Raw genomic sequence first — 72089 nt, 5'->3', positions numbered from 1 at the left:
TGAGGGGGAGTGTTAGTTTACAGCATGTATATAGTGTAGTATTGTCCCACATTGGTAGAAGAGATGTGGTAGAAGAGTAGTATATCCTTGTATAGTATAGCTATAAATAAGGACCTCTTGTATTGTATTGTTCATTTAATATCAATAACATATTTTCTCCTGTGCCTTCTCACACAAGGGTTAGACATATGGGAAGATATCACCTAATGTTTTGGCCTCTGCTGGGATCTGAATCGAAAATTTGATGGTTCTCAACCCACCTCATAGACCACTAGGCCACACCCTTGGTGCGCAATTCCAGAACACTTCAAGTTCATTTTCCTACAAAACGACATATATTGGATATATTGTTCTCCTAACTTACAACATTGTAATGTGATAAGCCTCTTTCATGATGTTACCCTGACTAATCTGCAGTAACACTTGAAAGCTCTATTTACCTGACACCATATTTGATTTAGTTTACATGCACATATTCCACTTCTTTGTAATAATCTACCTAAAAAATTAAACTTATTTTCTTTGTTATTTACTGGGTAAGTAAACAAAACCTCTTTCTTATTAAAAAGGTGTTCATTAGGCTGGAAAAGCGGAAATGTCAACAATTTGCTGTCAAATAGCTTAAATCAATTAATACCATTCACAAAAAAAGATTCTAATACAACACCAACAAACCCAGTGTATTCCCATAAATGGGGTCTGGGGAGGGTAGAGTGTACGAGAGACCTTACCCTTACCTTATAGAGATAGAGAAGTTGTTTCCGATAGACCCCTCGGCTCAAGAAACATTGGAGATAAAGCAACAAGTGGCAAACAATAGTAACAACAATGTATTATGATAACGGCGTGAATGACACATCATATAATAGTAAAGAACCATGAATAAGGTAATACAAAGATAGTCCTAGTTCTACTGGTAAGCCTAGGAGGAACACACTACTATCTGTCAACCTACAACCCTAATCCTCGACCTACACATCTTTCTATCATGGGTCATATCCTCGGTAATCCTCGACCTCCAAATCTTTCTATCATGGGTCATATCCTCGGTAATCCTCGACCTCCACACAAAAAAAGATTCTAATAAAAAAAAAATCTAAACGCAATAAGATTACCTGATCATGACTGACAGACATCATATATTCCCCACATCTAGCCCACGCAATGTCTGAGACTGCAGCAAAATGTCCAGACGGAACTTTTTGTGGCTTCCAATCATCAAAATCAACACCGACATTTTTCCAAAGGTGAAAAGACCCACCATAACCATGAGCTAAAATAGAATCTGCATTTGGACTCCAGTGCCCACCATAAAATCCCAAAGCACAGTGACTTAATTCCCCGACGGTAACTACATTCATCCAAATACCAGTTGTCTTTTCAGGTTGCCAGATCATCATTGTCTTATCCATGGATGCAGATAAAATGCTTTGCGGTTGAAAACACTCAATTTCCTCGACAGAAGAAGTCGACGGGGGTTGCCATTCCACTGAGTATACCCAATCCTCATGTCCAATGAGGAGAGATTCCATAGAAATCTGATAAGAGTACGAGCCGGCTACAAGTACAGGACCTTTAATGTAAGAAGCCAAGCTTGTTTGTTGCTTCTTGCTATTAGCTGAAGAATCCTGTAAAGTCATCTTCCATATGCGTATGCCTTTGTCTTGAGATGAACTTACAAGAAGAAGACTAGTTTCACCATTCACGTAAACAGGTAATGAGAGATCTAAACTCCTAATCCAGTCCGTATGAGCCTTTAACTCACAAGCGCGAAGAAACTAGGGATCAAAAAAAAAAAAGAAACGGCGGTTTATTATCAGCAACGCAGATGGTAATGTAAGCAAATGAACAAGAAATATGAATTGCTGTTTCATACTTTTCCATTTCTCTCACCACAATATAGATGGATTTTGCTGTCTAATCCTCCCATGGCCAGAACCAGCTGCTTGCTATTTCCTGGAAGCTCTGCTAGTGAAAGAGCAACCATAGGTTTTGGACCAACAAACAGAGAATCTGAGCATGACAATTTGCAATCACCTACACAAGCCAGATCAAACGTAGAGGTAATATTAGTACCAAGAACTATATAGCAGTAAGGTAAAACACGTGGAGGGGAGAATATACAGATGGGCAAAAGCAATTTGTCAATAGATTTTAATATCACATGCACCTTGACAGTTATACCAAAAATCCCCATAGGATATCATCTCTCAATTCTAAAATTTACAAAATAATGAGGAATATGAAAGTAAAAAAGAAAGAATATTTCACATACTTGCTTCCATATAAATCTAATTAAATGTGCACAGATAACAGAGAAAAGGCTGCTCACTCAATTACCTTCCACTTTAAAAAACAATGAAAAAACACTTCCCGGCACTAAAATCTAGTTTAGCTTAAACTCTGCAACAGAAATACCTGTGTGGGTTGAGACTTCTTTGTTATTTTTCATAAAAGACAATATAATGGATAATTAAGACAGCTAGCTATAATGTTGCAGGAAAATGCAGATAATATTTCAAACTGTTGACATGACCAGCGCACATATTGGCTATTTTACTTATTCAAGGATGAACAAGAAAGCACTGAAATCGGAGTAATTTCAGCTGTTAAAGTGATTACAGCATCTGCAGAAAGGGATCGAAATTTTAAAACAAAAAGGAGCAGAAGCCTCCTGTGAAATAGAATGGAAACTGATCATCATGAAACAACTTTTTTCTTAATTCATAGGCTGATCATCACGTAACGACTAAAGACTAGACTTTGAAGGAATTCAGATATATCCTTCTCACCTCCACGAGTAGATGGAAAGACTACTTCCCACACATTCACAGTGCCATCGGAAGATGCAGATGCAAAAACAGCTTCTTGTTGAGACACCATTATCGCTGTGATGCAGGTAACACCTTTTTTGTGGGCTTGTGGCACTTGTAAGACATATCTCCACTATCAGGAAAATAAAAAGAATTGAGTTAAGCGGAAGTAGTGTCGGGTAACTAGGGGATGTGTAACAAGCAAAGGACTACCTTCTCATCCACAAGAGAATATTCCCACAATATTATAACACCTTCAGCATCTCCAGAAAGCAAAAAATGTTGCTGCATATGCTTAGCTGCAAATATACAAAGCCTTACTCAATAACTGGCTAGAAGCCGCAGGATCAGACATATGACCTACTGTAAAAGTCCTAATGTTTAAAACATAGTCTCAACTCTACATATATATATATATATTAAGCTTTTTCTTCTATTGTGCCCAATCTTTTGATAACTTTTAGTAACAAAAGCTGTAACTTTTATCACCTAACACTCAAATTTTTCAACCTACATAACTATGTTGGAACAACTATATCAAGATCAAACATAAACACAAATATATAACTAAATAAGTTCAAAAAGGCAGTACCTTTAAATGCAAACTTGCTATTGGGAAGCCAAAGAGTACAATTCACATAAGCTTTATGACCAGGTAGTGTAATCAAGATTTGAGCTGTCTGATAAATAAAACAAACAAACAATAAGAACATAAACTTCAACAGAAAAAAAAAAAAGACACTAAACACTAAATTAAAGCTAATCCAAGCTTTAAAAAACCTTTGGACAAAAAATGGCAACAGCATTTTGGGCACCAAAAGAAACTAAATTAGAAGCACCCCATGAAACATTATTCACTATTCTATTACATCCGGCTCCTATAAACACTCTTTTTACTTCTTCCGTAATTTGCAGACTGTTACTCTCACAAGCCATTTATTGGGTTTCTTTTTTATTTCTACTGTACTGTTATATAAGTATAGAGTTGGCCAAGGGGAGAAAAAGGGGGTGGGTGGGTATAAGCGATGCTTTGAGTGGAGCTGCCGTCAACGGCGGTGGAGTGGGCGGCGGAGGAGTTGCGGTGAGTGACGGAGTTTTAGTTTTACTCTTTGCATGAAGAAAGTTTACAGATCTTATTTCAAAGCCCATAGGCCCAAAATTGAGGGGTGTATGTAAGCCCAGATATGATTTTATGGACCCAATAGCTATTTTGACTTGACATTCCTGTCCGGGCAAAGATCATTTTTAGTCCGTAGCCAAAACTATTTATATTTTATAGCTGTAAAAATATATAAAATTTATATATTTTTTGGGATTATTACACCAATAGCAGGCCAGATTTCATGTTTACCTTTTCTAGTCAGTATACAAAAATATACATATTATACACAATCATACATATATAATATATAAATTGTACATATATTATACATATGTCGGCTATTTTTAGTTTAAGAGATTAGGTAAACAGCTATTGGGTTAATTTTTCATATTTTTTATATTTTTTCGGTTATTATTTTGAAAACGGCTATACAATATCATTTTTCCTTCCTTTTCTCTTAAATCCAAGTTATCCAAACAAATTGGGGCATTTGCACAAATGGCCTTTTTCACTACTTAAATTCTGTCCCTGTTAATTTAAATTGGTCTCCAAAAAGAAAACTCATCCAAATATTTTTAAAGATGAGATTTAATCCACTTAGTTAAGGGACATAAAATTTAAACAGTGCTGCAAATAATCCGAAAAAAGTGCTAAGAAGAAAAACATTTCCATTGGGCTGGGAATCACACTTCAAATAAGGTAAATGAGGTGCATAGTTTGCATTACTAATTAATTTTGCGCTTTAACAGCAATATTTCTGATCAATTAAGTGTAGTAAAGCTTTCATAACTAGTAGTAGCAAATTAATTGGAATAAAAAGTGCAGTGAAAAACGCATCTCAATTAGAGTTATATGAAAATTATCATTAGAGGTGTAAAATGAAATATAAAATATATTCAATAAAATGTTTTATTTTATATTTTATATATATATATATATATATATATATATATATATATATATATATATATATATATATATATAGTCTAAATAAATCTCATGGGCCAGTATAATTAGATTAACTACATTAGTCCAATATATATGGGTTAAATAAATGAGTACAAATCTATTGGGCTAATCCATTTAATTGGGCTACAAGTGATGAACCCACTTCATTACGCCCAAGATGTTATCTTCCTAGATGCCCAGTTTGGTGCCACGTGTCAAATGATATGGCACGCCAAGTCAAACAAAAAGAGCCAATAGGATAGTGTCACGTGTTAAATGACGCGGCACGCCAAGTCAAACGGAAGAGCCAATAGGATCATGGCACGTGTCAAAATGACAAGACATGCCCAGTCAAATTAAAATGCCAATGAAACCGCGCCACGTGTGCAAGTGACATATTCTGACCAATCAAATGCGGCATTGTCACACTTCAATTTGATTGGTCGGAAAGAGTTTGTTTTTATCATAACTCTTCCCTCCCCCAATTATAAATAGGGGTCTTCATAACCCAGAAAAGACACTAGAAGTTATAACAAGAAGCAAGAGAGAGCTCGTGGATCAAACATCGCAGATTTCTCTACAAGTTTCAATCTTCAAGCAATCAAGTTCAAGTTCAAGAAATCAAGTTCAAGCTCAAGAACGAAGAACAAATCAAGATTCAAGGAGTACGAGTTCAAATCAAAGTTCATGCTAGTTGAATTCAAAATCATCGTTCGTGGCAACAAATATAGATTCAAGATCAAGCTCAAAGGCCCTTGAATTTATTTACTATTGAAAAGAAAAATCAGAGGATTCATAGAGATTGTACACTTATATTACTTGAAATCAAATACTACGATTGTTGCGATATTTTTGGATCTCGAATATTTTCTTGATGCATATTTATTGTCTACAAACTTTGGCATGCCCAGTGGGACAATCTCTACCTCTCATCTCAACTTTTCAATTACCAAAGTTTAAGAACGTCAAAATGGCTTCAAAGAAAATCAACCCCAGGTTAACTTCCACCAAGGCTGCTAATTCCAAGTTCTACGCTGATGTAGAAAGCATCCTCGATGTTACCTTTGAAAGCTTTGGACCAGTTACGAGGAGCAAAGGAAGATCTTTAGGACAACAAGCACTACAAGTGTGATATATCAAGTGATGGATCCTCCCCATTTACACCACATAGCGTGAGCCAATCGAGGAGCAATTATGTGATAATCCATGCTCCATAATCTATGTTACTCCCCATCATCTACGACAATCATGCAAGCAATGGTGACGAACACTCCATCTGTGGAAGAGCAGTTGGATAACTTGACGGAAGCAATCGCTGGCTTGACCAAGTACATACAAAATCAAGATGCTAGAATTGACAAGCTAACAGACATGGTGGAAATCTTTATAGAAGAAGAATCCACCCATGCACCTGGAAGGCTCCTAGAGGTTCCAGAGAGTGAATCTCCCCCAAGACAAGTAACATCCGTTAAGGTTATCCCTATCTTATCTGAATGGATGATTCCAATCGATCAACTGAAGGAGTTCAGTAAGGGAACTATTAAAAACAAGTATGAAGTTACTACCAAGTCCTTTCTTATATACGCAAAGTTGTATACTACGAGGATCGATATGTTGAAGATGCATGTTGGCTATCAACGTTTCAACAATTTAATGGAAAAAGCAATCAAAAGCAACACGTGGCACACTTCGTTGAGACATGCAACAATGTTGGGACTTATAGAGAATACCTCATCAAGATGTTTGCCCGCTCGCTAAAAGGAAATACTTTTGATTGGTATACAGACCTTGAGGAGGGATCTATTGATAGCTGGGATCAACTAGAGCAAGAGTTCCTCAATCGCTTTTATAGCACAAGGCGCATTGTGAGCATAGTGGAACTTACAAATGCTAGTCAATGGAAAGTTGAGCTAGTTATCGACTTTATCAATCGTTGGAGGAGTGCAAGCCTCAACTGCAAAGACAAGCTTAGTAAAGCTTCTGACATAGAGATGTGCTTCCAAGGCATGCATTGGGGACTGCACTACATCTTGCAATATATCAAGCCTAGTACATTTGAAGAACTTGCAACTCGTGCCCATGACATGAAATTGAGCATGACCTCCGCTGGAAATGAAAGGCTGCCCATCTATGCACCTCACAAAGGGAACAGCAAGAAAGAAGTTAGAAAATGGGGCAAGTTCGTACCCAAGTCTGAAAACAAAGAAGCTATGAATGTCAACACATCACCTGTGTAGTTCACGACGAATATGAACAAGAAGCAGAGTATGAAATCCACTTCTTTTCAAGATAAGCCAAGTGGAAAGTTAACTCTAAAAGAAATGCAAGAGAAAGAGTATCTATTTTTGGATTCTGATGTGCCTGCAATTTTTGAAGAGCTTCTTGAGTTAAAGCTCATTGAGCTTTCAGAGATGAAGCGACCGAATAAAGCTGGGAAAACGAATGACCCAAATTACTGCAAGTACCATCGATTTGTGAGCCACCCTCTGGAGAAGTGCTTTGTCTTCAAGGACAAAGTTATGGAATTGGCTCGTGAAAAGATGATCGTGCTTGAAGATGAGAAAGCGAGCACAAACCAAGTCTCTATTACCTTTGTCTTATTCAGTCTAGATGAATTATGTAGTTTCAAAGAAAGTAAAGATGAAGAATTACTGGAGAACAACAAAGTTGAAGTTGATCAACCTGATGCTGATGAAGGTTGGGCGTTGGTGACTCGTCGAAGGTGCCACAAAAGAAGCCAGAATCAAAAGAACAACCAACAAGGAAAATGATGGTAAAAAGACCAAGGAAAAAGAATCCAGTTAGGCATTTGAAGAAAGCAAAAGTGGAGGTGCACCACCCGCAAAAGTCACGACATCTAGTGACCTTGGAGGATTTCTTGCCATGTTGGTTCAACATGAAGATTTCTCGTGATGGTATTGAGGCCTCTTGTTGTAATGCTGATAAAGGGGAAGAAAAGAGTGATGGCCACCTTTGGCACCATATTCAAAAAAGCTCATCGAATCCATTCCTCAAGAAGTTAATGCTTGTGAAGAAAAAGTTATGTTCAGAGATGATGATCTTTTACTAGGTGACGCTGCGCATAACCGCCCATTATACCGGGTTGGCTATATGCGCGATAAAAGAGTAAATCGAGTTTTGGTTGATTGAGGAACCTTAGTGAATATCTTGCCAATTCGCACTGTGAAAGAACTTGGTATTCCCATGAACGAACTCTCAGAAAGTCGTGTGATGATTCAAGGATTCAACCAAGAGGGGCAAAGAGCCATAGGTGCGATCAGGTTGGGAATCACCATATAAGATATTCAATCAAGTGCATGGCTGCATGTGATCGATGCGAAAACTTCATACAATATTTTTCTTGGAAGACCTTGGATACATGAGAATAAAATGGTTCCATCTACCTACCATCAATGTTTGAAATACTATGAGGGTAAAGTCGAGAAGAATATAATTGCTGATGACGAGCCATTCACCGAGGCTGAGTCACACTTCGTCGATGTAAAGTTCTACTTGAAGAACCATATTGTGAAGGAGCTAAAAGCCGATGATTTCATGAATGACAAGAATGACAAATCCATAACTAAGAGAGCTGAGGTGGTTGCCGACAAAACCAAGGATGTTGCTAAGGAACTCAAATAAATCTCACGGAGGGAACACTGTGTCTGGTGGAAAGAAAGTAACTCATGCGCTCTGCTATGTCCCTAAAAAAAAGAAAGAGTGGGGAGAATCATCCAAACTCCAAACCAATATTTTAAGGGAGTTAACTCTTCCGATCAAACGAATTGAGGTAGTAAAGTCGCCCTCAACGCTACTTGCAGGGTTTGTGGCCCAAAATCATTCGCAGAATGTGGAATTCCCTACAAAGCATACAAATAAAGACTTTGATCTTAATGCTTACATGTTATTTGCAAAAGCTGGATATAATCCCAATGAGCCATCAAAATTAGGGAAGCTCCCGTCAGAAGCTGCTACAAGGCAACCACGTGAAGGTCTAGGGTACAAGCAACTATCACCAGTTCGCATCTATTTAATAAGGGCAAGCAATAATTATATCACTGTAGAAGATGAATCTGCTGCTTTTAACAGACCATCAGTCTTTGATCGACTTGGAAAATCAACTGTGAGAACTTCCATATTTGAGAGATTAGGTCCACTAAATAAGGGGAACAAGTTCCATAGAAATTATCAAAGCATAAAAACAACCGCTTCGCCCAGAATCCAGAAGATCTCTAAGGATTTCCAAAGTTTGATTCCTTCTAGAATGAGGCGACAAACAAAACTTATGGTTTCATGTAAAGAAGTACTGAAGGCAAAACCATATATTGTGGTATACACGAGGGGATGTGATGAAGATAAAGAAAGTGTGGGTTCTTCGTATTATGTTACTGCACAATGTGAGCATGATGTTTCATCTCTAATAGAGGATGACGGGAAATTAGAGGATGTTTCACCATATTATCACATATCCTTCAATAACGGGGACCCTAAAAAAGATGAAGATGCAAAGGATGCTCCGCCTGAACTTAAAGAAGGGGTAAAAACAACAGTGGACGCTTTTAAAGAAGTAAACATTGGCACTGATGAAGAACTGAGGCCCACTTATCTAAGTGCTTTACTAGCAGCCGATGAATAAAGCACTTATATGGAGTTACTCAAGGAGTTTAAGGATGTATTTTCTTGGAGTTATAAAGAGATGCCTGGCTTGGACCTTAAAGTAGCAGTCCATCACCTTGTAGTCAAGAATGACGCTCGTCCTGTTAAGCAAGCTCAAAAGGCGCTTTAGGCTTGATTGAAAGTGAAGTTAATAAACTCATTGAAGCTGGATTTATTCGTGAAGTTAAATACTCAACATTGGTCTCAAGTATTGTCCCTGTAATAAAGAAGAATGACCAGATTCGAGTGTGCGTTGGCTTCAGGGACCTCAACAATGCGTGTCCCAAAGATGAATTCCCGCTTCCTATTCCAGAGCTGATGATCGATGCTACTACTGGTTATGAGGCAATGTCTTTCATGGACGATTAATCGGACTATAACCAAATTCACATGGCACCAAAAGATGAAGAGCTTATTACATTCTACACCCCCAAGGGTGTTTATTGCTACAAGGAAATGCCTTTTGCCTTGATGAACACTGGTACTACTTACCAAAGGGCTATGCAAAATATTTTTGATGACATTCTCCACAAGAATGTCAAATGTTATGTTGACGACTTGGTGGTAAAATCAAGAAAGAAGAGCGACCACTTGAAAGACTTGAGAGAATGGTGTTTGAGTTGCTCCGAAGGTACCAACTTAGGATGAATCCATTAAAATGTGCCTTTGGAATTACTTATGAAAAGTTCCTTGGTTTCATTGTCCGGCATCGAGGGATCGAAATTTATCAAGCCAAAGTGGATGCCATTTTGAAAATGCTTGAGCCTCGGGATATTCATGAATTGAAAAGTCTGCATGGAAAGCTAACATACCTTAGGAGATTCATCTCAAACCTAGCTAGGGGGTGCCAACCATTCAGTCGCCTCATGAAGAAAGGTGTTCCTATCAAGTGGGACCAAGCTTGTAGCAATGCCTTTGAAAGTATCAAAACTTACTTGATGAAGCCTCCAGTTTTGGCAGCCCCTATACCTGGAAAGCCATTGATTCTATATATTTCTGCACAAGAAAAGTCTATTGGAGTGTTGTTGGCCATAGAAAATAGTGAAGGGAAAGAAAACTCCATTTACTACTTGAGCAGGATGATGACACCAAATGAGCTAAATTATTCGTAAATCGAAAAGTTATGTTTGGCACTAGTTTTCTCAATCCAAAAGTTGAAGCACTACTTTCAAGCTCATGTTGTCAATCTGGTTTCTAGAGCAAATCCCATCAAGTTCGTGATGTTAAAAATTGTCCTTAGTGATCGACTAGCAAGGTGGTACCTCCAGTTTCAACAATTTGAAATTGTGTACATCCATCAAAAGGTTATAAAAGGATAAATGTTAGTGAACTTCTTGGCAGATCATCCTATACCTAATAATTGGGAGCTAACTGACGAACTACCTGATGAGGACGCAATGGTCATTGAAGTTCAACCTCTATGGAAGATGTACTTTGATGGTGCTGCACATCGCATATGAGCTGGTGCTCGCATAGTATTTGTCACTTCTCAAGGGGAAGTTCTGCCCTACTCCTTCACTTTGACACAACTCTATTCCAACAATGTTGTTGAGTATCAAACATTAATACTTGGGCTTGAAATGGCTGTCGATATGAAGCAGTTGCAATTGCAAGTCTTTGGTGACTCCCAATTAGCGGTCAATCAACTTTTAGGTACTTACAAGGTCAAGAAACCTGAACTACACCCGTATCATAATTATGCTAAGAAATTGATGGGATGGATTGGTGATATGATTATTCAACATGTGCCTAGGGAAAGAAAATAAGAAGGTTGATACTTTAGCTGCCCTAACTTCATCGTTAACCCTGCCTGATCAAGCACAAGTTACTATCTGCCAAAAATGGGTAGTACCACCACCAAATGAGGGGGAAAGTGAATAAAATGAACTCGAGCATCTGGTCGCGGTTTTCTAAGATGAGAAGGAAGAATGGAGACAACCCATTATCGGCTACTTAAGCTATGGGATACTTCCAGAAAATCCGAGGAGAAGGATTGAAATCCGCCGTCGTGAACCTCGCTTCCTTTACTACAAAGATACTCTATACAGAAGATCATTTGAGGGGGTACTCTTGCGATGCTTAGGGAAAGATGAAGCACTCCAAGCTTTGCAAGAAGCACATTCTGGGGTATGTAGATCATATCAGTCTGGACGAAAGCTCCACTTTAATATAAAAATGATGGGATATTATTGGCCAATGATGGTGAAAGATTGCTTGGACTACGCTCGAAGATGCAAGGCTTGCCAATTCCATGCAAATTTTATTAACCAGCCTCCCAAAGTGTTGCACCCGACTGTTGCATCCTGGTCGTTTGACGCTTGGGGATTGAATATTGTTGGATCACTACCAAAGTCCTATGGTGGGCACCTATACATCTTGGCTTCAACTGATTATTCTCAAAATGGGTTGAAGTTGTTGCTCTTGAGGTAAATAAGGAAAATATTGCAAGTTTCATCCGAGTAAACATAATTTATTGCTTTGGCATTCCTCATTACATAATAACGGATAATGGAAAGCCATTCAACAATAGGTCGATGAACAATATTTGTGATCTTTTTGGCTTCAAGCAACGTAACTCTTCTATGTACAATGCTGCCGCCAATGGTCTAGCTGAGGCATTCATAAAACCCTATGCAACTTGTTAACGAAAGTTGTCTCCAAATCCAAATGACATTGGCATGGCCGCATAGTAGAAGCTCTGTGGGCATATAGAAAACTCGCCCCATGCCAACACAAGTGACCCCTTATTCACTCGTCTATGGAGTCGAAGCCGTCTTGCCACTCGAGCATCAAATACCTTCATTACGATTAGCTATTCAAGAAGGGATCACTAATGAAGAAAATGCTCGACTTCGATTAGCAGAGTTGGAGGCTCTTAATGAGAAAAGGTTGGAAGCTTAACAAAGTCTTGAATGTTATCAAGTTCGATTGTCTTGCGCCTTCAATAAAAAAGTTCGCCCGAGATCCTTTCAAGTTGGAGATCAAGTCCTTGCCATACGAAGACCCATAATTACTTCTCATAAATATGTAAGGAAGTTCACTTCAAAATGGGATGGGCCATATGTCGTACAAGAAGCTTACTCAACTGGGGCTTACAAGCTGGATACACTTAAACCCGTCAAGTCTTTAAGTAGGGGGCATTTGTAGGCAAATAAAATTTATTCAATAAAATATTTTAGATTATATTTTAAATATATATATAGTCCAAATAAATCTCATGGGCCAATATAATTAGATTAATTATATTAGTCCAATATATATGGGTTAAATAAATAAGTACAAATCTATTGGGGCTAACCCATTTAATTGGGCTACAAGTGATGAACCCACTTCATTAAGCCCGGGATGTCATCTTCCAAGATGCCTAGTTTGGTGCCATGTGTCAAATGTCGTAGCACGCCAAGTCAAACAAAAGAGTCAATATGATAGTGCCACGTGTCAAATAAAGTGGCACGCCAAGTCAAATGGAAGAGCCAATAGGATAGTGTCACGTGTCAAAATGACAAGACATGCCCAGAAAAATTAAAAGGCCAATAAAACCGCGTCACGTGTGCAAGTGACATGTTCTGGCCAATCAAATGTAGCCTTGTGATCTCGCCAAGTCACACCTCAGATTGGGGTTGTGAAGCGGTCGATTGCAATAATAATACCCAACTAAGAGTCGGAAATGAATCCACAGGGAGTGTATATGGGATTAGTGGTATGTATTTGATCTAAGCCCGTGAACTGTCTAAGTTGCACTTCCATAAACTTTGTTTTGATTTTACTTCTAAAATTATACTAAGGATTGCAATTGAAAAATATAAAACTAGAGAAGAATGTTTATGTTGTTGTTTTTCAAATGTGTAAAAGGTCTAGATCTGTGGCTTCCACCTAGGTATTTGCCTAACGGGTTGTGGGCTTTAGAGCGAGTTTCATTGGTCGGGGTGTATTATAGCAATCAACACTCAAATACTCACTTAATACCTCTCGGTAAGAGAGTGGTTTTGCCCAATTTGGCTTTCTCAAGTCCAAATGGGTATTGAACTAAACAGTTGATAAATTGCTCAAGTCTAGTTTTACTATCTCTAGGTTCAACCCTTTAATTGGGATATCAATCTCTTGATTTCATCCCAAACTCTTGTTAGCCAAGTTTTCCTAGACTAAGTCTCTCTTTCTCAAGTAGAGACTAAATTAAATAGGCTTGAACCAATGTTTGCAACTATTGATTCTTCAATTATAGCAAGAACTAGGCTAAATAATACACAGTCAACCATAAACAAGCCCTAAATAAAATACCCATTAGGTTCCCACACTAGGGTTGGGTCATAACCCTAGCTAGAAATTTAGCTACTCATAGTGGGTAATGAAAAAAAATAAAGAAGAAAAGATGATAAAACTCATATTGAAAGATAAATAGATGAAAATCCAATGTAAAATCAATAAGATGAGCTAAGGTTGCCTCAAAGAGTAAAGAAAAATGGCTACAGACTTTCTGGTATTCAAAACTTGCCCTAATTTCGTGAAAGTAGTCTATTTATACAAAGCTAGAATTTTCGGATAAAATTTTCCTTTCGAAGGTTTTGCGGCCGCACAATTATATTTGCGGTCTGCACTTTGCTTCAGCTCTTGACAAGAGTTGGATCTACGGCCGCACAATTCTGAACTACGGCCGCACTTCTTGAGTTCTGCGGACCGCACAATTCTGGGTGCGGCCGCACATTTGATTTCTGCGGCCGCACAATTATAATGTGGTCCGCAAATCTTGATTGTCTTGAATTCCCAACTCTCTAAACCTTGATTTTTGCGGCCGCATAATTATTGTGCGGTCCGCACTTTGCATTGCAGCACTGTCAAATTTTCTTCTTGTTCTGCGGCCGCAGACAGAATTATGCGGTCCGCACTTTAGCCTTTTTGCTTGATTTTTGTCCTTGTTCAAAATCACTCCTTCTTGAGCTGAATTTCATCACTTTGGCTCATTTTCCAATACTCCTGCAAGTAAGCATATTTCATCAATTTTCGGGAATACTTTAAAGCATTTTTGAACTAAAATGAAAGGCAAAAGGCGCAAATAAGTAGTCAAAATCCCCACTTATCAACTCCCCCAAACTTCAGCTTTTGCTTGTCCTCAAGCAAATAAGGTAATTCCCACCTCCACAAGAAAAGTGCTATTCCAGCTAAGCTAAGGTGAACCAAACACACATCAATTGGGACCAACAATTACCCACACACTCATGAATTATCAACATGGCAATGTTTTGAAGGTTAAAGCACAAATAGCTCTAATGTGACACTTGAGAATCAAGATTTGACTTTACTCATCAAGGAAGTTTGCACTTTCATGTAGGTCACTGTGGATCCCAAACTCCTCCTCCTATACTCTCCGTTAGCTCTTCTCACTTAAGAATGTAGCACTCAATTCAATGATTTGTGAAAAGTTCGTTCATCACTCTCAAAAGAATGTCACAAGTACGGCTCTAAGTACCATATGCTTTCCCCTCAAGTAAATCACCACTAATGTAAGCTCACTCGGCTTGAAATCACGCAGGATTTTTTCGGCATGTAATGAAGGCTTTTGGACTAAGTAGGAAATGTTGGAATAGAACGGGTTCATCTTTCCTTAAGCACTCCATTTTCTCTTTTTGACTCATGCTTTGCCGACTCTTTGAGTCATTTTCTTTTCCCTTAGGGGAACTAGAAAGACTTGGCATCACTCTTTCTTGGTCATGATATTCATTTTCTCTTTATTTGTTTTCTCCATGCTTTGCACTTTGCTTTTTGTTTTTTGATTCCTTTCAACTCTTCAATTTATTCACTTTCTTTTTTGTGTTTTTCTTTTGTTCTTTCTTTTTATTCATTTATTTTCTCTCTTTTTTTGTACCTTGATACCACTTTCAAACTCCTCGTCTCTCCCCTAAACTTATGCTTTCGCCAATTTGCTTGTCATGAGTGTTAAGGAAAGCTCGGGTGCCAACAGAGGGTCACTACAAAACGGGTAAAGGCTTATAACATGGTTATCAAATGAGAAAGACTTTAGGATCAAAAGGGTTGACTAGGGATAACATCATTTGTGGGTCATGGAAAATTTCAAAATGGGTCAAGGAGAGCCTACAATCACTTCTCAAGCCAAGCAAAACTTGGAATTTCGCCTAGAAACACATTCAGGGCAAGTTCTAGACCATTCACACGGGTACTTGGACTTGTAACAAAATATCTCACATCTCACACAACTGGATTGTTAAAGAGGATAGAGGCGAGGGCCCACAACAATCGTATTCAAGTTTGAAAATCGCTAATGGTTCAACTAAACCACTCGATGATTGCCTAAGTCAACACAAGAGTCACAAGGTCACTAACTAGAGCCATTTCTTTCCAAGAACTTATTTTCAACCATAAGCGTGTAGTTAAGTGTGTTGGTACCAAGTGAAGAATGCTTGACCCTTTTATTCATTATTACTACTATTTTTACATAATCATCAAAAATGGATTCAATCCCTTAAGAAGGTTGTCACGCCATCCATCGTTGGGAAGAGCCACCTAGTTCACATAAAAACCACCTTTGGAAAGAACCGTGGCATTAAGAAAACCAAAGGCTTATTGATCATTTAAACATAAAAAGAAGCTACCAAATCAAAAAGAAGCTATTAAAGTAAATAAGAAGCTAAACTACTAAGAAACAAAATAAATGAGCTATGAAGTAACTACTGAAAGCAAAAATGAATATACAAGCCGAGAATGGGAAAGAGAATATATACATCAATAGAGAGGGAGGAATATATACATAATGAAAAAGAAAATAAAGATAAAAAAGAGATTATTATAGTTATTACAAGCCAATGTCATATCAAATCAAAATGGACCACCCCTTGAATAAGAATAAGCATTGTCCTCAATGCTTAATAAAAATCAAAATAAGGGAGGGAAGAGAGTAAAGAGAACTCCCTATGTGGTCTCAGTGTGCATGGCAACATCACCACCCTCAGGCTCCTCCAACTGGATCTCATCATCCTCTGCTCGGGGAGTAACGGGGTTGGTGAACATCTGAAGCACCTCTTCAGCAGTATGGGCAGCAATGTCTGGCTCATCAGACTAGCCAGCTGGTGCCACTGGTGCTGATGGTGCTGATGGGTCTGCTGGTACTGATGGATCTGTCTCCATCAGTAAGTCAAATAGAAGATCACCAGTTGTTGCTATCTTGGTTACCTATTTTCTCAACTTGTCCACTGGTTTTCTTGAGGCATGTGATTTACTCATCTTCTTCACCTATTTACCCAACTCCACAGTAGATCTCCCATGTGCCACCAATGTATCCATTATGGTCTTCTGATTGTCCAAGATCTTCTTCAATATTTCCTCCACTGACGGAGGAACCTGTAGTGCTGCTGGGGTAGAAGACTGAGCTGCAACAGTACTAGATATGTCAGACAGCTTTGCAGTTGATGTCTGCATAAAGTTGTTGAGACTCGCCAATGTCTGGGAGACTCACAACACAGTGAGTGGATATATGGAGGAGGAAGGCACTGATACTGATGCTGATGGTCTAGAAGATGGAGGTGGTGGCATGTCAGTTGTCTCGGTGGAAGGATCGACTGTTGTGGAAGGCATGGAAGCTGTAGAAGGCATAGCAGCTGAATCTGCAACCACCACCGATGGCTCATCAGACTGGCCTACGGTAGTAGTTGACTTACCCTTGGGCTTCGGGTTCCTTGGGTCCTTCAAAGAATACCAGGAGAAGGGCTTCTTAGCCCGAACCTTCGTATCAAAGCTCCTCGGCTCCACCCCCGCATCTGTGAGATACTCTGTGAGGGTGTTAGGATACAGGTAGGAGCTCTCACCCTGTTTGACAACTACTGACATGTTGGCCGATATGATGGCATCCACATTGATTGGGTACCCGGCCATGATAGATGCCACTAAGACTGCCCGGGGGATTGGAATATTGTTCTCATTTTGGCTCGGGTATATGCGGTTGCACACAAATATTTGCCACTTTTTTGCTTCAAAGTTGAGGGTAGCTCGTGCAATGGGAACCCCCGCTGTGATCCATGGTGGCGGTGGTCCTGGAGCCGCCAAGATCTCTTCTAACCAAGGGCGAGTTGCATCACCCATTGAAAACTTTTCCAAGTACTAAACTGACTCCATATCCTCAAGCCCTAAATATGTGTTCAGGGTGCTTTGATCAAATCGAACCTTCAAGTTTCTCACCTTGGTCACTTTAGTACTTTTCTTGATATGTTCCACATTGGCATAAAACTCCCGTACTAAATGCTCTTTGGCATCCATAACACTCTGAGTGAACCATGTCCACCCTTTTTGCTCCCTGAACTGATTAGCCACATTTGGATTGAATATATCCAAATCCTTCAATAGAAATTATCGCTCAAGTGTGAGCGATCTCTGGGGCCACCACTCTATATATTTATTAAATGATGTCAAGCTCACAAATCTGTCTTCCCATACTTCTTTCTTTTTCGAACTCTCTAGGCCGTCCACTCTCGTATCACCCCCTCTACCATCGTCTGGAATGTCATCATCATCATCCACTACGACTGGTGCAGCGGGAGTGTGTGTAGAGGAGGGTTCTGAACCCTGGCTGCCTCCATCCGAACCCTCAGAAGAGCTTGCTGAGGTGGAGGGTTCATTTCGGAGATGGTATCTCCCAGGGAACTATGGTGGTTGAGATTGGGCCTCAGGTTGTTCCACCGCTGAGTGACCCTCGGAAGATTCCCTAGTTGGGATATAAGAACTTGATTCTGAGGGCTCTTGTCATGACCCAAACCGATGGGCCGCGACGGGCACCCCGTACCTTACTCAACAGAGTACCAACGTAACGTATCTTTTGTATCATACTATCATAGGTAAATAAAATGGAAAGGTTGTTGTGGGATAACTAGAATGAAACATGAGGGAACACTCGACATAGGAAGACCCAACATATAATATAAACTTATACATATGACATACGGGGCCTATAAGGCCAAAATAATCACTCGTACACTGAACATAGGCCGACATGGCCATACAATCTTTCATATACAGGACATATGTTTACAAGCCTCTAAGGGTAGATCAATACCATAAAGGTCGGGATAGGGGTCCGCCATACTAATCAATACACGTCTAAATCATACTGACCAAATAAGAAACTCTGGAGCAAATTGAGTGCACCAACACCTTCAGCTGAGCTGATAGACTACGTGGAGGACTCTCGACCTGTCTATCGGGACATGCGGGCATGAAACCCAGTGTCCCCAGGCAAAAGGGAAGTCAGTACAAATAATGTACCGAGCATGTAAGGAATAAAAATCAGTAGATAATAGACATGAGAGAAACATGGAGTAAAAGACTCAACAGGTAAGTCTGAATAACTCTGTGAATCATTAATATTTGTAATGCCATGCATATACATATAAATGTCATACCATGCATAGGTGTATGCGTACATAACATCATCAAGCCTCTGAGGGCATCCCATCATATTATCTCAGCCACTGTGGGTAAAATAATTAACGTATACCAGCTGATCAGGTGGTGGTGCGTATATAACGCCGTAACGTTTCCCATATCCCATATACATATATATACATATATATACGCGTATATAACGCCATAACCTTTCCCATATCCTATATACATATATATACATATATATACGCGTATATAACGCCATCTAGTCATGGGTCAATGTGCATGTATAAATGCATGAAATGCATATGAAATATGTTAATAAGATTTATTAGAATGCCATAAGATCAATATGCCTTTGATTAATATCATGAAATAAACTTTATCAACTTACGTATTTTCTGAGACCCATGAACATATGATAGAACAATAGGACACATGGGGAATCAAGAACATAGGCATCTCTAGTATTTCTATGAATAGAGTTATTTATGAAAGTTGTGCATTTGCTCGTTTCGTTTGTATCGTATGGATCATGCCAAAAGTAAAGAAGGGATAGCCTTAACATACCTGGGCCGATTCTCTTGACAATACCTCTAACACACATCAATTGCGACAACATGTAACGGCGGATCGAAGTAGGGGGAAATTCGTATGATATTCTTGAGAAAGATTGCACCATACTCCCTTAGAATCGCAAAATACCGTTGCTATTATTCTAAGAAGTCTCGTATGAATTCTTGTTGAAGTAGATCACGTTACTATCATATATGTTCTTGGATAAAATTTTCTTGCTGAAGATCATTACTTGGAGATGGGGTGTAAGCATCTCTATTTTGTGTATTAAAGAAGCCATTTTGTATTAGCGGGTGTGGGCCCCACTAATTTGATGACTTAGCCACTTAGTCTTCTAAATGTGCCATGTTGCTATATGATTCAAGAGTCATATTTTTTTACTTTCATTGGCTGCCACGTAATGTTTCCACCCAACTCATCCAATTACATTGTTAATCTCTCAAAAATCCATAGTTAACCAATTATCCATATAATTAAGAATTATCTCAAATTACTTAAAACACTACTCACTTTTAACACACTTTATATATTTTACTATCATGGTCATGTGGTACCTTGTATGGCACTAGTCCATAAATACATGGTATTATAGCTTGGACCGTATTTTATCTCAAAATGACAACCTTCAACAGAACTCATTTTCTTTGATTCGCTTACCCTCTCAACTTCACGAATTTACTTATCACTTGTTTGAAATAGCATAATACTTATAACCTCAAAATAATCTCATTCCCGAGCTTACGTCGATTAACTTACGATGAAATTTAAAGGTACGACAATGCGAGATGTAACAGCTCTGTGGCCCTACCTCTCCAAGTGGTTGTCTTCTTTGATATTGCTTTCTTCTACACTACAAGAGGTTGAGTACCCCTGCCTCGGCCTCGGGAGGGTTCACCCCTCCCTTTAGAAGTATCACCACGGCCTCTTGATCGAACTATTATCTGCAATACAAAGCAACATGAGTCAGTTAAAGTTCATAAGCTGACTAAAAAATAAAGTTGCAGACAAAACAGTATGCAATTGTGAAAGTACAGTCCACACAATTCAGCGTTCGGCCGCAGACTACCTTGTGCGGAACGCACAATTGTTGAATTGCAGCCGCACAATTGAAGTGCGGACTGCATAATTGTGAGTGCGTCCGCACAATTCTAGGCCTAGTAATACCAGTTCTCTGAAGTTTGGATCTACGGTCGCACAAATTTTTCTGCGCCCGCAGATCATTTTCTACGGACCGCACAATTTTGAGTGCGGTCCGCACATTGAATGCACAGACTTTCCCTAAAACTAAGGATCTGCGGACCGCACACTTCAAAATTAGACGGCACTGAACTTAGGTTTTTCAATTTATTTTTGCACACTTTAGACATGGTATTGGCAAATTAGATATGATACATGATTTGCCCAACCCCCAATGAATAGATATGAAATTACCCACACAATTTTAAGCACATATGATGAATTATCTGACATTTAGGCCTAAAAATAACTATACTAATTAAGAACAAAAACTATAAAAAATTGGAAAAATTTAAACACGAATTGGACATACTAGTGATGAAGGATGCATGGAAGAATCTAGGACGATGAAATGAGTGTGATGTTTAAAACAATTTTTGTGCACTGTGCTTGCTTAGGTGCCAAGAGTTCAAAGTGTGTAAAGTTTGGAACAGTGAGATGAGGGCCTATTTATAGGTTGAAAATATGCAGTTGAGTGCGGCCGCACAATTTTGTGTGCAGTCCGCACTCTGTACCTATTCCCTCTGAATATCTGCGGTCCGCACAAAATTGGGTGCGGCCGTAGATATTTGTGCGGGCTGCACAATTCCAAGTGCGGCCGCAGATTGGCCATTTCTCTGCAATTACAAACTTCAGAGAGTTTGCATTTTTGGGTCTCCAGTTGTGCGGCCGCCCAAAGAATTGTGCGGCCACAGACTCCTTTTTGCTGTGGCATGCAAGATTGTGTGGTCTGCACTTTTTCAACACTTAGCCATTTTTTCAAGCACAGTTCCTGCAAAGCACACTCATTCCTGCAATTCACTTCAAAACCAGTTAGCACAAAACAAAACCTATCTAAAAAAAAGAAAAAGAAGAATAAAAAGAAACATGGGTTGCCTCTTAAGAAGCGCCTGATTTAACGTCGCGGCACGACACCGATTACCATCAATCACTTGAAATGAATTAATGCCACGACGTGGCCATCATAAACTATTCCAAGATAATGCTTCCCCTGGTGACCATTGACTCTAAATACTTCATTATTTTTATTCTTCAAGTCTAATGCACCAAATGGTGTCACCTTCACAACCTCAAACGGACCACTCCACTTAGACTTCAACTTTCCAGGAAACATCCGTAACCGAGAATTGAATAATAACACAAGATCACCTTCTTTGAACTCCTTGTTCCGAATGTACTTGTCATGGAGGTACTTTATCTTCTCCTTGTATAAGCAAGAACTTGTATATGCATGGTACCAGAATTCATCAAGCTCATTCAATTGTGCCACCCTCAGGTTAGCGGCGACAACCCATTCAAGATTAAGCTTCTTCAATACCCACATAGCCTTGTGCTCATGTTCCACCGGAAGGTTACAAGCTTTCCCTAACACCAACCGGTATGGAGACATCACAATCGGTGTTTTGTAAGACGTCCTATAAGCCTATATAGCATCATCAAGTTTCTTCAACCAATCCGTCCGGTTGGCATTCACGGTCTTTGACAAAATACTCTTGATCTCCCGGTTGGAGACTTCCACTTGTCCGCTTGCTTGAGGATGATAGGGGGTCGAGACTTTGTGAGTGACACCATACTTGGTGAGTAAGGTATCAAAAGCTTTGTTGCAAAAGTTCGATCTCCATCACTTATAATGGACCTTGGAGTGTCAAATCTTGTAAAGATATTCCTTTTCAAAAATGCCACCACACTTCGAGATTCATTGTTGGGTAGAGCAACGGCCTCAACTCACTTTGACACATAGTCCACAACTACCAAAATGTATGTGTTCCCATAAGATCTTACGAACGGTCCTATGAAATCAATGCTCCACACATTAAAAATGTCAATTTCCAAGATGGTGGTGAGTGGAATCTCATTTTTCTTAGAAATCCCACTGGCCCTTTGACATTCATCATAACACTTGACTAGATCATTAGGATCCTTGTAGATGGTAGGCCAATAAAATCCACAACTTAACACTTTTGCCTCCGTTCTCGCTCTACCATAGTGACCACCATATGGTGAAGAGTGGCAAGTCAAAAGAATCTCCACATGTTCTTCCTCCGGGACATATTGTCAAATCACACCATCGGTATAAATCCGGAAGAGATACGGTTCATCCCAATAATAGTCAAGGCAATCCCGTTTGAGCTTCTTCCTTTGGTTTGAATAGAACTCATTCCATACAATACCACTCACAAGATAATTTGCTAAGTCGGAGAACCATGGCATCTCGGTCATTGAAATGGCTAGAAATTGCTCGTCGGGGAAGGAGTCATTAATCTCAAGGCCGTCATGTGGCCTCCCCTCCTCCTTAAGCGAGACAAGTGGTCTGCCACTTGGTTTTCACTGCCTTTGTGGTCTTGGATTTCAAGATCGAACTCTTGCAATAAAAGCACCCACCGCATTAACCTCGCCTTTGAATCCTTTTTGCTCATTAAGTACCGAAGCACCGCATGATCAGTGTGGACAATTACCTTTGTACCCATCAAGTACGGGCGAAACTTCTCCATAGCAAAGACAATAGCAATGAGCTTTTTTCGGTCACCGTGTAATTGACTTGGGCATCATTCATGGTCTTACTAGCATAGTAGACCGGATGGAAGATTTTGTTGATACGTTGCCCCAAAACTGCTTTGACCGCCGCATCACTTACGTCACACATGAGATCAAAAGGCAAGCTCCAATCCGGTGCGATGATAATATGAGTAGTAGTCAATTTGAATTTGAGAAATTTGAATGCCTTCATGCAATCCTCGTTGAAATGGTATTTGATATCATTCTCCAAAAACTTACACAAGGGGTTCACCACTTTGAAAAAATCCTTGATGAAATGCCGATAGAACCCCGCATGACCCAAGAAGCTCCTCACTCCCTTCACGGATGTAGGGGATGGGAGTTTAGAAATCACCTCTATTTTTGCCTTGTCGACCCCAATACCATTCTTTGAAATTTTGTGGCCAAGGACAATGCCTTCCTCGACCATGAAGTGACACTTCTCCCAATTGAGCACCAAGTTTGTCTCCTCACATCTTGCCAAGACCTTATCTAAGTTTTTCAAGCAATCATCAAAGGAATTCCCAACCACAGAAAAGTCATCCATGAAGAACTCAAGAAAATCCTCCACCATGTCAGTGAAGATAACCATCATACATCGTTGAAAAGTCACCGGTGCATTGCATAACCCAAATGGTATCCACGAGAATGCAAAAGTACCACAGGGACACGTGAAAGTAGTCTTCTCTTGGTCCTCCAGAGCAATAAGAATTTAATTGTAGCCGGAATATCCATCAAGGAAACAATAGAAAGCACGACCGGCCAACCTATCAAGCATTTAATCAAGGAATAAAAGTGGGAAATGATCTTTCCTTGTGACTTTGTTGAGCTTGCGATAGTCCATACACACTCTCCACCCAGTCACCATTCTTGTAGGAATCAACTCATTCTTGTCATTGGTGACCACAGTCATGCCCCTTTTCTTGGGACACATTGCACCGGAGAGGTCCACGAGCTATCGGAAATGGGGTAAACAACCCCGGCATCCAATCACTTTATGATCTCCTTCTTCACCACCTCTTGCATTGCTTCATTTAGTCTTCTTTGATGTTCAATGGAGGGTTTGGCATCATCCTCCAAAATAATCTTGTGCATGCAAAAGGCGGGGCTTATATCCCGAATATCCGCCAATATCCATCCGATAGCTTTCTTCCTCTTTTGTAGCACCGCCAAAGTAGAGTCTACCTATACGTTAGTCAAACAAGAGGAAAGAATAACCATTAAAGTAGAACACGGGCCAAGGAATTCATACCTAAGATGTGAAGTCAATGGCTTTAACTCCAAAGTGGGAGGCTCCTCGATTTAGGGATTTGTTGGAGGAGTCTTTCGGTTTTTAAGAGCTAAGGACAATTTGCGGGGTTCATAAGTGTACGATTCCATTCCTTGCAATGCATTCACACATTCCACATAGCCATCCTTCTCGTTATCATTATGATTAAGCATACGGCCTCCAAAGTATCATCAACATTCATCATGGCACTAGCATCATCAACAATCACCTCGGTTACTAAGTCCACAAACGAACAAACTTCATTGCTATTCGGTTGCCTCATAAATTTGCACACATGGAAAACCACCTTTTCATCACCCACCCGGAAGGTGAGCTCGCCAGCTTTCACATCAACAAGTGCCTTCCCCGTAGCAAGGAAACTTCTACCCAAAATAATAGGCACCTCATAGTCCACTTCACAATCAAGAATCACAAAGTCCGCCGGGAGGATAAACTTATCAACTCGAACCAACACATCATCAATAATACCTAATAGTTTCTTCATAGTACGATCCGCCATTTATAGCCTCATAGAAGTGGGTCTTGGTTGCCCAATCCCCAATGTTTTGAAAACCGAGTAGGGCATCAAGTTGATACTCGCCCCTAGATCACAAAGAGCTTTGAAAAAGTCGGCGCTTCCAATGGTACAAAGGATTGTGAAATCGTCGGGATCTTCCAATTTAGGAGACATTGAGTGCACAATTGTGTTCACTTGATGTGTCATCTTTATAGTCTCACAATTCATCGACCCCTTCTTTGTCACCAAATCCTTCATGAACTTTGCATATACGGGCATTTGCTCCAAAGCCTCAACCAATGGCACATTAATATATAAGCTCTTCATCATGTCACTGAACTTTTTGAATTGCTTCTCGCCATTTTGATTGGCAAGCCTTTGAGGGTATGGAGGAGGAGGAGGCCTTGGCATTTGTGCCTTAGCCTTTGGCACTACCGATTCCGGTATGCCAAGAATGTGTTCCCTAGACGGGTTCACTTCTTCTTGAGTCTCCTCCACATTTTCATTAATATCAATTCTCACTTCGTCATTTGCTTGCACCACATTGTTTGGAATCTCATCTTCTTGAATCACTTGTTCATCATACCCAATTCTTCTTTGACTTGAGGTGGTTGTATCCCCACCTTTTCCACTCATTGTAGTCATGACCATGGCATGTCCCATGTTGTTTCCACCCTTCGGGTCCACCACCATGTCATTTGGTAGTGCCCCTTTAGGATGAGTGTTCAAAGCTTGCGAGATTTGCCCCAATTGAATTTCCAAATTGCGAATTGAAGTGATGTGAGAGGCTAGTTGAGAATCGGAGTCAACATTCTTCTCCATCATTTTTTTAAACATATTCTCAATTCTCCCCATCTCATTATTGGAAAAGCTTGGACTCTGGGAAGGATAAGGAGTCGGGTTGCTCGGTTGTTGATACATCGGGGGACTTTGAAAGCTCGACCCCCAATTTCCTTTGTTATTGTTCCATCCCCCTTGGTTGTTTCCTCCCCAATATCCTTGACTGTTTCCACTCCAATTGCCTTGGTTATTTTGACCATTCCAATTTCCTTGATTGTTTTGATTGTTCTAATTCCCTTGGTTACCATGAGGTCGCCATTGTTGTTAATTCAGGCCTTGAGAGTTGTTTCTTTGCCCTTGGAAGTTGTTCACATATTGTACTTCCTCCTCTTGGTCATTGTAAGATTCATCGTGATCGAACCCACTATCTTCTTGCACATAATGTTCCGCACGGTTTTGCACTTGAGGACCCTTTTGCCTTCTCTTGTTTACCATCATATCGACACCCTCCATTGCATTTACTTATTTAGGACCTTGAACTTGTTGAAGTTGAGCTTTGGCTAATTGATTCATTGTAGTGGTCAACTCGACAATTGCTTGCCCATGATCATACAATTCTTTATGTAGGTGAGTTATCTTTGGATCACCTTGAGGAACATTTGCTCTACTTTGCCATGCCGATGAAGTATCCGCCATTTCATCTAAGATCTCACAAGCTTCGATATATGGTGTTGTCATGAAATTTCCACCGGCAAGTTGGTTGACCACGCATTGATTAGTAGTATTGACCCCCTATAGAAAGTTTGTTGAATCATGGCCTCCGTCATGTCATTGTTCGGGCACTCTTTCACCATAGTTCGGTACCTCTCCCATATCTCATGCAAAGGCTCATTGGGTTCTTGTTTGAATACTAGAATCTCGTCTCTAAGAGTAGCCATATGCCCAGGGGAAAAGAACTTGGCAATGAATTTATCCGCCAATTCATCCCATGTATGGATGGAATGGTTTGGCAACCTTTCTAACCAATCCAAGGCTTCCCCCCGTAGTGAAAAAGGAAATATCCTCAACCTTAAAGCATACTCGAAGACGTTTGTCTGTTTACTCCCCCAGCAAGTGTCCACAAATCCTTTCAAGTGTTTGTATGTACTTTGATTCGGATCCCCGGTGAAGAATCCCCATTGCTCTAGCAATATGAGCATAACATTTGTGATTTGAAAGTTGCCCGCCCTAATGCAGGGCGGGTCTATGGCACTTGCATACCCTTCATTCGAAAACACCCGGTGTGGAGCTGCTCTTGGTGGAGGTGGGTGGGGGGGGAACAGGAACGTTGTCTTGAGGCGGCCGGCCTCGTCTATTTGCTTGAGGTTCAGGTGGAACCTCTTCAACTTGGTCATCTTCCACGTCCACATCCCCTAAAGTCATATTTCCGAGAGGATCATTGTTGTTGAGGGCCATTGTTTCACCCAAAAGATTAGTAACACAGAAGGAAAAGAAGATAATTCACACACAAAACCAGATATATAGCTAAATACATTTTTTACACTCCCCGGCTTGGCGGCAACGACGCCAAAAATTAATCTTGCCCAAGTCACACATCAAATTGGGGTTGTGAAGCGGTCGATTGCAATAATAATACCCAACTAAGATTCGGAAACGAATCCACATGGAGTGTAGATGGGATTAGTGGTATGTATATGATCTAAGCCCGTGAACTGTCTAAGTTGCACTTCCATAAACTTTGTTTTGATTTTACTTCTAAAATTATACTAAGGATTGCAATTGAAAAATATAAAACTAGAGAAGAATGTTTATGTTGTTGTTTTTCAAATGAGTAAAAGGTCTAGAACTGTGGCTTCCACCTAGGTATTTGCCTAACGGGTTGTGGGCTTTAGAGCGAGTTTCATTGGTCGGGGTGTATTATAGCAATCAACACTCAAATACTCACTCAATACCTCTCGGTAAGAGAGTGGTTTTGCCCAATTTGGCTTTCTCAAGTCCAAATGGGTATTGAACTAAACAGTTGATAAATTGCTCAAGTATAGTTTTACTATCTCTAGGTTCAACCCTTTAATTGGGATATCAATCTCTTGATTTCATCCCAAACTCTTGTTAGCCAAGTTTTCCTAGACTAAGTCTCTCTTTCTCAAGTAGAGACCAAATTAAATAGGCTTGAACCAATGTTTGCAACTATTGATTCTACAATTATAGCAAGAACTAGGCTAAATAATACACACTCAACCATAAACAAGCCCTAAATAAAACACCCATTAGGCTCCCACACTATGGTTGGGTCATAACCCTAGCTAGAAATTTAGCTACTCATAGTGGGTAATGAAGAAAATAAAGAAGAAAAGATGATAAAACTCATATTGAAAGATAAATAGATAAAAATCCAATGTAAAATCAATAAGATGAGCTAAGGTTGCCTCAAAGAGTAAAGAAAAACGGTTACAGAATTTCTGGTATTCAAAACTTGCCCTAATTTCGTGAAAGCAGTCTATTTATACAAAGCTAGAATTTTCGGACAAAATTTCCCTTTCGAAGGTTTTGCGGCCGCACAATTATATGTGCGGTCTGCACTTTGCTTCAGCTCTTGACAAGAGTTGGATCTACGACCGCACAATTCTGAACTACGGCCGCACTTCTTGAGTTTTGCGGATCGCACAATTCTAGGTGCGACCGCACATTTGATTTCTGCGGCCGCACAATTATAATGTGGTCCGCAAATCTTGATTGTCTTGAATTCCCAACTCTCTAAACCTTTTATGCGGCCGCACTTTGCATTGCAGCACTGTCAAATTTTCTTCTTGTTCTGCGGCCGCAGACAGAATTATGCGGTCCGCACTTTAGCCTTTTTGCTTGATTTTTGTCCTTGTTCAAAATCACTCCTTCTTGAGTTAAATTTTATCACTTTGGCTCATTTTCCAATACTCCTGTAAGTAAGCATATTTCATCAGTTTTCGGGAATACCTTTAAGCATTTTTGAACTAAAACGAAAGTCAAAAGGCGCAAATAAGTAGTCAAAATCCTCACTTATCACCTTGTCACACTTCAATTTGATTGATCGGAAAGAGTTTGTTCTTATCATAACTCTTCCCTCCCACAACTATATATATGGGTCTTCATAACCCAAAAAAGACACCAGAAGTTATAACAAGAAGCAAGAAAGAGCTCATGGATCAAACGCCGCAAATTTTTCTACAAGTTTCAAGCTTCAAGCAATCATGTTCAAGTTTAAGAAATCAAGTTCAAGCTCAAGAACGAAGAACATATCAAGATTCAAGGAGTACGAGTTCAAATCAAAGTTCATGCTAATTGAATTCAAAATCATCGTTCGTGGCAACAAATATAGATTCAAGATCAAGCTCAAAGGCCCTTGAATTTATTTACTATTGAAAAGAATATTCAGAGGATTCATAGAGATTGTACACTCATATTACTCGAAATCAAATACTATGATTGTTGCGATATTTTTCGATCTCGGATATTTTCTTAACGTAAATTAATTGTCTATAAATTCTAGCATGCCAGTGGGACAATCTCTACCTCTCATCTCAACTTTCCAATCACCAAAGTTTAAGAACATCAAAATGGCTTCAAATAAAATCAACCCCAGATGAACTTCCACCAAGGCTGCTAACTCCAAGTTCTACGCTGATGTAGAAAGCATCATCGATGTTACCTTTGGAAGATTTGGACCAGTTACGAGGAGCAAAGGAAGCTCTTTAGGACAACAAGCACTACAAGTGTTGTCCATATCAACCCCTGTTTTAGGATCTTCATTCTCAAAAGGAGCAAGATCCTCCACGAATGCACCTGAAGGAGGAAGCATGTTGCTGATAAGATTAAGAAAACTCTTGCTCTGCTTGACCTCTCCGGATCCAAGAACTCTGCTGTGAAGGAAAATGGTGATACTTCAAGTGATGGATCCTCCCCATTTACACCACATAGCGTGATCCAGTAGATGATAAATCTATGTTATAATCCATGCTACTCCCCGTCATCCACAACAAACATGCAAGCAATGGTAACGAACGTTTCATCGGTGGAAGAGCAATTGGCAAAATTAACGAAAGCAATCACTGGTTTGACCAAGTACATACAAAATCAAGATGCTAGAATTAACAAGCTAACAGACAGGGTGGGAATATTTATGGAAGAAGAATCCGCCCATGCACCTGGCAAGCTCCCAGAGGTTCCAGAGAGTGAATCTCCCCCAAGACAAGTAGCATCCGCTAAGGCTATCCCTGTTTCGTCTGAAGGGATGATTCCAATCGATCAATTGAAGGAGTTCATTGAATAAACTATTAAAAACAAGTATGAAGTTGCTACCAAGTCCTCACTTACATACGCAAAGCCGTATACTACAAGGATCGATATGTTGAAGATGCCTGCTGGCTATAAACCTCCAAAGTTTCAAAAGTTTGATGGAAAAGTCAATCAAAAGCAACACGTGGCACACTTACTTGAGACATGAAATAATGCTGGGACTTATGGAGATTACCTCGTCAAGCAGTTTGTCTGCTCGCTAAAAGAAAATGCTTTTGATTGGTATACAGACCTCGAGGCAGGATCTATTGATAGTTGGGATTAAGTAGAGCAAGAGTTCCTCAATCGCTTTTATAGCACAAGGTGCATTGTGAGCATGGTGGAACTTACAAATACTCACCAATGGAAAGTTGAACCAGTTATCGACTTTACCAATCGTTGGAGAAATGCAAGCCTCAACTGTAAAGACAGGCTTAGTGAAGCTTCTGGCATAGAGATGTGCTTCCAAGGCATGCATTGGGGACTGTGCTATATCTTGCAAGGTATCAAGCCTAGTATATTTGAAGAACTTGTAACTCGTGCCCATGACATGGAATTGAGCATGACCTTCGCTATAAATAAAAGGATGTCCATCTATGAACCTCGTAAAGGGAACGACAAGCAAGAAGTCAGGAAATGGAGCAAGTTCGTACCCAAGTCTGAAAACAAAGAAGTAATGAATGTCAACACATTACCTATGAAGTTCACGATGAAGGTGAGCAAGAAGTAGAGTATGAAATCCCTTTCTTTTCAAGATAAGCCAAGTGGAAAGTTGACTCTAAAAGAAATGCAAGAGAATGAGTACCCATTTATGGATTCTGATGTGCCTGCAATTTTTTAAGAGCTTCACGAGTTAAAGCTCATTGAACTTTCGGAGATGAAGCGACTGAATGAAGCTGGGAAAATGAATGAACCAAATTACTGTAAGTACCATCGATTTGTGACCCACCCTTCGGAGAAGTGCTTTGTCTGCAAGGACAAAGTTAAGGACTTGGCTTGTGAAAAAAAGATCGTGCTTGAAAATAAGAAAGCAAGCGCAAACCAAGTCTCTATTACCTTTGGCTCATTCAGTCCAGATGAATTATGTAGTTTTAAAGAAAGTAAAGATGACGAATTACAGGAGAACAACAAGGTTGAAGGTTCCACAAAAGAAGCCCACAAAAAGAATCAAAAGAACAACCAATAAGGAAAATGATGGTAAAAAGACCAAGGAAACAGAATCCAGTTAGGCGTTTGAAGAAAGCAAAAGTGGAGGTGCACCACCCTCAAAAGTCACGACATTTAGTTTTGCTTGGAAGACTTTGGATACATGAGAATAAAGTGGTTCTATATACCTACCATCAATGTTTGAAATACTACGAGGGTAAAGTCGAGATGAATATAGTTTCTAATGATGAGCCATTCATCAAGGTTGATTCACACTTCGCCGATGCAAAGTTCTACTTGAAGAACCACATTGTGAAGGAGCTAAAAGCCGATGATGCCATGAATGGCAAGAATGACAAATCCACAACTAAGAGAGCTGAGGTGGTTGCCGACAAAACCAAGGCTGTTGATAAGGAGGTATACCCTAACTCAAATAAATCTCATGGAGGGAACACTGTGTCTGATGCAAAGAAAGTAACTCATGTGCTCCGCTATGTACCTAAAAATAAGAAAGAGGAGAGAGAATCAGCCAAACTCCAAACCAATGTGCTAAGGGAGTTAACTCTTCCGATCAAACGAATTGAGGCAATAAAGTCGCCCTCAACACTACTTGCACTGTTTATGGACTAAAGTATTCGCAGAATGTGGCACTCCCTACGAAGCGTACAAATGAAGGCTTTGATCCTAATAATTATAGGCTATTTGCAAAAGCTGGATATAATCCCAATGAGACATCAAAATTAGGGAAGCTCCTATTAGAAGCAGCTACATGGAAACCACGTAAAGGTCTGGGGTACAAGAAACCATCACCAGTTCGCATCTCTATAAGAAGGGCAAGCAATAATTATATAAGTGTAGAAGATGAATCTGCTGCTTTTAATAGACCGTCAGTCTTTGATCGACTTGGAAAACCAAATGTGAGGGTTCTTCGTATACACTAGGGAACGTGATGAAGACGAAGAAAGTGTGGGTTCTTCGTATCATGTTACTGCAAAAGGCGAGCATGGTATTTCATCTCCAATAGAGGATGACAAGAAATTGGAGGACGTTTCACCGTGTTATCACATATCCTCCAATGATAGGGACCCTCAAGAAGATTAAAATGCAAAGGATGCTCCGCCTGAACTTGATGAAGGGGTAAAAACAACAGTGGACGTTTTGAAAGAAGTAAGCATTGGCACTAATGAAGAACCGATGCCCACTTATCTAAGTGCATTTCTAGCAGCCAATGAAAAAAGCACTCATATGGAGTTACTCAAGGAGTTTAAGGATTTATTTTCTTGGAGTTATAAAGAGATGCCTGACTTGGACCCTAAAGTAGCAATCTATCACCTTGCAGTCAAGAATAACGCTCGTCCTGTTAAGAAAGCTCAAAGGCGCTTTAGGCCAGACTTTGTTCCCTTGATTGAAAGTGAAGTTAATAAACTCATTGAAGCTGGCTATATTTGTGAAGTTAAATGTCCAACATGGGTCTTTGGTATTGTCCCTGTAAGGAAGAAGAATGATTCGAGTGTGTGTTGACTTCAGAGACCTTAACAATATGTGTCCCAAAGATGAATTTATGCTTCCTATTCCAGAGATGATGATCGATACTACTACTGGTTTTGAGGCAATGTCTTTCATGGACGGTTCGTCGGGTTATAACCAAATTCACATGGCACCAAAAGATGAAGAGCACACATGCATTTCGCACCCCAAGGGTGTTTATTGCTACAAGGTAGTGCTTATGTGGTCATGCCAATATCATTTGGATTTGGGGACAACTTTCTTTAACAAGTTGCATAGTGTTTTGTTGAATGCCTCAGCTGGACCATTGGCAGTAGCATTGTACATGGAAGAGTTATGATGCTTGAAGCCAAAGAGATGACTAATCTTGTTCATCAACCTATTGTCGAATGGCTTTCCATTATCCGTTATTATATAACGAGTAATGCCAAAGCGATAAATTATGTTTACTCGGATGAAACTTGCAATATTTACCTTCTTTACCTCCTTAAGAGCAACAACTTTAGCCCATTTTGAGAAGTAATTAGTTGAAGCCAAGATGTATAGGTGCCCACCAGAGGACTTTGGTAGTGGTCCTACAACATCCAACCCCCAAGCGTCAAACGGTCAGTCGGGAGGCTAGTGAATAAAATTTGCATGGAATTGGCAAGCCTTGCATCTTCGAGCGTAGTCCAAGAAATATTTTACCATCGTTGGCCAATAATATACCATCCTTTTTATATGGAAGTGGAGCTTTAGTCCAGACTGATGTGATCCACATACACTAGAATGTGCTTCTTGCAAAGCTTGGAGTGCTTTATCTTCCCCTAAGCATCGCAAGAGTACCCCTAAAATGATCTTCTGTATAGAGTATCTTTGTAGTAAAGGAAGCGAGGTTCACAATGACGGATTTCAGTCCTTCTCCTTGGATTTTCTGAAAGTATCCCATAGCTTAAGTAGTCGATAATGGGTTGTCTCCATTCTTCCTTCTCAGCTTTAGAAACCGCGACCAGATGCTCGAGTTCATTTTCTTCACTTTCCCCCTCATTTGGTGGCACTACTACCAATATTTGGCAGATAGTAACTTGCGCTTGATCAGGCAGGGTTAACGATGAAGTTAGGGCAGCTAAAGCATCAAACTTCTTGTTTTCTTTCCTAGGAACATGTTGAATAATCACATCACCAATCCATCCCATCAATTTCTTAGCATAATTATGATACGGGCGTAGTTCAGGTTTCTTGGCCTCGTAACTACCTAAAAGTTTATTGACCACTAAACGGGAGTCACCAAAGACTTGCAATTGCAACTGCTTCATATCGACAGCTATTTCAAGCCCAAGTATTAATGCTTGATACTAAGCAACATTGTTGGAATAGAGTTGTGTCAAAGTGAAGGAGTAGGGCAGAACTTCCCCTTGAGAAGTGATAAATACTACGCCAGCACCAGCTCCTCTGCGATGTGCAGCACCATCAAAGTAGATCTTTTATGGAGGTTGAACTTCAATGTCCATTGCGTCCTCATCAGGTAGTTCGTCAGCAAGCTCCCAATTATTAGGTATAGGTTGATCTGCTAAGAAGTCTACTAACGCTTGTCCTTTTATAGCCTTTTGAGGGATGTACACAATTATAAATTATTGAAACTGGAGGTACCACCTTGCTAGTTGATTACTAAAAATATTTTTTAACATCACAAACTTGATGGGATTTGCTCTAGAAACCAAACGAATGACATGATCTTGAAACTAGTGCTTCAACTTTTGGATTGAGAATACTAGTGCCAAACATAACTTTTCGATTGGCGAATAATTAAGCTCATTTGGTATCATCATCTTGATCAAGTATTAAAGGGAGGTTTCTTTCCCTTCACTATTTTCTTGGTCCAACAGTGCTCCAACATACCTTTCTTGTGCTAAAATATATAGAATCAACAGCTTTCCAGGTATAAGAGCTGCCAAAACTAGAGGCTTCATCAAGTAAGTTTTTATACTTTCAAAGGCATTGCTACAAGTTTGTTCCCACTTGATAGGAATACCTTTCTTCATGAAGCGACTGAATGGTTGGCACCTCCCAGCTAGGTTTGATATGAATCTCCTAAGTTATGCTAGATTTCCTTGCAGACTTTTCAATTCATGAATATCCCGAGGCTCGTGCATTTTCAAAATGGCATCCACTTTGGCTTGATCAATTTCGATCCCTCGATGCCAGACATTGAAACCAAGGAACTTTCCAAAAGTAACTCCAAAGGCACATTTTAATGAATTTATCCTAAGTTGGTACCTCCAGAGCAACTCAAACACCATTCTCAAGTCTTTCTAGTGGTCGCTCTTCTTTCTTGATTTTACCACCAAGTCGTCAATATAGCATTCGACTTTCTTGTGGAGAAGGCCATCAAAAATATTTTGCATAGCCCTTTGGTAAGTAGCACCAGCATTCTTCAAGCCAACTTTGTGGGCATATAAAACTACTCATTGCACGCCAACACAAGCAACCCCTTATTCACTCGTCTGTGGAGTCGAAGCCGTCTTGCCACTCGAGCGTCAAATACCTTCATTACGATTAGCTATTCAATAAAGGATCATTGTTGAAGAAAATGCTCGACTTCAATTAGCAGAGTTGGAGGCTCTTGATGAGAAAAGGTTGGAAACTCAACAGAGTCTTAAATGTTATCAAGCTCGATTGTCTCGCGCCTTCAATAAAAGAGTTCGTTTGAGATACTTTCAAGTAGGAGATCAAGTCCTTGCCATACGAAGGCCCATAATTACTTCACATAAACTTGTAAGGAAGTTCACTTCAAAATGGGATGGGCCATATGTTGTACATGAAGCTTACTCAAGTGGGGCTTACAAACCGGTTGATGCAGATGGCATGAGAATCGGCCCTATATATGGCAAGTTTTTGAAGAATTATTATCCTTGAAGTTGTAACGCTCCTTGACGTACGAGTCTAAACTGCATGTTCCTATACTCGTGGCCCGCAAGAGTATAAACTATGTATGGCCCCGAAAACAAAAAGTTCGCTAGGTTAAAAACCTCGAAAGAGGCAGCCTAGGTAAAAGTTAGGACATACAAATAAAAAATAAAAAATAAAAAACTCACCCATTCCGAACTACGGTATGACTTGATCATCTTCACCGAGGTACGTAGGCAGCTTAGAGTTTTATTCTAAGTTCAGTCGCATAAGTTCAAAAGATACATAGTGCCCCAATCATTGTTCGAATGAAGTATGATGGAATGTAATCCATTCAACCAACACTTGAAAATCGAGTTGAGATACTATTATTCTATTGAACTTTGGATCCTATTTGATTTAAAAGGGTAAAGTCTCTGTGGTAAATTGGTATGTTCAATGGAATGATTTTAGTATTTTAGGAGGCTACTAAATATTTGAATTGAATCCTAGAGATTCACTATGTCTTCATGTTCACCAAATCTTCAAGTTCGTCGGTTTTCAAGTTGAAGTCTTCAAGTTCGCTGCTCTTCTTGTTGAAATATTTAAGCCTTTCAAGTCTCCAAGTTGAAGTCTTCAAGTCCGTCGGTCTTCAAGTTGAAATCTTCAAGTTCGTCGTTCTTCAAGTTGAAATATTTAAGCCCTCCAAGTCTCCAAATCCGTCGGTCTTCAAGTTGAAGTCTTCAAATTCGCCGGTCTTTAAGCTGAATTATTTAAGCCCTCCAAATCTTCAAGTTGAAGTCTTCAAGTCTGCAAATTTTTCAAGTTAAAGTTTAAAATTCCACCACCCTTCAGGTTGAAGCGACAAAGTCCGCCAAATCTTCAAAGTTCGCCAAGTGTTTAAGTCGATGCCGTCAAGTCCACCAAGTCTTTGAGTTGAAACTTTCTAATTTTCCAATCTTAACGTGGACGTTTAAGTCTCTTTGCACCTTAATTTGGCCTCTTCGTAAGTTTGTCCTTAAAAGGAACGATAACTTTCCAATCTTAAGGTGGACATTTAAGTCCCTTTACACCTTAAGTTGGCCTATTCATGGGTTTGTCCTTAAAAGAAACTATAAGTTTCCAATCTTAAGGTGGACGTTTAAGTCCCTTTGCACCTTAAGTTGGCCTCTTTATGGATTTGTCCTTCATGTCAACGCTTTCGAGTCCACAAAACTAGACTCAAAGATTTACCCAAGTTCAAGTGGGAATCAGAAACTAATATACGACAAAGTTCAAGTTAACTAAAGCTCACGATTTCCAATTTCCTAGTTCTACGGGAACATGTAGATAAGACGTTTGTATTCTACATGGGTTTCTCCTGTTATTTTTTCCTATAAGGTACTAATGTTAGAAAAAGTTCCAAATCAAATAAAGGAGCTTGGCCTACATGCTTACACTAGTCCACATGGTTAATATGTATTATGAAATGCAAACACATTACTTGAATAAGTTTCAGGGAGTATTCTTACTAAAATAAATATTTTGCAAATACATCAAGCCTCGCCTTTTGGAGTTGGATACACTTAAACCCGTTAATTTTTAAAGTAGGGGCATTTGTAGGCATATAAAATTTATTTAATAAAATATTTTGGATTAATATATATATATATTCCAAATAAATCTCATAGGCCAACATAATTAGATTAACTATATTAGTCCAATATATATGGGTTAAATAAATGAGTCTAAATCTATTGGGCTAACCCATTTAATTGGACTACAAGTGATGAACCCACTTCATTAAGCCCAAGATGTCATCTTCCTAGAGGCTCAATTTGGTGCCACATGTCAAATGACGTGGCACGCCAAGTCAAACGGAAGAGCCAATAGGATCATGCCACGTGTCAAAATGACAAGACATTCCTAGGCAAATTAAAAGGCCAATGAAGTCGCGCCACGTGTGCAAGTGACATGTTATGACCAATCAAATACGGTCTTGTCACAGTTCAATTTGATTGGTCGGAAAGAGTTTGTTCTTATCATAACTCTTCCCTCCCGCAACTATAAATAGTGGTCTTCATAACTCAGAAAAGATATCAGAAGTTATAACAAGAAGCAAGAGAGAGATCGTGGATCAAATGCCGCAAGTTTCTCTACAAGTTTCAAGCTTCAAGCAATCAAGTTCAAGTTCAAAAAATCAAGTTCAAGCTCAAGAACGAAGAACAAATCAAGAAATAAATATTTAAATCATCACGTGCCATTATTAATGCATAACGCACGTTCATAAATACTAGTTTTATAAATAAAAGTAGGGTTAATGCGATACAAAGAGAGATATTTGTAAAAAAAATATCGTTAATTGATTAATTTTGAATAAAACAACTTGAGCGATAATTATAAGTCTAAATTGTACTAAAATATCAGATTAAATACTCTTACATCATTAATGATATTAGAAGCTTAAGTAAACAATTTGAAAGAAAGGAGGGACAAAAATTGGATGTCTACACTCATCACTAGTAATCTTAAAATTTTACCACTAAACAAAATATAAAAAAGGGAAACTTACACAAATGCCCCAAAGTCTCAATTTACCAACCTCTAACCATTAGTCATAGACTTACCAAAACTAGTCAAACACATATAAAAATTGAAAAACCAATTAAATAAAGTTCTTTCTCTCAAAGAATCACATGCAAAAATCTCCTTCCATATTTTTAAGCATGATTAACAATATTATATGCAAGCCGGGAAGAAAATTTCATGGATGAGGTAGTAAATAAGGTGATAAAATAAAAAAAATATAATATTCCAAAAATTTAAGCAAAAAGGAACTTTTTCAATGGGTATAGTTGCAGTTCATTGAAAACATATAGATAAGTCAATATACAAGATTTGAGGAAGATTGGAGGTGATTTGGACTGGTTTTGTATCACAATTCGTAATTAAATCGAGTTCAAAAAATTCTTCTGCGACACATGTATCAAACATGCATCACGCATGTATCTCACACACAGGTATACATGTGATACACAATTGATACAAATATGATACACAAATAATACACAGTGTGATACACATAACATTTTTTTTTCATGTTCAGTTTTTAATTCAAATTTTCAATTCAAACCACCTCAAAACTTTACCAAATCATCCTGAAACTGAGATTCAAGCTTCTTAAGATTTACCTAATCTATTCTAATAATACCCACTCAAAAGAAAGCAAAAATTTGACCTTTGTTTTGCTACATATAGCTAATTGGCTAATATTAGAAATATTTTATGAATTGACCAATTTTTGTAATGTGCTACTTAGAAATGGACATAGCTGGTAGTTTTCCTATAAAAAAATAAGCCCTACATTTTGAATGGTTTATCGACCATTAGCCCCTGGCCCGCTTAACTTACCATATCGGGTCGGGGTCCATTAAGGGTTTCTTATTTTTTGTTTGGGAATCTTAGAGAAATATCCCTAATAAGTCCTAACTTACCAACTTCTAGCCATTAATCATAGACTTACCAAAACTAGCCAAGCACATATAACAATTGAAAACCCAAATGAATAAAGTTCTTTCTCTCCAAGAATCACACGCAAAGATCTCCTTCCATATTTTTAAGCGTGATCAGCAATATTAGATGCAAGATAGAAAGAAAATTTTATGGATGAGGTAGCAAATAAGGTGATGAAATACAAAAAATATATATACACAAGATTCTAAAAATCTAAGTAAAAAGGACCTTTTCAATGGGTATGGTTGAAATTCATTGAAAACATATAGATGAATCAATATACAAAATTTGAGGAAGATTGGAAGTGATTTTGGAATAATTTTTATCAAAATTCATAGTTAAAATCGAGTTCAAAAAATTCTTTTGCGACACATGTATCACGCATGTATTACACATGCACGTATACATGAATATACATGTGATACACATATGATACATATATGATACACAAATGCACATATCATATTTTTCCATGTTCGTCTTCTACATCAATTTTCAATTCAAATCACCTCAAAACTCTACCAAATCATTCCAAAACTTAGATTCAAACTCTTTAAGATGTACCCAATCTATTCTAATAACACCCACTCAAAAGAAAGCAAAAATTTGATATTTGTTTGCTACAAATAGCTAATTGGCTAATATTGATAACATTTGGCTAATATTAGTAATATTTTATGGATTGACCAATTTTATAATAAGCTACTTATAAATGAACATAGCTGGTAGTTTCCCTTTTTATTTTGTTGTATTTAGTTTAAAGTCTATCATAGGTAAATTATAGATTAGAAATAAGCATTTAGCAAAAACCCAATACAAGAATTGCATAATCTTTTTTTTCATACTTTATGATTTTTTACATTTCAAATTAGAAAAAATAAAATTTAAAAATTGAGTAATTGAAAAAACAAATACATACGACTAATTCTTATGCAACAAAAGCATCAACAAATTTATTAAGCTTTAAATTCAAAATATTTCAAAAACTTTAGCAGAAGTATGTACATATCTTCAACATCAAAAGGAAGGTGCGGAGGTCAAGTATGATGGTTGGGGCGCTTGGGGAGGGATTTTGTCATGGCCCGGAATTTCCACCCTCGGTATCGTGATGACGCCTAACATTTTACTTACTAGGCAAGCCAACGTTAGAAATAGTTTTTAGGCATTTTTAACAATTCAAATTAAATAATAACCAAGAAACTGAATAAACTGAAATAGAGTGAGTAAACTAAAATAACAGTGATATCGAGATACAATCCCAGAACTGGTGTCACAAGTACACGAGCGACTAGAGTACTACAAATAATAGTTCGAATGAAAGCATAATTGTCTGAAACGAAATACACAGCTAGAATAATGTAGAAGGGGACTTTAGGGTTGCGCATGCCATTGAGTTGTACCTCAAGTCTCCGTCAAGCAATCAATCCGAGCAATATGCTGACCGCCGCTGGGACCGAATCCAAAATGTGCACAATAAGTGAATAGTGCAGTATGAGTACAACCGACCCCATGTACTTTGTAAGTGCCGAGCCTAACCTCGACGAAGTAGTGACGAGGCTAAGTTGGGTAACTTACAATAACCTGTATGCAGTATAATAATAATAACAATAGAAAAAGAAAACAGGAAATGAGGACAAAGCAGTTAACTAATGAAGATAAACTCAATCCTCAGAATCAGTGAATCCAGAAATATCAGTCCAATCTCATATGAAAATACTGAGAGCTAAAACAATGTAACAATGAATACAACACACACACAATCCGTTGCGGCGCGCAAACTGATCCCACCGTACAAACACAATTCTCCCTTATTTCACCATATCAATATCAAGAATAACATGTAAAATTCGTTGCGACGCGCAACCTGATCCCACCATATAATCAGAATCAATATCATAATCTTTCCTTATTTCACCACATCAAAATCACATATAAAATCCGTTGCAGCGTGCAACCCAATCCCACCATATCAATATCAAATCCTCCTTTATTCCACCATATCACAACCATTGTAGAGTGCAACCCGATCCATAAACAAAATCAATAAATGTAATCAATTCATCAACTCAATTCACAAGAATATCTACGATTAAAGAATATGAAAACAAAGCAATAAAGGAAACTCGTACCAAATCAAGGAATGCTACAATTAATACAAAGCAATAAGACAAACCAAATATATGACAGTTAAAGTGTACAAGTGAGACAATTAAGGCAGTATCAATTAATCATGGAAGAAACAAGCATTTCAATACAACAGTTAAGACATGCAATAAGATAATTAATGAAACACGGGAAAGCATGGAAACAATTATTTTGACAGCGTATATACACTCGTCACCTCACATATACGCCGTTACACAAGTAATTCACATAACATATAGTTCATAGGTTCCTAATTCCCTCAAATCAAAGTTAGACCTAATACTTACCTCGCTCTGCAATCAAATCAAAGCTCAACTGTGTCCTTTCATCTAAAATTCGTCTCCAAACCAATCGAATCTAACCAAAATCGACTTAATATCAACAAACAATGCTAGGAAAATTAATTACAATGCATAAAGTTAAGATCTTTATACTTTTCCCAAATATTCAACAAAAGTCAACCCCAGGCCCGTCTGGTCAAAACCCGAGATTCAGAGCAAAACCCAATTACACATTCACCCCCAAGTCCGATTAGGTGATTATTTTCGAAATTCGACCTCAATTTGAGGTCTAAATCTCACTTTTACAAAAATCCTAAATTCTACCAAAATCCCTAATTTTCTACCATGAAATAGTATAGATTAAGGTTAGAAATAAATAGGTGTTGATGGAATGGAAGAAAACGAGCTAAAGTATACTAACCTACGAAGTGGAGATGAAATCTCTCTTCAAAATCACCTCTAGACCGAGCTCTAATGTGTAGATAGTGAAAAATGAAGAAAATCCCGATTTTTAGAAGTTTAAAAGACTAGGAGTCAGGTGTTCATCGCGTTCGCGAGACATCTGACTCGATCGCGAAGCAGTAGCGGCCAAAGGCCTTCACGTTCGTGATGGTCTGTCCCCACTGGTCATCGCGTTCGCGAGATTGGGCTCGCGTTCGCGTAGAACAAACCACCCTGCTCCCCTTCCAGATCCCTTACTCATCGCGTTCACGTAATGCTGGTCGCGCTCGCGAAGGGAGATCCCACCATTGCTTCGCGTTCGGTTTCGCGTCCACAGCCTCGCGTACATATAGAGGAATATCCAGCCTAGTCCAGATTACTCTTCGCGATCCCGAGCAACTCACCCGAAACCCTCGGGCTCCAAACCAAACATACACACAAGTGTAATAAAATCATACAAACTAACTCGCATGATCAAAATACCAAAATAACACCTAGAACTACGAATTGGAAATCAAACTGAATGATATTTTCAAAAAAACTCAAGAACATGCAATTTTACAATCGGACGTCCGAATAACGTCTAATCAACTCTGTTTTGCACCAAAATTTACATGAAAGTCATAAATAGTGAAATGAACCTATTCCAAGTTCCGGAACTGAAATCCAAACCCGATAGCAATAAAGTGTAACGACCCGGCCGGTAGTTTTGAGAGTTATAGCGTTGTTTTCCCCATTTCTGCTTCTTTTTGTGCTTTTCAGCTATATTATGATATATCGGGTTAGTTGGTTCAAGCCCAGAGTGGTTTTGGAGTGAATTGAGACACTTAGTCTATTTATTAGAAGCATAAGTTGGAAAAGTCAATAGGATATTGACTTATGTGTAAACAATCTCAGATTTGAATTTTTATGGCTCCGTTAGATGATTTTGGACTTAGGAGCATGTTCAGAATGTGATTTGGAGGTCCGTAGTGGAATTAGGCTTGAATTGGCAAAAGTTAGAATTTTGGCGATTTTGGCCGGCAGTGGAAATTTTGATATCAGGGTCGGATTGGATTTCCGAAAGTTGGAGTAGGTTTGTGGTGTCATTTCAGACTTGTGTGCAAAATTTGAGGTTATTCGGACGTGGTTTGGTAGGTTTCTGCGTCGTTTATGGAATTCGGAAAATTTTAAGTTCATTTGGCTTGAATCCATGTGTAATTCGTGTTTTTGGTGTTGTTGAAGATGATTTGAAGGTTCGACTAAGTTCGAATGAGGTTATGGGACGCGTTGGTATGTTTGGTTGAGGCCCCGAGGGCCTCAGATGAGTTTCGAGTGGTTAACGGATCATTCTTGGCCTTGGTGAGATTGCGGATATCTGCCGTTGCATTCTTCTGGTTTCCTCTTTCGCGATCGCGAGTGGGCTCTCGCATTCGCGAAGAGTGTTTTCTGAGTGGTGAATTTTTATTCTACGCGAAGGTGTGGACTGCGTGTGCATTGCAAACACGGGAGAAGGGTCGCGTTCGCGAAGAGGAGTGAGGTAGTTGGGGACCCCGGGTCCTTGTTCTAAAGTTCGCGAGGTGGTGGTCGCGTTCGCGAAGGTCTAAGCTTGTAAAGCATCGGGTTCGCAAGGCATGTTTCGCGTTCGCGAAGAGTAAAATGGTGAAGCAGTCAAGTTGGTATACGCGAATGCGAGAGGACGGTCGCGTTCGCGAAAGGTAAAATCTGGGTAGACAGTGTTAAATTCAAATCGAGGGTTTGAGCTCATTTTCCATATTTTGAGCTAGAGATCACGGATTTGGGCGATTCTTGAAGGGATTTTCTCGGAATTGATTGAGGTAAGTGTTTCTCACTTGGTATTTGGTTAAATTACATGATTATATCTTGATTTTTATCATCTAAATTGTGATTTGGGGTGAAAAATTGGGAGGGAAAAAAGTGGAAGAGTTCTTGAGATGGAATTTTGAGGTTTTGAAGGGGATTTTGTTGTCAGATTTGAGTAAATTTGGTATGACTAGACTTGTGAGTGAATGGGCTTTAGGGTTTTATGATTTTTGTCGGATTTCGAGACGTGGGACTGGGGACCGGGTTTGAGCCAATTTCGGATTTTGGCTATAATTTGGTATTTTTCTTGTGGAATTGATTCCTTTAGCCTATATTGATCGTATTGTATTGCTTGTGGCTAGATTCGGAACGTTTGGAAGCCGATTTGAGAGGCAAGAGCATTCCAGAGTAGGAGTTCTACACTATTGAGGTAAGTAGCAGTTTTAAATCTGGTCTTGAGGGTATGAAACCCGGAGTTTGGTATAATGTGACTGTTTGGAGGTGGCACCCATGCTAGGTGATGAGCATGTGGGTGTACGCCATGAGGGATTGAGACTTTCATATTAGAAATCATGTTTAGGCTATATTCCTGCTCATGGTAGTTATATTCAGTCATAGTGATTTTTGTACATGTTTACTTCAGTCTCTGCTATTTTCCCTGATGATATACTGTAACACTTTGATTTGGGATGTTTTCCCTTTCTTTATTGAGAGTTATGAGACTAGAGAGGTTCATGACTGAGTGAGGCCGAGGGCCTGTTTGTGAGGTATTATACCTTAGCACGTGAGTTGTCCCTGCGGATTTTGATATGATATGGTGGCACGTGAGTTGTCCGTGCGGACCTTGATATGATATTATAGAACATGAGTTGTCTGTGTAGCACGTGAATTGTCCGTGCGGATTATAGCGCTTGGGTTGTAGGAGCCCCTCATGAGTCTGAACACCCCAGTGAGCACAGGTACCTATTGAGCGTGTGCATTGAGGGCTGAGAGTTGAGTGTCGAGTTATTTAGGGTTTGAGTGACAGTGTCTGTGATGTTTCATCTATTTCACTTTGTTGATGCATTTAGCTGAAAATTGTTTGGATGGAATTGGTAATTATGCAACTGATCTTTTGCTCATGTTTACTCTTAACTGTGAAAATTATCAACTGAATTATTTTGTATAGCTCGTCACTACTTCTCAATTCCTTATTAATTTCTATTACTTGCTGAGTTGGTTGTACTTATGTTATACCCTGCACTACATGTGCAAATCCAGGTGTGTCTGAGCACAAAGATTGTTGAGTCCAGGCCTGGTTGAGTTTCAGAGACTGCAAGGTAGCTGCCAGCATTTGCAGGACCTTGTTACTCCTTCCATATTTCTTTCCATTTTGTACTGATATTTAGACATTAACTGTAATAGTTTTAAATACTTAGATGTTCATGACTTGGTGACACCCCGATATTTGGGGATCGTTTTCCGCACTTTGTTCCAAATTTCAGTTTAACTTTGATTTTATGAAAATTTCCTGATATGGAAAGCCTTACTTTACTTTTATATTTAGTTTGGAAGTATTTTTGGGAAGGTCGGCTTGCCTAGTACCACCGATAGGCGCCGTCATGACAAGTTAGGTTTTGGGGTCGTGACAAGTTGGTATCAGAGCCTAGGTTACATAGGTCTCACGAGTTATGAGTGGGTTAGTAGAGACTTGCGGATCGGTACGGAGACGTCTGTACTTATCTTCGAGAGGCTGCAAAACCCTGAGGAAAATTTCATATTCTTGGATTCTTGTCGTGCGAATCTGTCTATTCTGGTAACTAAACACCTATTGTTTCATTCTCTCACAGATGGTGAGGACTCATGCTACCGGTCAGGAGGGCCAGTCACCAGTACCACCAGCTAGGGCCGCGAGAGGCCGAGGTTGCGGTAGAGGCCGTGGTAGGGGCAGAGGTGCAGCCCGCACAACATCTGGGGCAGTACTTGCAGACCCACCAGTTTCCCCAGATCAGGATTAGATTCCAGTTGTTGATGCACCATCTCAAGTACCACCTGTGCCTGTTGTGATTCCAGGCCTTCAGGAGGCTTTAGCTCAGATTCTGACAGCGTGTACTGACCTTGCTTAGGCGGTCACTATCTCGACAGCCGCAACCACTTCTCAGGCCGGGGGAAGCACTCAGACTCCCGCCGCTCGCACACCCGAGAAGGTTGTTCAGGGACTCCAGACACCAGGGGCACCACCAGCCCAGCCGGTTGCAGCTGCTTAGGACTATGTGGTTCATGCTATCCCCGAGGATGATCACCGTAGGTTGGAGAGGTTTGGGAGACTCCAGCCTCCACCTTTCAGTGGCATAGAGAGAGGATGCCCAAGACTTCTTGGACATGTGTTAAAGGATACTTCGTACAACTGGTATTCTGGAGACTTGTGGGGTCTCATTCATTACTTTTCAATTTTCTGGGGCTGCACTCAGATGGTGGGAGACTTACGAGAGGCATAGGCCTATTGGCGTAGCACCCCTTACTTGGAAGCAGTTCTCCGTGGTCTTTCTAGAGAAGTTCGTGCCTCAATCCCGTAGAAAGGAGCTGTGCAGACAGTTTGAGAAGCTTCGCCAGGGTGATATGTCTGTGACGCAATATGAGATGCGATTCTCGGAGTTGGCCAGTCATGCTATCTAGTTGATTCCCACAGACAGTGAGAGGATCATGAGGTTTATAGATGGTCTCACTTTTCAGCTACTGTTGCTTATGACCAGAGAGAGGGTGTCTGGTGCTACCTTTGATGAGGTTGTCGACATTGCTCGGCAGATTGAGATGGTTCGCGGTGAGAGGGAGGCCAAGATGCCTCGTGGTCAGGGTGGATTCAGTGGTGCTCCTTCTGGGGGTCAGTTCCAGCACGATAGAGGTCATCATTTGAGACAAGCTCAGACAACTCGGCCATTTCACCATGGTGCATCATCTGCCATGGTTCTCACAGTCATTAGCAGGGCCAATCATCATTCAGTGCACTACCAGAGCAGAGTTCTCATTATGCCCCGTCCGCTCAGATATCCCCGGGTAGCTCTTTTGGGCATCAAAAGCAGCATTTTCGTCAGAGGAGGGGTTGTTTCGAGTGCGGAGATTTTGGTCACATTATGAGAGATTGCCCTAGGCTATTGGGTAGGACTCCACAGTGGAGTCCGATGGCACCAGCACCAGTTCCTCCACCACCCACCCACCCAGCCAGGGGTGGAGCTCAGCTAGCTAGGGGTGGAGCCCAGTCAGTTAGGGGTCGTTCGAGAGGGGGAAGTAGATCATGTGGTGGCCAGGCCCGTTTCTATGACCTCCCTGCTATACGAGATGCTATTGCTTCAGATGTTGTGATTACATGTATTGTCTCAGTTTGTCACAGAGATGCCTCTGTATTATTTGACCCTGGTTTCACTTATTCATATGTTTCTTAGTATTTTGCTCATTTTTTGGGTATGCCCCGTGAGTCTCTAGTCTCGTCTGTTCATGTATCTACTCCGGTAGGCGATACTATTATTGTGGACCACGTGCATCGGTTATGTGTGGTGTCTATTGGGGGTCTAGAGACCCGAGTAGAACTTTTTGCTGCTCAGTATGGTTGACTTTGATATGATATTGGGTATGGATTGGTTATCTCCATGTCATGCTATTCTAGATTGTCACACAAAGACCGTGACATTGGTGAAGCCAAAATTTTTGAGGGTTGAATGGAGCGGTTCTATAGATTATGTACCTACTAGGGTGATTTCATATTTGAAGGCTCAACGTATGATTGAGAATGGTTGCCTATCTTATTTGGCGTTTGTGAGGGATGTTGGTGCAGATACTCCTACCATTGATTCTGTTCCGGTGGTACGAGATTTTCCGGATGTGTTTCTTGTAGACCTATCGGGCATACCGCCTGTTAGGGATATTGGCTTCGGTATTGATTTGGTGCCGGGCACTCAGCCCATTTCTATTCCACCGTATCGTATGGCAGCAGTGGAGTTGAAGGAGTTGGAGGAACAACTTCAGGAACTCCTTGATAAGGGGTTTATTCGGCCTAGTGCGTCACCTTGGGGTGCACCGGTTCTATTTGTAAAGAAGAACGATAGTTCCATGAGGATGTGCATTGATTATAAGCAGTTGAACAAGGTCACAGTCAAGTACACGTATCCTTTTCCTCGTATTGATGATTTATTTGACCAGCTTCAGGGGGTGAGGGTGTTCTCTAAGATTGATTTGAGGTCCGGTTATCACCAACTGAAGAATCGGATATTCTTAAGACAGGTTTCGGGACCCGATATGGCCATTATGAGTTCTTAGTGATGTCTTTTGGGCTGACCAATGCACCAACAACGTTCATGCATTTGATGAACAGTGTATTCCAGCCCTATTTGGACTCATTTGTTATTATATTCATTGATGACATCCTGGTGTACTCTCGTAGCCCGGAAGAGCATGCCCAACACTTGAGGATTGTATTACAGAGATTGAGGGAGGAGAAGCTTTATGCAAAGTTCTTCAAGTATGAGTTTTGGCTCGGTTCCATAGCATTCTTGGGGCACGTGGTGTCTAGTGACGGTATTCAGGTGGATCCGAAGAAGATAGAGGCGGTGCAGAGTTGGCCTAGACCATCCTCAGCCACGGAAATTAGGATCTTCCATGGTTTGGCGGGCTATTACCGTCGCTTTGTGGAGGGATTTTCATCTATTGCATCGCCTTTGAACAAATTGACCCAAAATGGTGCTCCATTCTGGTGGTTGGATGAGTGTGAGGAGAGCTTTCAGAAGCTTAAGACTGCTTTGACCACAACTTCAGTGTTGGTTCTGCCATCAGCTTCAGGTTCTTACACCGTATATTGTGATGCCTTGAGGGTAGGTATTAGATGTGTTCTGATCCAGGAGGGTAGGGTGATTGCCTATGCCTCGCGCCAGTTGAAGACCCATGAGAAGAACTATCATGTCCACGATCTTGAGTTAGCAACCATTGTTCATGCCTTGAAGATTTGGTGTCATTATTTTTATGAGGTTCATTGTGAGATCTATACTGATCACCGGAGTTTGCAGCATCTGTTTAAGTAGAAGGATCTTAATTTGCGTCAGCGGAGATGGTTAGAGCTTCTCAAGGACTGTGATATCACTATTTTGTACCATCCAGGTAAGGCCAATGTGGTGGCCGATGCCTTGAGTCGCCGAACGGAGAGTTTGGGGAGTTTAGCATATCTCCCAGTAGTAGAGAGACCCTTGGCATTGGATGTTCAGGCCCTAGCGAGCCAGCTTGTCAGATTGGATATTTCGGAGCCGAGTTAGGTATTGGCTTGTGTGGTCTCTAGGTCTTCTCTTTATGACTGTGTCAGGGAGCATCAGTATGATGACCCCCACCTGCTTGTTCTTCAGGACAAGGTTCAGCGAGGTGATACTAGGGATGTGACTATTGGTGATGATGGCGTGTTGAGGATGCAGGGCCGGATATGTGTGCCCAACATAGATGGGTTTCGGGAGTTGATTCTTGATGAGGCCCACAGCTCGCGGTACTCCATCCATCCGGGTGCCGCAAAGATGTACCAGGATTTGAGACAGCACTATTGGTGGAGGCGGATGAAGAAGGATATAGTTGGGTTTGTGGCTCGGTGTCTCAACTATCAGCAGGCTAAGTATGAACATCAAAGACCGAGTGGCTTGCTTCAGAGGTTAGAGATCCCAGAGTGCAAGTGGGAGCAGATTACCATGGACTTCGTAGTTGGGCTCCCACAGACTTCGGGGAAGTTCGATGCTATTTGAGTTAGTGTGGATGGGCTAACCAAGTCCGCGCACTTCATTCCAGTTGGCACTACTTACTCTTCATAGCGGTTAGCTGAGATTTACATCCGAGAGATTGTTCGCTTGCATGGTGTCCCAGTTTCCATCATTTCAGATAGGGGCACTCAGTTTACATCGTAGTTTTGGAGGGGCGTGCAACGAGAGTTGGGTACTCAGGTTGAGTTGAGTACATCTTTTCACCCTCAGACGGACGGCAAGTCCGAGCGCACTATTCAAATATTGGAGGACATGTTATGCGCTTGTGTCAATGACTTTGGGGGTTCATGGGATCAGTTTCTTCCGCTCGCGGATTTTGCATATAACAACAGTTATCAGTCGAGCATTCAGATGGCTCTGTACGAGTCTTTATATGGGAGGAGGTGTAGATATCTAGTAGGATGGTTTGAGCCGGGTGAGTCTAGGCTCTTGGGTACAGACTTGGTCCAGGATGCATTAGATAAGGTGAAATTAATTCAGGAACGGCTTCGCACGACGCAGTCTAGGCAGAAGAGCTACGCGAACAGGAAGGTCTGTGATGTGTCTTTTATGGTTGAGGAGAAGGTTTTGCTGAAGGTATCACCCATGAAGGGTGTTATGAGGTTTGGGAAGAGGGGCAAGTTGAACCCCCCAGTTTATTGGGCCTTTTGAAGTGCTTCAGAGGGTAGGGGAGGTGGCTTATAAGCTTGCCTTGCCACCTAGCTCGTCGAGTATGCATCTAGTGTTTCATGTTTCCATGCTACAGAAGTACGTTAGCGATCCGTCCCATGTTTTGGACTTCAGCACGGTTCAGTTGGAGGGTGATATGACTTATGATGTGAGCCAGTGGCCATTTTGGATTGGCAAATTTGGAAGTTGAGGTCAAAGGATATAGCTTCAGTGAAAGTGTAGTGGAGAGGTCAGCCTGTGGAGAAGGCCACCTGGGAGACCAAGCAGGAGATGTGGAGCAGATATCCACACTTATTTAAGACTCCGGGTATGTTTCTAGACCCGTTCGAGGATGAACAATTATTTAAGAGGGAGAGGATGTAACGACCCGACCGGTCGTTTCGAGAGTTATAGTCCCGTTTTTCCCATTTCTGCTTTCTTTTGTGCTTTTCATATATATTATGATATATCGGGTTAGTTGGTTCGGGCCCCGAGTAGTTTCGAAGTGAATTGAGACACATAGTCTCTTTATTAGAAGCTTAAGTTAGAAAAGTCAACTAGATGTTGACTTATGTGTAAACGATCTCGAATTTGAATTTTGATGGTTCTGTTAGCTCCGTTAGATGATCTTGGACTTAGGAGCACGTTCGGAATGTGATTTGGAGGAACGTAGTGGAATTAGGCTTGAATTGGTGAAAGTTAAAATTTTGGCGATTTTGGCCGGTATAGGAAATTTTGATATCGGGGTCGGATTGGATTTTCAAAAGTTGGGGTAGGTTTGTGGTGTCATTTTAGACTTGTGTGCAAAATTTGAGGTCATTCGGACGTGGTTTAGTAGGTTTCGTCATTTATGGAATTCGAAAATTTCTAAGTTCATTTGGCTTGAATCCGTGTGTAATTCGTGTTTTTGGTGTTTTTGAAGGTGATTTGAAGGTTCGAATAAGTTTGTATGAGGTTATGGGATGCGTTGGTATGTTTGGTTGAGGTCCCGAGGGCCTCAGGTGAGTTTCAGGTGGTTAACGGATCATTCTTGGCCTTGGTGAGATTGATGATATCTGCTGCTGCATTCTTCTGGTTTCCTCTTTTACGATCGCGAGTGGGATCTTGCGTTCGCGAAGGGGAGGACGCGAATGCGAATATGTGGTCTGCGTGTGCATCGCGAACGCTAGAGAAGGGTCGCGTTCGCGAAGAGGGGTGAGGCAGTTGGCGACCCCAGGTCCTTGTTCTACGCGTTCGCAAGGTGGTGGTCGCGTTCGCGAAGGTCTGAGCTTGTAAAGCATCGCGTTCGTGAGGCATGTGTCACGTTCGTGAAGAGTAAAATGGTGAGGCAGTCAAGTTGGTCTACGCGAACACGAGAGGACGGTCGCGTTCGCGAAGGGTAAAATCTGGGCAGACAATGTTAAATTCAAATCGAGAGTTTGAGCTCATTTTTCATATTTTGAGCTAAAGATCACGGATTTGGGCGATTCTTGAAGGGATTTTCGTGGAGTTGATTGTGGTAAGTGTTTCTCACTTGATTTTGGTTAAATTCCATGATTATATCGTGATTTTTGTCATCTAAATTGTGATTTGCGGTGAAAAAATTGGGGGAAAAGTGGAAGAGTTTTTGAGATGGAATTTTGAGGTTTTGAAGGGGATTTTATTGTCGGATTTGAGTAAATTTGGTATGACTAGACTCGTGAGTGAATGGGCTTTCGGTTTTTGTAATTTTTGTCGGATTTCGAGACGTGGTCCCGGGGGCCGGGTTTGAGCTGATTTCGAATTTTGGCTATAATTTGGTATTTTTCTTGTGGAATTGATTCCTTTAGACTATATTGATTGTATTGTATTGCTTGTGACTAGATTCGGGATGTTTGGAGGCCGATTTGAGTGGCAAGAGCATTCCGGAGTAGGAGTTCTACACTGTTGAGGTAAGTAACAGTTATAAATCTTGTCTTGAGGGTATGAAACCCAGAGTTTGGTATAATGTGATTGTTTGGAGGTGACACCCATGCTAGGTGATAGGCGTGAGGGTGTACGCCGTGAGGGATTGAGACTTAGGTCTGTCCCGGGAGACTGTGAAGCCTAATAGCCTTTATTTGTGTTTATATGCATTCCTGTCTACTAGAACTTGACTGTCTTTCATGTTAGAAATCATGCTTAGGCTATATTCCTGCTCATGGTAGTTATATTCAGTCATTGTGATTTTTGTACATGTTTACCTCAGTCTCTGCTATTTTCCCTGATGATATACTGTAACACTTTGATTTGGGCTGTTTTCCCTTTCTTTATTGAGAGCTATGAGACTAGAGAGGTTCATGAATGAGTGAGGTCGAGGGCCTGTTTGTGAGGTATTGTACCTTAGCAAGTGAGTTGTCCATGCAGATTCTGATGTGATATGGTGGCACGTGAGTTGTCAGTGCAGGCCTTGATATGATATTATAGCACGTGAGTAGTCCGTGCAGCACGTGAGTTGTCCGTGCGGATTATAGCGCTTGGGCTGTAGGAGACCCTTATGAGTCTGAACACCCCCAGTGAGCGCAGATACCTATTGAGCGTGTGTATTGAGAGCTGAGAGTTAAGTGTCGAGTTATTGAGGGTTTGAGTGATAGTGTCAGTGAGGTTTTATCTATTTCACTTTGTTGCTGCATTTAGCTGAAAATTGTTTGGCTGGAATTGGTAATTATGCAACTGATCTTTTGCTCATGTTTACTCTTAACTGTGAAAATTATCAACTGAATTATTCTGTACAACTCGTCACTACTTCTCAATTCCTTATCTATTTCTGTTACTTGCTGAGTTGGTTGTACTCGTGCTACACCCTGCACTACATGTGCAGATCCAGGTGTGTCTGAGCACAAAGATTGTTGAGTCCATGCCTGGTTGAGTTTCGGAGACTGCAAGGTACCTACCAGCGTCCGCAGAACCTTGTTATTCCTTCCACATTTCTTTTCATTTTGTACTGATATTTAGACATTGGCTGTAATAGTTTTAAATACTTAAACGCTCATGACTTAGTGACACCCCGATATTTGGGGCTCGTTTTCCGCACTTTATCCCAAATTTGAGTTTAACTTTGATTTTATGAAAAGTTCTTGATATGGAAAGCCTTACTTTACTTTTATATTATATTTAGTTTGGAAGTATTTTTGGGAAGGTCGGCTTATCTAGTACCACCGATAGGCGCCATCACGACACGTTAGGTTTTGGGGTCGTGACACAAAGTCAACCTAAGGTCAAAGTTAGAAATTCTTTTAGACTTCAATTTACTAGTTTTCAACAAATTACGTTAAATCAAGTTAGAGACTTTCGAATTCGATTCCGGGCACACGCCCATGTCCCACTAATTCGGGTCTGTTTACACAAAATATTGACCGTAGTCAACTCAAATGAGTTTTAAGGCAAAACTTTCTTCAGTATTTCACATTAAAAAAATTCGGAAAAAGACACGGACTATGCATGCAAATTGAGGAAGGCTAAACAGAGCTATTCAAGGTCTCGGAACCCAAAAATGAAGGCTAAAATTAAAAATGGCATATCGAGTCATCACAGATTTTTGGGTTAGTTTTCTGTTCTAATTATCAAAATGTGCCCCGACAAAAAATCTCTCAAAATGGTTGGATTTGATTTCTAGTCGCGGAGGGTTTAGCTAGTGGAAGAGCTACAATATTAGGTACAAGTTCAGATGAACTCACTAGCTTTTGCTTAAACTCACTAGTGTTCGTGGTCATTTGCTTCCGTTTTTTATACCTGTATTGCGTGAAGGTTAGCAGAAACTAAGTGAAGAAGGGGCAGGTTTATAATCTCTTGCAAAGCCAAACAAAGGGGAAGAATGTTAAAAGAAAAGAAGGGGAATTGTATAACAAACGTATTAGTACAATTTTCAAAACCAGCATAAAATTGAAGTGTAAGAACATCATACAATCTCACTTCTAACAAACCAATACGAGAAAATAAAACCAAATAGCAATTTATGCCTCTGAATTTAAGGCTCTTTGGCTATATTCTGAGGCAAAAATTTCTTTTGATTAAATAAAAGAAGATAAAAATCTTGAAACTCTTTTTGTCTAATCCAAAATCTTGAAAACAATAGAGAAAAGAGAATGAAAGCTTTGATACACCATTTAAACTGCTGCACTTTTGCACACTGGACATGTATTCTTCTGCTTAAGCCATTTCTTTATACACTCAATATGATGGTAGTGTCCACATTCAAGTCTTCCTATTTCATCATCAACTTTGTATCCTTCCTGTAGAGATAATATTTATTGTCAAAAAGAATGTTAATATCAGTAATATTCTGTTATTGTGTGCTAAATGTTTTAAGAGGACGGTCAGCTGCGCTAAGCTCCCGCTATATGCGAGGTTAGGGGAAGGATCAGACCACATTGGGGTCCATATGTAGTCTTACATTATATTTCTGCTTGAATTACCTCTTGTTCGCATGGCGACAACTCTTATCATCATTGCGCAAAAAATAAAAAGGGCAACCCGGTGTGTTAAGATGTTTCTTATGTGCTGGGTCTAGGGAAGGGCCAGACCACATTGGTTCAATTATATGCAGTTTTACCTTGCATTTCCGCAAGAAGCTGTTTGCACAGATTGAATTCGTAACCTCCTGGTTTCATGGTGGCAACTCTTATCGTTGCGAAAAAAATTTAATAAGGAGGAAAAAGAAGTGGAATAGTGAACTCACTTGGCAAATGGTACATTTCCAGGCTTTATCAGTGGAGGTGAGAAGCGGAGAGGAGTCAATTGTTGAGAGCTTAAACTTTCTTATATATTGGACTATCTTCTCTTCTGCTAAACCTGTGCCTACATACCCAATCCTATCACTCAATTCAACCAATTGCTGCAAAATAAAACACCAAAAGACTAGATCACTTCAATTCGTTGCATATGTATATCGTAAGGAAATTAACTTATATACATCGACAATTTAAAGAATTTTTTATACTGTCCCGTGTACTTAAAACACGAACCTCATATGACATATCATCTACATCCAGTCTCCAGGATCCATGTTGATCATCACCATCTAAATCTCTAGCAAAGTGCAGGTTCTGTCTGAGGATCTGCAACGTTCGAGTGAGAACAAAATTTGATCATATGATAAACGTTCAAGTGATAAATAGGGACACAATTGGTGTAAACATCAGGTGTGGATAAGTTTTTAACTTACAGGAGGACGACAATGAGAACGGGGACATTGGTGCCTTATATTAGAGGCATGCAACCTAGAAATTTCTTCCCCATTTGCAGTTCTCCTTGCAACGCGAGAATGCTATTCGGATACAATTTAAAACATACACAATTTAGTAAACTTCTGTTAGTGAGTTGTGACATTAAAAGGAAGGAGCTTAATATAGTACAGAAGAACTGCTGCCTTTTATGTCCATATATTCGGAAACTATAAGAGCTTAATATAGACAAGAACAGAGAAATTTTATAGCTATTCTGAGTTTGATCATTCATTTTACAACATGGAAACTATAGACATTTCAAAAAATAACCAGACAAGGATTAAGATATTATTATGAGCTAAAAATTAGGGTCCTTAAACTGTAAGCCATATATAAAGCTAATGCAGTTAAATAGAATAGAGTAGTCAACATGGTCTTACCGAATAGAAAATGGTTGTAACCAGGGGCGAAGGTACTGTATATGTTTCCGAACACAGTAACTTTAGCTTATACCTTTATATATGCATTGAAAAATTTACTAAATAAGTACAAATGGTCTATTTCGAACGTAGTAAATCAAATGAGAGTGCTAGCCCGAACCCGAATCTATAAAATTTAAATTCTTAACCCCTCTAGTTGTGAACTACAAAGTCCATATCATGTTCATATTCTTGTATTATGGGGCGGTGCGGGTTTGAACCTATGCGGTGCGGGGAGGATTTGTGACGGTGCGAGGCGTGGTGGGTTGAATTTTTTTTTTTTTAAAAAAATTGCTGTTGCGGGGAGGGTGCGGGTTGACGCGAGTATGGCTGCGGGTTTGGCCAAGAAACATATACTGATTCAAAATTTTACATTGACGCTGCTTATAATAGTCTACTAGTGTTGTAGTATATATTATTTTACTTATTAGATTACATGGTTTCTCACCTTTATAAATAAGATGGACTCAAGCTATTTGTACTTTTCCTTTCTTGATGATTTGGGGATTACATTGCAACAGGAATATAAAATGTTAAAACAACCAAGCTTATAGCAATTGTAATTAAAAAAGACAAAAACTTAAACATAAAACTCATTAATTTAGAAAAGTCTTCCTAAATTGCAAACAATTAGTGAAAAAAAAGAAAGATAAACCATTACTTGATATGGTAACAACTGCAAGACACTGTCACTTTGGTTTTGTTAGGGAGGTGCTTGTATATGATTTGGGTTTAAATTAAGTTAATACTATTTAAGAAAAATCGAAAAAGAAGTTTATGAATCTTAATTTTTACTATCAAATTCATTCAAAAAAGAAAAGAAAAATTAAGCAGTGCGGGGTGGGTTGAAAACAATAAATTATGTGATGCGGGGAGGTTGAAATTTTCACGGGTTTATGTCCGCAATCGCACTGCACCGTTTGACATCCCTGCCTACCCGTATACCAGAGGCATCAGGGGGAGACAATCTCATTCCTTTTAACAGGTGCATTTTGTTTCTAAAATAATCTAAGTTCTATGCAGTCAGGAGCGGATTTAGAGGGGAGTAACTACTTTTTACCTTTATATACTAAGTTTTGAATTTTTTGACACAACCCAAAAGTATAGCTTAGTTGTCAAGAAGGTTCAAAACCTTTGTAAGGTCATAGATTTAATTCCTATAGCTATAATCTTTTTTAACTTTTTTCATTTTGAACCACTTCGCGGAGATCCTCCATCCGCCACTCTGCGCAGCGACGATGTTAAAAAAACTATTTACACTATTAGATTATTTCTAAGGTAGTTTAGGGTAACTCTATTAAATAAGTATTAACCGTCACATAAAATAAATGGGAAGAAAACTGCTATAACATTTAAAACTAAAGTGAATATATATAACTTAAATTCATAATAAGTCTTTTACCTCTCTGTTGTTTGATCTTTGAGAAGTGGTTCTCGGTCTAGGAGCAACATCAGAAGCAGAACCAATCCCAGGAGGAGCACAACAAACATCAGGAATATCAACAACAACATTAGCTAGATTCCTAGTACTTTTACTTGACAATGTGGTCTTATTTCTCCTTGTATTTTTCTTCCTCATTTGGTTAGTACTCTCCCATTGTGCTGCTGATCTTATAACTGCCGGTGCCGACACCGGCGGCGAGTTTAACTTTCCTTTACATCCTAGCCCTCCAAAACTCACTGACATAAATTTCTTCTTATTTTTAGGCTTTGCACTGAAAAAACTTTTAGAATCATTTGTATTGTTGGTTGAGTTTGGTTTGTTTCTTGGTTTTTTAAGTTTTGAATGATCAATTGTTGATATAGGCATAGTGTAAAGAAAATGAAATATGAGATGTGATATGATCTTAGAGAGATCACAAGGGAGAAGAGAACAAAGGAATCATAGTTTCAAAGGTTTTGATCATTTGTATACAAATGGAAATGCGAAAATGACAAAAAGAGTGTCCTATGTTTGAGATTGATTCACTATAGTCCTTTAAATATAACATTGAGCAATTTTGATCCTTTAAGTTTGCTAAAAATTAGTCTTTTCGGTCTCTGTCAAATATTTAACAGGAACTATGGGGAAAAAAGTCCGTGAACTTATATTTGGAGGTGCAGTTGTTGTTATTTTTGGTCTTTTTCTGATATTTTGTACTGTTATTTTGTTACAATTTCTAAAATTTAACGAGATTTTCGTCCTGTGTTTGTAGTTAACTTTTTACAGTTTTCATAAAATCTAACAGGCAGAATTTGTTATTTTGATAGAGATTAAGGGTGTGTTTGATATAACGGAAAATATTTTCCGAGGAAAACAGAAAATTTAAAATACAAAAATAAAAATAAAAATGCAGGGGTGGCGGTGGGGTGCAAAAAAACGAAAAAATAGAAAATTCAAAAATAAAAAAAAGGTATAAAGAAAAAACAATTGCGTAGGTAGGGTGGGGTAGGTGGACGGTGACGGAAAAGAAAAAAAAATCTTTTTGGAAAAGGGGCAGGGTAGGCTAGAGAAGGGGGAGGGGCTTGGGGTTAGATGTGAGAGTAGATGGAGTTTTTCGAAAATATTTTCTTAACTTTTTCTAGGGAAGTCATTTTCCTTCAATTTTAGAAAAATGTGATATGTAGGAAAATATTTTTCAAATTATTTTGTGCAACCAAACAGTGTAAAATAAGAAGTCATACCAAACACACCCTAAAAGTGTTCACTTTTTGAAAAACAACTAAAAGTATTAGGAGTATATATTTTAGGGACTACTTTAAAACTAGCCAAAATAAGGACCATTTTTGTCATTTATTCAATTGAAATATTTGATTTTTTGTGTATATGAAACTGTGGTTTTTATTGAAAGCTGCTTCCTATTTTGGATTTCTTGGAGGGAGGCCAAACAGGACAAATGAGGAAGTATTGATTTTTCAAAACACAGTTGTCTGTCTTCTTCTATGTGTTGTTTTTAAGTTTTTTTTTTCCTTCTTGTTTCGGTTCTGTTAGTTGCAAACAAAATACTTGCTGTCTTTTATTTGTACCTTTATTTTGTATATATTCCTTTTGTACTTTTTCACCCTCCCTTTACCTATTCTAATAATTGTTTGAGAGACAGTTTGTCTAACTAGTAACTATTGATTGGTAACTTTGTTTTTAGGTCAATTTGAATTCTGGGGTAAAGAAAAAGATAATAACCTATGATTATATTTTTCCTTTTGACTTTGCTGTCAACTTCTGTAATTCATAAAGTCATTGCTCAGTACTATTTTGGAGTTGAATTCATAATTATACTAATAAACAACCTTTAGTCATTCACTCCTTTATATGAGCTACATCATTTGAGCATGGTTAAATCCACATATCATATATATATTCAAAAAGAGGAAGAAAAAAAAGGGTTACCAATTAAGCAGTCACAAGTTCACAACAAATTATAAGCAGGTTGATGAGAATTGGTCTCTGATCTTTTCTGAAAAAGTATTTAACTTATTTATATTAATAATATAAATAAGTTTTACGTTATCCGTATATTTTAATTGGTCATAGCCAATAATCTGTTTTATTTTTTAAGTTACTAACTTTACTTTTATTGGACGGTTACTTGCTATCTTTTAAACTATGTAATTTATTTTTAACTCGATTTGGTCACTTAAAAGATAGTCAAGTAGATGTTCATAATAATTTACACAAATAACCTAAAAAATAAGGCATGTAACATAATGAATTACACTAGCAGTGTCACCATCGTTGCAAGTTAAATCCATTATTCATTTCTTCATCTTCCATTTTTTTCTTTTTTCATATTCTAATGTTGTCATATAGGTTATAGGTTCGAATCGTCGAATCAGTCACTTATGCTTGCATCAACTGTCTATATCACACCCTTGGGGTGTGACCCTTTCTCGGACCCTGTATGAACACAGGATGTTTCGTGCACCGAGTTGCCTTTTTATATTCCAATTCCAATGGAGATCAAATTGAAATTGGCAGAGGTCAAATATACCTCTCTACTTTCAAAAATGGTCTAAGAATACCCCTCGTTATACTATTGGGTTATCTATACTCCTGCAGTCATACTTTGGGTTCAAATATACCCCTCATTTAAACGGAGGGACACGTGTCATCGTCCTATTGGTCAATTCTAAATATCTCCTAATTAATTAAAAAGACTCATTACTCATACCCAAAAAATATTTTTTTTGTAAATACTGGAAAAAACTAAAAAACATTTTTACTAAAAACTTAAAAAAACAAAAATATTTTTTTTCCAGTTTTTACAAAAAAGACTACTTTAAAAAGCTGAAAAATATTTTCTAAAACAATATTTTAGTAAAAACTGAAAAGTATTTTTCTAAAGCAATTAAAAACTAAAATATTTTAAACTAAAATCTGAAAAAAAAGTAAATATTTATTTTTTCAGTTTTTACAAAAATATTGCTTTAGAAAATTACTTTTTATTTTTTCAGTTTTTACAAAAATATTTTTCAGCTTTTTTTAAGGCACTTTTTTGTAAAAATTGGAAAAATAAATATTTTTTTTTCCAGGTTTTACAAAAAATATTACTTTAGAAAGTTGATTTTCAGCTTCTTTTTTTCAGTTTTTACAAAAATATTGTTTTAGAAAATATTTTTCAGTTTTTTCTAAAGCAATTTTTTTGTAAAAACTGGAAAAAAAATATTTTCGTTTTTTTCAGTTTTTAGTAAAAATAATTTCAGTTTTTTCTAGTTTGTACAAAAAAATAAATGCTTTAAAAATTTATTTTTCAGATATATGTAATAGGTATTTTTAATTAATTTAAAAATATTTAGAATTAACCAACATGAGCATATTTGGCCCTTTGCCAAATTGAAATTCATATATGGAGTTTCCGGAGAAGAGGGAAGAATGATGTAACATTTGAAAGGGGCAGATGAATATGCAGTTTTAGCATTTATGATTTTAGTTGAATGTTTGAAAAGGAAAGGTCAGTCGTATATAAAATTCTATGAAAAAATTGGTTGCCAACTTAAGTGGTCCATGCATATATATATATATATATATATATATATATATATATATATTTCAATTTCTTTTTGTTACATTAATTCCATCACAAATAATTTAAACTTGTTCTATTTATCTCAAATTTAAATAAAGAAATTTAAAAAAACGAATACAAGGCCAACTTCTAAATACAAGGCCACAGAATTGGCCATTCGTTGGGGGTATTATGGGTAAAGTGCAGGTAGCCGATTTTGGTCAATATTATTGTCCCTTATATTTGAGGGTAGGTTTATTTTGGTCTCTCAAATATAGTCCAGAGTATATATTTTTTCGGCTATTATTTTTATAGCGGCTATACAGTGTCATTTTCTCATTGAAAACTGACACAGAAGGGGATATTTTCAAGGTCAAAATTTTAGAAGACATTATCTAAAAGTGAGGAATTAAAGTGATAATTTGCGTTATCCAATAAAATGAGAGGATACATTTTGCTTTAGAGCAAAAGATTTGCTTCATGAATCAAAGTTGGGTAACACCGTTAGTTTTTGAACATATTGTGTCGCTGAGACTAAAGGTGCTCCACTTTAGCATACTTAAGGGACTAAAGGTGCTCCAGTTTAGCATATTTAAGGGACTAAATATGCTCAGGGTTATATTTGAGGGACCAAAATAGACCTAGCCTCAAAGATAAGGGACAATATTGGTCAAAAACTCAACTGAAGTTTATAGATTTTTACAAATTTATAGCCTGTTTGGGAATAAGCTAAATAATGTGAAAGCGCCGAATATAACTTAAATGGCCAGGTAAAACTAGCTACGGGTGCAAATAATTCGGGTTTAATTGGACTATTGGAGGGTCCATAAAACTACAATTTGTGCTCATAATGGTGAACCTCCTAAGTCCAGACAATCTTGCAAGGGGCAACCTTCTAATGTGCAAAGACATCGTACTCGAAATTATTTAAATGTTATATCACGAAACAGTTATCTTATTTTTACCTTAAAATATTTAGTTATATAGGTGTTATAATTAAAAGGAGATGGCAGACTTACTTTCGTAAACTTCTGAATGAAGAAGGGGATCGGGATATTGTGCTAGGCGAATTAGAGCATTCCGAGAATCACCGTGACTTTGGGTACTGCAGGCGTATCGAGGTTGAGGAGGTCGTGGGAGCTATGCGTAAGATGAGTAGGGGCATAGCGACCGGGCCAGATGAGATTCCGGTGGAATTTTGGAAGTGTGTGGGGAGAGAAGGTTTGGAGTGGTTGACTAGGTTGTTTAATATTATTTTTAAGGGGAAAAGAATGCCGGATGAGTGGAGGTGGAGTACGGTGGTTCCATTGTATAAGAACAAAGGTGATATCCAGAGTTGTAACAATTATAGGGGGTATCAAATTACTGAGTCATACCATGAAAGTGTGGGAGAGGGTAGTTGAAGCGAGGGTGAGGATGACAGTGTCTATATCCGACAACCAGTTCGGATTCATGCCGGGTCGTTCGACTACAGAAACTATACACCTTGTTAGAAGGTTGGTGGAACTATACAGAGAGAGGAAGAATGATCTGCACATGGTGTTTGTTGACCTAGAGAAAGCGTATGACAAGGTTCCTAGAGAAATTCTCTCGAGATGCCTGGAGGCAAAAGGTGTGTCGGTTCCCTATATTATGGCGATTAAGGATATGTATGATGGGGCTAAGACTCGGGTTAGGACAGTAGGAGACGACTCTGAGTATTTTTCTGTTGTAATAGGGCTACACCAAGGTTCTGCGCTCAGTCCGTTCTTATTCGTCCTGGTGATGGACGCGTTAACACACCATATTTAAGGGGATGTGCCATGGTGCATGCTATTCGCCGATGACATAGTTATGATTGATGAGTCGCGAGCCGGTGTTAACGAGAGGCTGGAGGTTTGGAGACAGACTCTTGAGTCTAAGGGTTTCAAGCTGAGAAGGACGAAGACGGAATACCTGGAGTGTAAGTTCAACGCTGAGCCAGGGGAAGTGGGCGTGGATGTGAGGCTTGATTCGCAGGTCATCCCGAGTAGAGGTAGCTTCAAGTACCTTGGTTCGGTTATCCAGGGGGAGGGGAGATCGAATAGGATGTCACACACCGTATTGTGGTAGGATGGATGAAGTGGAGGTTAGCATCTGGAGTCCTGTGTGATAAGAGAGTGCCACCGATACTCAAAGGCAAGTTTTATAAAGCGGTGGTTAGACCGACCATGATGTATGGGGCTGAGTGTTGGCCTGTTAAGAATTCACATATCCAGAAGCTGAAAGTAGCAGAAATGAGGATGTTGCGGTGGATGTGCAGGAACACTAAGATAGATAAGATTAGGAATGATGATATTCGGGAGAAGGTGCATGTGGCTCCCATTAATGACAAGATGCGGGAAGCGAGGCTTAGATGGTTCGGACATGTTCAGAGGAGAAGCCCAGATGCTCCGGTACGGAGGTGTGAGCAGCTGGTTACGGAGGGTACGAGAAGAGGTAGAAGGCGGCCTAAGAAGTATTGGGGAGAGGTGATCAGGCAGGATATGACGAGGCTCCAGATTTTCGAGGACATGACACTTGATAGGAAGATGTAGAGGTTGAGTATTGGGGTTGTAGGTTAGGAGGTAGTTGAGTCGTGCCTTACTTCGTAACATGGTGGGACTAGCCATGTAGGATTTTTTTTTCTAAGATAACTAGTGGGAATGTTGTGGCTTATTATTTCTCTTTTCAGTGCAGGTCCTATTTACTAGCTATCGCTTTTGCTTTACATCTTTCTTCTAGATTTCATGAGGTTCCTATTTTTCTTATGACTGTTATGGTGATACTAATATTTACTAATATTGTCTCCCTTTACTTTGCATCTTTCTTCTGGATTTCATGGTGTTCTTATTTATCCTATGATTGTTGTTGTGATACTAATATTGTCTCCCTTTTTGCCCCTTTTGTCTTTTTATTTTTTTGAGCTGAGGGTCTTTCGGAAACAACTTCTCTATTCTTTCGGGATAGAGGTAAGGTCTACGTACACACTACCCTCCCCAGACCCCATTAGTGAGATTTTACTGGGTTGTTGTTGTTGTTGTAGGTGTTATAATTAAAAGAATTTCTTGTGTGGCTGAGCTTATCTTCACTTTGTCTATTTGCGTAAAATATGGTTAAACTATCTATACTAATTTATGCAAACAAAATTACAGATTCATTGGCTATAAAGTCCTCGAAATTTATAAGAAGTTTTGTAACACCAAGAAATTAAGGTATTAGGATGGTTTACTTAGTCAAGACTAATGAATAATTATAAAAAAAAAAAAACCTCTTTTTTGTGCCTAGTTTATTAATCCCACCGTCATATATGTTTAATTTGTTTATAAAGAGTGTCCAAAACGCAATTACAAGTGCTACGCTCAAGTCCTAGTTTGCAACTTGTAGAGATGAATAGTGCAACATGCTTGAACGAAATAATGGCTATATTTTGCAAAACTAAATGTATCAGTCTTACTCATGTTAGACTTTGCAGACACTCAATATATGAGGTGTCATTGAATCAATGGCCATATATGGGTTGGGATCACAAGATATATAAGAGGAAATTGCAAGGTTTAAAAGGAAAAGAAATAAGAATGTCAAAAGATACAATCCAGCAAAAATACGACCTATCGATCAATGAAATGAGTAAAAATCATAAAGAGACCAGAGTTTAAATATCAGTATAAAGACAATAAAATCCTAGATGATTTCTTCATATGTTGTCTAAACAATGACGGATCGAGTTATCTTGTCCCTGATGCTAGTTGAAGGCTTGTTGAGCTATAAACAGAGGTGGAGTTAGGACCGAACCTCTTTTTCCCGAAAAATTAAATTGTATATACAAGTTAAAAGTTATTTCTATCTATATACAGTAGATATTAAATATTTTCTTTGATTTCTCCGTATGTTTATTTCATTATATTTATAATTTTCTTGATAAAAATTATGGCTCCGCTACTGACTATAGACATACAAGCATGTTAGGCTGCTTCAGATGACTGTCACAGATTGAAGGCCTGAATGTTAAAGGTATGCAACATATCAGCCCTACTTTTGTTGGATTATTGGAGCCCATCACTTGTTCTTTGTTTGATCCATTTAGATTTTCCATGTTATAAATGTCAGAAATAAAATACAAAAAAATTAACTAACACTACAATGATTGATTATGGGCAATGAGTTCCTTCTCTTTCCATGTCCCTGCTCTTGTTTGCATTCTCTGAGCCTAGCTAGATTTATTTATTTTCTTGCAGGACCTCGGTTTTGTTTTGCATGGACATAAACTGTACAAGAGAAAATAGGGTCATTCTGTAAGTTCAACTGAATCCATTGTCACTGCTAAAAAAAAGCAAATTTCTGATAGATGTCCCGTCAGAAATTGGCTCGTCAGAAAATCTCGTTAGAAACGTTTCTGATGAGTTAATTTTTGAATTCCATGAAAAATTCGTGTTTTTAGTAGTGTGTATTTTGCTCGAAGTGTGTATGTATATGCAAAAATGTGCATGCATATATATAATATATAGGCCTATGCTCATTTTGAACCTACTACTTCTAGATTCTGGATTCGCCGCTAAATAATTGTACTACTACTTTATATAGAGCATATATGTCTCTTTTTTTCAAGCATCACGTTTACTTCTATCTACACAAACATAGCAATATTTGTTTTGTGAAAGAGTCAAATAATGGATTCTAATTCTTCTGACTATCTCCTAAACCATGCTACTATTCCTTCTATTTATTATCAAGGCAATAGAGAGAATGGTAACTTTATTGATTTGGGGCTTAGCCTTAGAGTTTTGCAACCAGAGGCCTATTATCCATCTGTTCATGGTATGTATGTGTTTCCCATTTTTTCCATGTTTGGTTCTTGCAGTTACATTCTAAATTAACAAGATTTTATTGAGTTGCATTTAGTTTACCTTTGTCTCCTTTGAAGTTTTAGACAAAAATGTTAGCAATATTAGAACGACGAGTCATGATTTCAACTTTATAGGTACTAAACTTTACAAAGACAACTTTAAATGCTAATTAGTAATAACTAATTCTAAATTTAACGTGTACGTACTGAATTATTTTTTCAATACAAATACACTGTTTGAATAAAAGCTATTCGGTTTCGGTCGAAACCGTATTTGGGCTTCTACCTCCACCCCTACACATGTCTCCAAAATGCTACCGCCCCGTGTCGGATCATCTAAAAATATACTGCTTTTGGAGGATCCGCTACGCACCCAACGATATTTTTGAAGAGTCGGAGCAACATAACACATGATCATATACATACAGTATCCGATCAAACTTATTTGCTTATTAGGTCTTTCACCATCTATTTTTTTCCCAAAAAATTAAATGTGAGATTGCTCATCATTTAGTACTTACTGTTAGGTGGCTATGACGAGTTGATGGATTGGCAACATCTGCATCCCCAACTAAGGAATAATTCAAGAACAGATCAATATCCTACGAATTTTGTTGAAAGTTATGATGATGAAGCTGAAGGAATTCAAAGCAAAGAGAGTTGGGCTTATGTGAAAGTTAACATGGATAGAGTGATTGTTGGCAGGAAAATTTGCATTCTTGAACATTCAGACTATTCTAGCCTTGCAATACAACTAGAAGACATGTTTGGTATGTTCTATAGTACCAAAGATTTAATAAGAAAATCATATTTTGCAAACTGAATTATCCAACATATTGGACATTTTAGAAAAATAAGATGTAATCATTTGTTACCTTTTCATATCACTACTAAATATTCGCTTAAAACCGTCCGAAAAAACCGACCATTTTCGGTCGGTAATGACCAATAACCATCCAAAACGCGACCATGTAGTCGGTAATTGAATGCTCACTTTTGGTCGTCGGCCGGATTTTACCGGATGTCGAGTGGTGATATCATTCTTATTGTTCCAATTAGTGTACTATTAATTAAGTGAGATGTTTAAAGACAAGTAAAAAGTAATATACAAAAGTACTCTTACTACTAAGGCTATCAAATCTCTTTATTAAGGGGAAACTTTAAAAGACAGATAATATGGACCGGAGAAAGTATATAATTTTGCTTGTGTAGGAAAGCAATCCATATCCGGGCTAAGGCTATTTCAAGATGGTTCAGAATTTTCAGTATTTTACAAGGGGAGGGATGAGCAGTGGAGGACTGTAGGAGATGTTCCATGGAAGTGAGTTTTATTATAAAACTTCTCTTTTTCCCCCTTTATTTATGAATAAGAATAATTTGGCTATTAGCGTAAAGATTTTCTTACACTATTAGTCATGTGCTAGCAAGTTTTAAGTATCTGTTATATCGTCAGTGCATAGAATTTAATCTTTTATTTTTTATATGACTACATGAACAGTCAGTTTACGGATCGCGTGAAGAGGCTAAGAATTGTGAGGAAAGATGAAGCATTCATCACAAGTTCATCTGCATTACTAAGTTCTGTTTGATACTCAAATCTCAGTTTAGCAGAAGAAGAAAGAGTCCTCTGATTTCTGCTACAACTTTGAAATGTTAACATTTGTTTTTTGTGACTTATTTAATGGTATTAATCCTATTATAACGAGTCTATATATGATTTCGATTTCCATTATCCCTTCCCCAATCGCCCAATGTAATGGAAAATCTGTTTGAAAAAAATTATTTCCATGCAAATGTTTGGCGTACAAAGAGCTAGTATTGTCATGAGGGCACAAAAGTTTTTATTTTCGCTCCCAAAATTTTGAGGCCTTAATAGTACATTTTATAATTTTATTTTTGCTTAAACAATAATTAAATTATACTTTGTAGAAAAGAGTACAAATATTTTATAAAAAAATGAAAGAAAGAAAGATTGCCTACTTTTTAATAGTAGAAATATTTTAGAATTTTAATTAACTATTTAAATCTTCATACTATTAAATAAGTTTTTTGCAACAACATCCGAGGCAATGTATTGCAATATATGACTAATATCTTATTAACTTGAATTAATTCTTATCAATATAAATAAAAATTTTAATATATGAATTAAGCGTTTTATGTCTTTCAAAAAGACTATACTGTAAACGAATTATGGAAAACAAGGGAACACTAAATCTTGCTTTTGGTCAAATTATCCCAAAAATCTCTCTTCCCTAGCTAGCCGTTTGTTGTTAATCACCAATTATTCCCATGATTCTTTCCTAGCTGTTAGTTCTAGTTTTTTAGAATTATCTTTGTCTTGCCTAATTTACTTTCCAATTTCTTGTGTATATAATGCAATCTTGAGAAATTTCTAGTTCAATTCTCTTTTATAAAAATCAATAGAGAAACTTCTACCTAGGAGCTTTTTTTTTTTGGACATTTTCTGTTGCAGGTAGAATATAAATAGAATGTCCAGCACTAACTTCACCAATTGTTTGTTATAGTGTATATTCCTAAATCATCACCCGACAAACGTTGTTCAAATTCTTTTCAAGCTCATATGGAAATCTATTCTCGCCATGAATATTAATTTTACGGACAAACAAAGGGATCTAAAGAAAATATATCCTTAATACACATTGAGTATGTTCTACTATCCTGTGTCCAGACAGGACCAAATCTACCCCCAAAGCCACCAAAGAAATTAAATGACTTTAGGCTCCAACAAAATTAAGAATTAAAAATTACTTAATAATGTACTTATCATTAATGATATTTGGTTACTTTAGATTTTTTTTTTTTTGTCTTAATTCACTCCAACTTGAATCCATGTTCTTTATAATGTTGGATTTGTGCGATCTTTTCTTCAACTTTTTGGGTGAACTTGCAACATTTTTCAAGCTAGTTAGATTTTTAATGATTAGAATCCATTCACTTTTAAATGTCATTATGGTATTATTAGTTCAATTTAATTTTGAAAACACTTTAATTGGCATACTCAAGGTAAGAAGTGTTAATTCTTTTTTTCTTTTTTTTAAAATTGTATTGCTTATAGAATACGTGTAAAAAAATTATATATTAGTTGCCTTAGTTGAAAAAAAAAGAGTCAAAGCTAAAATCAATAAAATCTCATCTAACATTAAATAAAGGGGATGCATATTTCAATTATTAATTATAAAAATATAATTAACTACTTTGCAATTTAAAAAAGTGAGTAATCTATTCACCGTTGTGATTATGTTAAAGATACAAGTTCCTCATATCTGTTATTATAATACATGTAATACATACTGATTTTACTAATAAAATTTACACGCCATGTAATCTATCTACTGTTGTAAGTTTTTTTTTTTTTTTTTGGTAACTAACTTAATTTTATTAATCACCAAAGCAATCAATTACAAAGCCATAGCTAAGCCAACAAAGCTAGCTATCTCAATAGGAAATAAACACAGCAAACTACCTACTCTCTACTTTGATCATATTAGAAGACATAGGACTGCAGTTGAGCTTTGATCCTAGGGGTTATCCGAACACAGCAAATATAAGCTATCTCCTTTGCAATATTTTCATATTGCCTACTCCTTTGTTTAAATATGCGTAAGTTCCTCTCGATCCAAATATGGTGAATAGCCTCTGCATAGACAAGTTTGAAGATTAGTGCTTGTTGGTATTTCCAACTTGAACACTTGATGACCCATTGACTGTATTCACTCCAATCTCTTGTAGCAGGCTCATGTAACTGTATCCAATGCCATACTTTTGTCCATACAACTCTTGCATATCTACAGTGTACAGACATGTGTTCTTTTGTTTCTTCCCGCTCTTGACATAAGGCACACTGTGTATTCACATGTATACCCCATTTGCTTAATCTATCAGTTGTCAATAGTCTTCTATGCATCAATAACCACATTGTAAACTTTGCTTTTGGTCGTGCAACATTGTTAAATATGATGTTTTTCCAATCAACCCTTGCATAGTCACCAAGTTGATGAAAGTATATTTTTCTGATTAGGCTCTTCTGAGGTGTCTGTGCAAGTATAGTATTCTCTAGGGAACCTCGAGCTCCAAAGATCTTCCGAACCATCCAGCAAGCCTATTGAGGGGTCGGGGTAATGTTGAATTACTGATTTTTGATGTAGTAAGTATGGATCCATCTAATCCATACCTTATCTTCCTTGTGAGCCAGATCCCAGCATACTTTAGCTATAGCAACTTTGTTCCAGATTTGCAGATTTGTAAGGTTCAGCCCACCTCCAGGTTAGGGTAGACATACCTTATCCCATGCTAGTAGAGCTTTCTCTGTGATCACATTGGTCGCTGACCACACATAGGATCTGCATATGCCTTCAATTACCTTGATCATCTTGGCAGGGATAATGAATAGTTGAGCCCAGAAAATTTGTAGTCGAAACAAAACACTTTGAACTAGCTGGACTCTGCCAGCATATGAGAGCTTCCTTGTAGTCCATGGGGTTATTTTTTATGTCATCTTGATTCTTGTCTATCAAAGGCTGCCATTGCATGATACTCAATTTTTTTGTAGACAGAGAACTCCCAAATATTTAAAAGGTAAGTCTCTTGTGGTGAAACCCAAGTGTTGTAAGCTTCTTTAATCACCAAAGGAGACTCTCCACCTTATTCTTGCCTATCCAACCAATTAAGACTACTAAACCTATATTGACTAACTTTTAGACCGTTAAAACGAAAAAGGAAACGTATGATTCGCATGAAAGGTACCATATATATATATATATATATATATATATATATATATATATATATATATGTGTGTGTGTGTGTGTGTGTGTGTGTGTGTGCGCGAGAAAAATTTGTTAGAAACTTATTTATCTATTTTCTCTATGTTTTGTAGTTTTTAATAAGTATCTAGGTTTTTCTTACAAATTATATCATTGCTCCTTAAAAGACTCTCACACCATTATTAGTGCCTTCAATTAAGGGATTCAATTACATCATTTCCTTTTTTCCCTCCTCTTCTCTCTTCTTTTCCCCCCATTACATCATTAAAAAATCATCAATTGCATTGTTCTTTTGCTGGGAGACTGGACAACACTGAAAATGAAGAAACGTTAAAATTATTGCCAGAATTATTCACAATGTTGTTCCATTAAAAAGCTTTGAAGTCGATGTTGCGACCAAACACACCCACACAAGTATACGTGATCGTCAAGTAATAGAGTAGTGAGTAGAGTATCGTTCCCACGAACACTTATGATTAACTTTTGACTAATTCAAACTCAAATAACTTATCGTTTCAAGCGATTTCTCACAAAATAGATAATTTCCTAATTTACTACCTAAAAACTATCAAGTAATGAAATACAAGAAATCAACCACAATACTTAAACAATTTCGAATAACAATCAATAGGAGATAATATTCGAGGGTCACGGATTAGTTATCAATCATGTAGCGTTCTTAGCTTAAAATGACTAATTGATTTATCTAGATTGTTGATTGACATGATTGATATTACTCATAAGAATATGTCGATTCTTTACTCGCCTATTCAAGCTAACTCAATGCATATATGTCTATGGAATTAAGATTAATAAGAATGCATTTACAATTTCCGTATTTCAACCGAGAAAGGCAATTAGGTATATGTCTATCCTAATTGCGAATCCGTTCTCCAATGCTCGGGTTCAAGAACTTGCTTTATTTAATTCTATATGCAATCTAGATTTCTCACTTTCGAATTCAACTCTAGATTCGTAGATAGTATTTCACTGTTAGCCACTCTGCAAAATAATTAAGAATAGAATTAAATAAACAACACAATATGATAAAATTAACTTCGTCAAATTAAACTTCAAACATCAACATTCATGTATCACCCATGACCCTAGAATAATAGGGTTCTTAGCCACTCATGTTCATACAATCATCAAAAATAAAGTTTTCAAACATAAAATCAATGAGTATTAGGAAAAGGATGGAAGAATTGATCAAATCCATTCTCCCGAGTGTTTGGCGCCTCCCTTTCTCTGTCAAAGTTACGTCCCTCCTGTAAAAATAGGTTTAGGTTGGATTTTATATGAGTTGGGGGCGTCTAGGGGTCGAAATAATCGAGTCCTAGTCGAAAAAGGCTACTTTCCCGTCTTGAGCGTCCAGGGAAGCATGGGGCGCTGGCCCTGGCGCTCAAATATTTTAGCTACTGTAAATTGCGCCACAGCCAGCGCCACACGCTAGCTGTGGCCCTCAAATTTCACTTTTTTGCCTTTTTGTCCCAATTTCGCTCCAATTCGTGCCCTTTCGTCCCAAATTGCATCTGAATGATCCCTACACATAGATATACCAAAATTTAGCACAAATAATCATATTAAACATCTCAAATCGTTGAGACATGAGCAAAATATGA

At 38.6% G+C, this 72089-nt stretch overlaps 4 protein-coding genes across 4 annotated transcripts in view; 1 reads left to right on the top strand and 3 right to left on the bottom strand.

Moving 5' to 3' along the window:
• The window catches only part of LOC104087924 (elongator complex protein 2), a 10286-nt gene extending 6403 nt beyond the window's left edge, over positions 1-3883 (bottom strand). Inside the window, exons 1-6 of the mRNA XM_009592503.4 lie at positions 3594-3883; positions 3406-3493; positions 3027-3112; positions 2793-2946; positions 1877-2037; positions 1116-1778 (exon numbers count right to left, since the gene is read on the bottom strand). Coding sequence (XP_009590798.1) covers positions 1116-1778; positions 1877-2037; positions 2793-2946; positions 3027-3112; positions 3406-3493; positions 3594-3749 — 1308 coding nt within the window. The 5' untranslated portion in view covers positions 3750-3883. The remainder of the gene's footprint in view (positions 1-1115; positions 1779-1876; positions 2038-2792; positions 2947-3026; positions 3113-3405; positions 3494-3593) is intronic.
• Positions 3884-33014: 29131 nt separating this feature from the next.
• Positions 33015-34072, bottom strand: LOC138900410 (uncharacterized). Its single transcript, XM_070187151.1, has 3 exons — positions 33658-34072; positions 33465-33521; positions 33015-33352 (listed from the first exon to the last, which is right to left on the bottom strand). The coding sequence occupies exons 1-3, from the start codon at positions 34070-34072 to the stop codon at positions 33015-33017; spliced, it is 810 nt and encodes a 269-aa protein (XP_070043252.1).
• Positions 34073-54028: 19956 nt separating this feature from the next.
• On the bottom strand, positions 54029-57751 carry LOC104120393 (E3 ubiquitin-protein ligase MBR1-like). The gene is made up of 5 exons (XM_009632150.4): positions 57258-57751; positions 55376-55477; positions 55176-55268; positions 54890-55045; positions 54029-54443 (listed from the first exon to the last, which is right to left on the bottom strand). Exons 1-5 carry the CDS (start codon positions 57663-57665, stop codon positions 54318-54320), a joined length of 885 nt encoding a protein of 294 aa, XP_009630445.1. The 5' UTR covers positions 57666-57751; the 3' UTR covers positions 54029-54317.
• A 7745-nt stretch (positions 57752-65496) lies between these two features.
• Positions 65497-67454, top strand: LOC104120401 (auxin-responsive protein IAA32-like). Its single transcript, XM_009632158.4, has 4 exons — positions 65497-65652; positions 66208-66450; positions 66893-67001; positions 67179-67454. Exons 1-4 carry the CDS (start codon positions 65505-65507, stop codon positions 67267-67269), a joined length of 591 nt encoding a protein of 196 aa, XP_009630453.1. The 5' UTR covers positions 65497-65504; the 3' UTR covers positions 67270-67454.
• Positions 67455-72089: the final 4635 nt, after the last annotated feature.

The sequence above is a fragment of the Nicotiana tomentosiformis genome, chromosome 10 (genome assembly GCF_000390325.3).
Source record: "Nicotiana tomentosiformis chromosome 10, ASM39032v3, whole genome shotgun sequence".
Lineage (NCBI taxonomy): Eukaryota > Viridiplantae > Streptophyta > Magnoliopsida > Solanales > Solanaceae > Nicotiana > Nicotiana tomentosiformis.
Note: the sequence above shows the minus strand (reverse complement) of the source record. Positions and strands in the feature narration are given on the sequence as shown.

Coding starts and splice junctions, on each gene's coding strand:
- LOC104120393 (XM_009632150.4), bottom strand. CDS start 57,665: ATGCCTATATCAACAATTGATCATTCAAAACTTAAAAAACCAAGAAAC. Junction 55,478..57,257: donor AAAGATCAAACAACAGAGAG/GTAAAAGACTTA, acceptor GTATCCGAATAG/CATTCTCGCGTTGCAAGGAG. Junction 55,269..55,375: donor GTTCTCATTGTCGTCCTCCT/GTAAGTTAAAAA, acceptor CGAACGTTGCAG/ATCCTCAGACAGAACCTGCA.
- LOC138900410 (XM_070187151.1), bottom strand. CDS start 34,072: ATGAAGCAGTTGCAATTGCAAGTCTTTGGTGACTCCCGTTTAGTGGTC. Junction 33,522..33,657: donor AAGGACTGAAATCCGTCATT/GTGAACCTCGCT, acceptor GGATCACATCAG/TCTGGACTAAAGCTCCACTT. Junction 33,353..33,464: donor TATATTATTGGCCAACGATG/GTAAAATATTTC, acceptor TGGATGTTGTAG/GACCACTACCAAAGTCCTCT.
- LOC104120401 (XM_009632158.4), top strand. CDS start 65,505: ATGGATTCTAATTCTTCTGACTATCTCCTAAACCATGCTACTATTCCT. Junction 65,653..66,207: donor CTATTATCCATCTGTTCATG/GTATGTATGTGT, acceptor ACTTACTGTTAG/GTGGCTATGACGAGTTGATG. Junction 66,451..66,892: donor ACAACTAGAAGACATGTTTG/GTATGTTCTATA, acceptor TTGCTTGTGTAG/GAAAGCAATCCATATCCGGG.